Source organism: Eucyclogobius newberryi, unplaced genomic scaffold (assembly GCF_026437365.1).
Source record: "Eucyclogobius newberryi isolate DKJ021-1_F unplaced genomic scaffold, fEucNew1.0.hap1 SCAF_9, whole genome shotgun sequence".
Classification (NCBI taxonomy): domain Eukaryota; kingdom Metazoa; phylum Chordata; class Actinopteri; order Gobiiformes; family Gobiidae; genus Eucyclogobius; species Eucyclogobius newberryi.
In genome coordinates, this window is record NW_027316532.1 from 13,056,654 (window position 1) to 13,128,742 (window position 72,089).

Here is a 72,089-nt window from a genome sequence, read left to right on the forward strand (position 1 = left end):
CACATCTAAACAGACTTGATGCTGACTGTGTGATCTAAACTTGTGACTAAATCATGTTTTAGTTTCGTTTGCCACAAGAACTGGTTTGAAGTGTGTTCATGTCGTACTTAATGTACTTTCTCATTACCTGCTATTGATGTGTGTTCGTTGACAATGTTGTGATTTTATTATGGTCACAAGTCCTTTTTGCTGGTTTGAGTTAAATTTGCCCAAAATGAGAATAAGTTTGATCAAGAGTTAAAGCCACTCCCACTAGGCCCCTCCTCCCAAGTCGATAAAAGAGCAGACTCAGTTCTGCTCTCGCTCTCTTCTTCCATCGTGACCTGCCAGGACGACACACCAGGTCGGGGACCCCCACAGGGGCCCCTATGTACAGGACAATGCAGCCTCCCTGGTGGGGGAGGCTGCATTGTCCTGTACATAGTCTCCCAAACTCGGCTTTCACCAAACAACTCAAAAATCTTCATCAGAAAATGCACAATTCAACGGACCCTGGACTCATCAAACTCTTCAAATGCTAAACCTGCTCAAGCATCAGCACCCCGGACAACTCCAAGGACACAAAGAACTCTGAGGATGCAAAGACGTACATTGCTATTTGTGCTTCATATGTACCCAGAGTGTTTTTTTGATTGATTCCCGCAGTGTTTAGTTATACTACAGACTATCTCCTTTATCTGTTCTGTGCACGCTGTATAATAAACACCAGATTTATTTCGGCTCAAAGTAATGTTGATCTGAAGTTCTATCGTTTCTCACTCACTCGCGCAGCAGGAGCGCGGCGCAGACAGCTGTGGGGCTACGTCACGGGTGGGCGGGGGAGCCAGATCGCTCTTCGCAAAGGGTGGGGGCGAATCTCAAACCAAGCCGTCTGCATTTCCGGGTTGGTGAGGGGGTCCAAGGTCTGGGTGATATTTCTTAACTATTATGTTAAGGGTGTTGCACAACCCTTATTATTATCAATTATACACTTAGGATAGACTACGAAACGTGAAAAAAGCACGTTATGGCACCTTTAAACTGCATTTGCACCTGTGGAACCAAATGTGTCATTTATTACTTTTATATCCATCCATCCATTTTCTGCCGCTTTATCCGGGGCCGGGTCGCGGGGGCAGCAGTCTGAGCAGGGACTCCCAGACTTCCTTCTCCCCAGACACTTCAACTCCAACTCCTCCGGGGGGATCCAGAGGCGTTCCCAGGCCAGCCGAGAGACATCTCGAGACTCAGACTCTCCAGCGTGTCCTGGGTCTTCCCCGAGGCCTCTTGTCCCACCGGGACATGCCTGAAACACCTCCCGAGGGAGGCGCCCAGGAGGCATCCGGAAAAGATGCCCGAGCCACCTCAGCTGGCTCCTCTCGACGTGGAGGAGCAGCGGCTCTACTCCGAGCTCCCCCCGTGTGGCTGAGCTTCTCACCTTATCTCTAAGGGAGCGCCCAGCCACACGGCGGAGGAAACTCATTTCGACCGCTTGTATCCACGATCTTGTTCTTTCGTAGGCCGACCGGTAAATAGAGAGCTTTGCCTTTCGGCTCAGCTCCCTCTTCACCACAATGGTCCGATGCAGCGACTGCATCACTGCAGCTGCTGCACCGATCGAACTGTCAATCTCACGCTCCATCCTTCCCTCACTCGTGAACAAGACCCCGAGATACTTGAACTCCTCCACTTTATTTCTTTGTTTATTAAACCACACACAATCATCCTAGTTTATAGAGACTTTGTATCAATCTTTATAGAATTATAATTGTCGGTCAATGAATTGTGTTCTTCAGAGAATGAGACCGAGAATAATTAATGTTTTACTGAACAAGCTTCAGATGAAGCCACTTTAAATATAAATATGAACGTTACATTAATTACCTAAAACGCTCCACATATTGTCCACAATATAATGGCTCGTCCCAGAGAATAGACATTACATCTTGGTACAAATGTGTGAGCAGGAAACGAGTATAATTACCCTAAAATCCTGAAGATCCACATGCTCAGTGACGGCGGCGTCCAGAGGCCTTGCAACAGGCCGACCATAAACCAAGCCCTTAGTCGCTTTCTTTAACCCTTCGGGGTCCGGAGCTTTTTTGGCAGTTTTTGGGTACCTTCAATTTTGCCCTCACACGCGAGCCTCACACACACACACGAGCCTCACACGCGAGCCGCGAGCCTCACACACATGTGATATTATTAGTGTTAATGAATAATGTCATATATCAGTGTTGTCTGTTATAGTGAGTTACCCCAACACTAACTCTACCGCTTAAAGCACCATGTTACAATAAGAAGGATTCTAGTTTTTTTTTTTTAGATTAGAGTCAACTTTATTGTCATTGCACAGAGTACAGGTACTAAGACAACGAAATGCAGTTAGCATCAACCAGAAGTGCAAAACAGCAGTTAAAAGTGCAGAGTATGTAAAGTGAATCAGTGAATAAATACAGAATGTACAGTAGGGGGCAGTATGGGGTATGAGCAGTAAAAGTAGAAACTGACAGGAGGACTGGCAGCAGTAGAGGGAGGTGCAGATGATGAGTAAGAAGAGATGAAGAAGAATTCAGGAGGTTCTTCACCTCCTCAGGAAGAAGAGACGCTGGTGTGCCTTCTTGACCAGGGTTGAGGTGTTGAGAGACCAAGAGAGATCCTCGGAGATGTGGACACCCAGGAACTTGAAGCTGGTGACACGCTCAACCTCCGTCCCGTCGATAAGGATGGGGGTGTGTGTGCAACTCTTCTTCCTGAAGTCCACGATGAGCTCTTTGGTCTTCTTGGTATTGAGAGCCAGGTTGTTGGCGGCGCACCACTCTGCCAGATGCTGAACCTCTTCTCTATACGCCGTCTCATCGTTGTTGCTGATGAGGCCAACCACCGTTGTGTCGTCTGCAAACGGTATTAGAACCATGTACAGGTGTGCAGTCATGGGTGAAGAGGGAGTAGAGGAGAGGACTCAGCACACAGCCCTGTGGGACGCCGGTGTTCAGGATGAGTGTAGAGGAGGTGTGGTTTTCCAGCCTAACAAACTGGGGTCTGTTGGTTAGAAAGTCCAGAAACCAGTTTCAGAGGGAAGCATCGATACCCAGGTCACTGAGTTTGGTAATCAGTTTGGAGGGGATGATGGTGTTGAATGATGAGCTAAAGTCAATGAACAGCATTCTCACATAGGTGTTGTTATTGTCCAGGTGAGCAAGGGCGGAGTGTAGTGCCGTAGAGATGGCATCCTCCGTGCTCCTATTCTAGCGGTAGGCAAATTGGAAGGGGTCCAGTGTGGGTGGTAGGCAGGTTTTGAGGTGAGCCAGGACCAGCCTCTCGAAGCACTTCATGAGTGCAACAGGGCGGAAGTCGTTGAGGCTCTCAGCTTTGGAATGTTTTGGCACTGGCACGATGGAGGTGGTTTTGAAGCATGTGGGGACAGCTGCTTGGGCCAGTGACAGGTTGAAAATGTCAGTCAAGACCCCAGCTAGCTGCCCAGCACAGGTCCTGAGCACACGTCCAGGGATGCCATCGGGGCCAGCAGCCTTACGTGCATTGGTCCTACTCAGTGCAGCAGATACGTCGGTGAAGGAGAGTGTGAGGGGTTGGTGTCCTGTCGTGAGCACAGCCTTGATGGCTGGCTCCTGGTTATCCCTCTCAAAGAGAGCATAAAAGCTGTTAAGCTCGTCCAGGAAGGAGGCGTCGTTGGATGTTGGGGTGGTGTTGGTGGGTTTGTAGTCAGTTATGGCCTGGATGCCCTGCCACATGCGTCGGGGATCGGAGTTGTTCTTAAAGTGCTCCTCAATCCTTAGCTTGTGGCTGTACTTGGCCTCCCTGATGCCCCTCTTCAGGTCAGCCCTGGATGAAGAGTAAGCCTGTGCATCGCCAGATTTGAAGGCGGCGTCACGTGCCTTCAGCTGTAGGCGGACTTCTCTGTTCATCCACGGCTTCTGGTTCGGGAATGTAGTAATCTGTTTGTGAGTGGTGACACTGTTGATGCTGGTGTTGATGAAGTCCAGCACAGAGGAGGCATAAAAGTCAATGTCCGTGTGGGAGTCCAGTGTGGTCTGGGTAGCAAACACACTCCAGTCTGTGTGTTCAAACCGCTGCTGTAGTTCAGAGTCTGCTCCCTCTGGCCACACTTTAACTGTCCTCACTGTGGGTTTCACACATTTGATGAGTGGTGAGTACTTGGGGATTAAAAACAAAGAGAGGTGGTCAGACTGTCCAAGGTGGGGGAGGGGGACTGCTTTGTAAGCACCAGCCATGTTAGTGTAAACATGGTCCAAAGTCTTGATTCCTCTTGTAGGGCAGGAGACATGTTGATAAAATTTAGGGAGGACAGTCTTCAGGTTGGAGTGGTTGAAGTCACCCGCAACAATAAAGGCTGCCTCCGGATGTGATGTCTGTTGTTTGCTAATGGCAGCATGTATTGCCAGTTTAGCGTTAGCATCGGGTGGGATATAGTTCCTCCTGTAGTGGGGGTCCTCCTGTGGTGAGGGTGCTCCTGTGGTGGGGTGCTCCTGTGGTGAGGGTGCTCCTGTGGTGGAGATCCTCCTGTGGTGGAGATCCTCCTGTGGTGAGGGTGCTCCTGTGGTGAGGGTGCTCCTGTGGTGAGGGTAGGGATGCGTACCGCTACGACGGACCGGATCTGGACTTGAATCTAAACCATCTTAAACCTTCCATTGATGGCGAAATTCGCGCTGGAAACGACGTAAACACTGCCATGCGCCGCCGTCAATAGCGCACACGGACCCTAAATAGTGACGCACGCGTCTTCCGGGCAGAAGTTGAAGCCGGCGAAATAAGTTTAAAGATGCGAGAGACAGCGCAGAACCGTGTATCCACATGTGAACATTGTACAGCAGCCGGTGAGATCGCTGGCTTTATATGAACTGTTAAAGCTGTGGCCGCCGCATGCGATGTTGTGATGGTTAAAGGGGCGGGGTCAGCTTGGTCTTGTCTGGGTTGTGCTTTGGTCTGGGTGTAAATATGAATGAAATAACTTAAGTGTTATGTTGTGGTGTGATGTATTTGGCATTAAGTAAATACTGAGTCAAAGTAATATTGCTTAACTGCTGCATTAATTAATTGGAGTTTATATTTTGTAATAGTATATTGTATTTGTATTCTACAGTTGTTAAATATGATCTGGTGTTTAATGCTGCTAATATGATGTATTATTTTGATTTGTTGTGTAAAATATTTTCATATTCTACTTTTGATACTGCTAAGTTGATTTCTTTATAGTGATTCTAGTTGACTTTTATGCTAGTTTTTGTAACTGTTATTTTACACTGACTTCATTATTTACACTGGTGTATTGTCTGTTTGAAGGTTTTTACCTGACTTTTGATGCCAATGGATCTGCAAAATTAAAGAGTGGAAATGTATCTAAAGGCAAAACATAGTATCATATGAAACAGCTGCTTTGACCCTTGACCCAGACTGACCCTGTCAACAATACTCAACATGCTCTTGTTCAGAAGTTGTTCCTCAAGTAAAACACATGAATGTGTGTTAGCTGTTAAGCTATAGTTTAGCTGCTAGCTAGTAGCTTGTGATTTGTAAGTTGTAACTTCTGTTAAAAACTGTGAATAAACCAGACAAGTTGAGTTTATTTCAATCTGCAGTTAAGCTTTGTGTTTGATAGTCGTCCTTGTTCATGTGTCTTCCACTTAATTGAGCCAAGTAGCTTGTGTTATGCTGTTGTAACATTATGCAAATATGGCATGGATTCAGGTCCGGACCTAAACCTAAACCTCTGGATTCGAATCCGGACTTGAACCTGAACGTGGGTTTGCATCCCTAGGTGAGGGTGCTCCTGTGGTGTGGTGGGGTGCTCCTGTGGTGTGGTGGGGTGCTCCTGTGGTGTGGTGGGGTGCTCCTGTGGTGTGGTGGGGGTGCTCCTGTGGTGGGGGTGCTCCTGTGGTGAGGTGCTCCTGTGGTGAGGTGCTCCTGGTGTCAGGGGTCTCGCACACACAGGGACGCCATCTTTAACATGATGAAAATGGCCGCCATCCGATTTGACATGGGATAAATCATCCCTAACTTCATCTCATATTTTAGGCAGCTCCATCATTACAATATTACTTCAAATACATAAGTCATAACTCCTGTTTACATTAAGCCTATGTCAGAATCAGAATAAGGTTTATTGCCATTTGTCAATGAACAAAATTCACAAACATATGAACTATGCAACACAAACGACAAAACACTGAACTATGAATAGCTCCAGATAAATAAAAAAATAAGTGAAGTTAAAATAAGGTTAGAAAAAGGCATGATATGAACATAAAGTATGTGGTGCATTAAGAAGTGACAGTGAGTGAGTGACAGGTGCTTAAGAAGTGTTCATGAGTCCAACAGCAGAGGGAGAGAAACTGTTCTAGTGGAGGTGGTTCTGGTTCTGGCCTCCTGCCTGAGGGGAGTGGCCTCCTGCCTGAGGGGAGTGGCCTCCTGTCTGAGGGGCGTGGCCTCCTGCCTGAGGAGAGTGGCTCAAAGTATCTGGACCTAGACAAGCCCGGCCAAATATATATGTATACAGTGATCCCTCGCTATATCGCGGTTCACTTTTCGCGGACTCGCTGCTTCACGGATTTTTCATCATGCATTGTGTTCTGTATTCTGGCTAAACAGTCTCTCCGCGTCTTCTTTACCTGTGTGTCAATAACGTTATGGATTAATATGTACACGTACGTAAAACCGCTTGCCAAATTGAAGTTTGCGAGGCCGGTGAGAGCGCGCGTGTGAGCGGCGGGACACGCCGGTGAGAGCGCGCGTGTGAGCGGCCGGTGAGAGCGCGCGTGTGAGCGGCCGGTGAGAGCGCGCCGGTGAGAGCGCGCATGTGAGCTGCAGGAGAGAGCGGTGAGAGTACAGTACAAACGTTTATACAGTACTTTTATTTGTTAAACAAATGCTTGGGCCTGTAAAAAGGTTTTGTTCCTTGCTTTCAATGTTTTATGGAGTATTTCATTGTATAATAACTGTAAAAAAATAAAGGTTTCTACTTCGCGGATTTCGACTCCCGCGGGTTCTTCTTGGAACGTAACCCCCGCGATAAACGAGGGTTCACTGTATATCAATGTGGAGGACAGAGGACTGGAGCAGGACTTTGTGGAACCACCTCCTCATCAACGCGGGGAAGACCAAGGAGATGGTGGTGGACTCCCACAGACGCCACGCCCCCCTCACCAGAGAACATCCAGGGACGGGACAGGCCACGCCCCCCTCACCAGAGAACATCCAGGGACGGGACAGGCAACGCCCCCCTCACCAGAGAACATCCAGGGACGGGACAGGCCACGCCCCCCTCACCAGAGAACATCCAGGGACGGGACAGGCCACGCCGCCCTCACAAGAGAACATCCAGGGACGGGACATTGAGAAAGTGACTCATACAAGGACCTGGTATTCATCTGAACCACAAACTGGACTGGACTCATAACACAGACTGTACAGGAAGAGCCAGAGTGGACTCTACCTCCTGAGGAGACTCAGGTCTTTTGGAGTGACAGGGCCACTCCTGAAGACCTTCTCTGACTCTGTGGTGGCATCAGCTCCTGTATGTGTGGCTTGCTGGAGCAGCAGCATCACAGAGAGGGAGAGGAAGAAGCTGGACAAAGCTCTGTCCTGGGCTGTGCTCTGGACTCGGTGCAGGAGGTGGGGGACAGAAGGGTCCTGGCTAAACTCACATCTACGCTGGACCATGAGTGTCGCCCCCTGCAGGACACTCTGTCCACTCTGGAGAGACGCTTCAGTGACTGATCCACCCTCGCTGTGTGAAGGAGATTTTTCACAGTCTGTCCTTCTGCTGCTGTCAGACTTTATAACAAACACTGCCCTGAACATGTGTCATTCAGCTTCATAATCATGTGCAATACTGTGACATGTCAATCATCCCTGGTGAAATATGTTCTGTCCATAACAGCTGTGAATAAGAGTTATTTTTATTTTTATTAAGAGTTTTTCTACAAGAGTGTGTTTTTTATAAGTTATGGGTTTTAATTTTATTTACTTCTGTGCCTGATCCGTTTCTGTGCCTGATCTGTGTTGCAACACTGGAATTTCCGGATTGTGGTACAAATAAAGGTTATCGTATCTTATCAACCTGAGCCGATGACACATGTGATGTGTCAAACTCCGTTACCTTGACTACAAACACACCAAAGAGGAGTGTTTTTTTTTTATTTATCACCTGGATGAGGCTAACGCTAAGTATCGCTTCACTTCTATTCATAAAGATTTTAAGAATACCCATGAAAGAATGCTATAAGTGTGACATATGTGACAAAGGTCTGTGAGAACATGAAGTCCTGCATGAGCTAAACCTATGATGCTGGCTTGATGCTAGCTTGATACAGTGTGCAGTGCATTATGTGCCACCGACACCACAAGGAGCCAAATAGATGTTATTAGAGAGGATGCACCCTTTGTTTGGCTTCATGATTTTCTTTCAGTCCGGCATTCCCTCATCTGAATTTGTGTGGCGCTCCATCTATTGGCAGCAGGGGGAATTACCATGGGGAAATAAACAAAAGCTTGTAGCCCCGATATGCTAATGTAAGCACATATTTGTAATGAAGGTGATTTGAGGCAGAAAGGCTCAGAATGAGTTCCAGTTTGCCCTAATTCTCTCCAACGGAAAGGCGAGTGGAAACCCCACCTGTGTGTAACCTTATCAGGGCGGGGCCACCACAAAATGTGTACTGGGGTTAGTCTGAACACAGTAGAATGCACTTTGTCCCCGTCTCAAATGCAGCCAATGTATCCATCCAAACATTATACTATGTATACTATATTCTATACTAATGACAGCTGAAAATCAACAGCACAAATCTTCCTCACATCACGACTAAACCAGCTGAGCGCCTGGTGTCGCCCCACCTCAAGTCCAAGCTCTCCCAGCTCCATGTGCCCGACTCCACCTGCGGTAGGAGCGCCGACTCCACCTGCGGTAGGAGCGCCGACTCCACCTGCGGTAGGAGCGCCGACTCCACCTGCGGTAGGAGCGCCGACTCCACCTGCGGTAGGAGCGCCGACTCCACCTGCGGTAGGAGCGCCGACTCCATCTGCAGGAGGAGCGCCAACTTCCTGATGGATGGAAGGCAGTGCGAGCGGTTTTGGAAGAATGTCTCAGACACTGGGACTATCAGCCCAGGAGCTCCTATAAACGATGTAATATACACCATGTAATAGTGTGTTTAGGCCTATACACCATGTAATAGTGTGTTTAGACTTATACACCATCTAATAGTATGTTTAGACTTATACACCATGTAATAGTGTGTTTAGGCCTATACACCATCTAATAGTGTGTTTAGACTTATACACCATGTAATAGTGTGTTTAGGCCTATACACCATGTAATAGTGTGTTTAGACTTATACACCATGTAATAGTGTGTTTAGGCCTATACACCATGTAATAGTGTGTTTAGACTTATACACCATCTAATAGTATGTTTAGACTTATACACCATCTAATAGTATGTTTAGACTTATACACCATGTAATAGTGTGTTTAGGCCTATACACCATGTAATAGTGTGTTTAGACTTATACACCATCTAATAGTATGTTTAGACTTATACACCATGTAATAGTGTGTTTAGGCCTATACACCAGCCGGCCGGTCACAGATTCTGGTGACCGGCCGGTCCATGTCGTATTTGCCGGTTTTCGGCCGATCCAAACTGACCCGCATGCGCGGTGCGTAGCAGCTCAGCGCGCCCAGAGCCAAACAGCTAAAAACTACAAGACTCTTTCAGAGCGCGGCAGTGTCCAGTTTACATTCAAAGTCTATGTAAACGCGCGTCGAACACCTCCTGCGTTTCCCGCGGCGCGATTCCTGCTTTTTCGCCGTGGAGCGCGGCGCAGAGGGTGCGTTTTGTAGTTTTCCGCTCTAGACTCTTTGACAGGCGCATAAGCTTCAAGGCGTTAAAATCGTTCGTGGCAGAAAAGTTCAGATTTGTTCAACTTTGGTTTCAGAGTTATCTGCAGAAGAGTAGGGACACATGAAGGGGCCAGAAGAAGCAGCAGCAGGGCTGTCAGAAGAGGTTGTTGTTGTCGTCGTCGTCGTCGTCAACTAGCAGAGAGCTAGGCTATGAGCTAATGCTAACAAGAGATCTCATCCACCTGAAATGAGACTTTAAAAAATACTTTGATGCATTTGAGACATACATTATGTAGATACAAAACTTAAATTACTGACTCGAACAGTGAAATGAGTGGCTACAATCTAATGTCAGGCCTATTTAATTGTCCCACAGCCTCAAAGTGTTTACACAATCAGCTGTGCACTAGAATTTATAGTGTACACTCATTGTGCTTCTAGTGAGTGTGTTAAGTTATCAAAGAGCTGATGAAACTGGAAAATGATATTGGCAACAAATGCGCCTCATTTAATATACTGTATTATAATAGTAAAAGTTTGAATAATATTGCAGTAAATGTACTGGGCTAAAATATAACTGCTGTATAATGTTCTTTTTGAAGATCTGGATTTGCCTTCAGACCTTCCTGTTGCTCCTGCTCCTGTTGCCCCTGCTCCTGTTGCCCCTGCTCCTGTTGCTCCTGCTCCTGTTGCTCCTGCTCCTGTTGCTCCTGCTCCTGTTGCTGTTGCTCCTGCCCCTGCTGCTCCTGCACCCACAGGTGTGTAAAAGCATTTGGTTGGATTACAATTTGTTTTTTAGCCCGTGTCATCTAAATTGCATTGTGTGTTTTTTGTAGGCCCACAAGGAAGAGGTCCTGGAGCCAGAGTCCTCCAGCTTTGAGAGGGAGGTGCTGGCAGCGCTCTAGGACTGACCCTCATGTTCCATCGGTTTCCTCTCCTGCAGAGGGTTCCAGCTCATTCAAAAGAATGTGTAAAATAACAAATGTATAAATTACTATATGAAAATAGTTCATTTGATTTCAATCTGGAACCATTGGGGCTGCATCTTCTGAAGGAGAAATGGACTCATTTTTCCTCTGTGTCCCCCACTCTTCTCCAGGCCATATAGTTCTGTATATATATATATATATTATTTTTTATATATAGTTATTTATTTTTCTATTTTTCCACAAAATAAATTACATTTTATATTCTAAAACGCGTGTCATGCACATACATGCACCTTTTTCACATATATAATACTGGGTAGTTTGTGGAGAAATCAGTGGCTAGATAGAAAATTGGTATCGGAAAAATCGGTTTTGGCAGGTCCAACCTCCTTAAAAACCGGAAATCAGTATCGGCCAAGAATTTTGGAATCTGTGCATCTCTAGATGAAGGTACCTTAAACCATCCTTGGAGGGAATTACAACCCTGTATGAGGCATATTTACCTTCCCTTTAAACAAATCCTGGGGAGAGCACTAATTACCATAATTGTATATAATTGTAGCAGCAGTTTAAATGTGTGAGGGAGTGGTCAAGAGCCGGGCTTAGAGGCTTCAGTTATTACAGGGAAGCGTCATTGTGAGTGTAGACAACAACCTAAAGTGCCCTTCACAGTGTGAGTAGACGACAACCTAAAGTGCCCTTCACAGTGTGAGTAGACGACAACCTGAAGTGCCCTTCACAGAGTGAGTAGACAACCACCTAAAGTTCCCTTCACAGAGTGAGTAGATGACAACCTAAAGTGCCCTTCACAGAGTGAGTAGACAACAACCTAAAGTGCCCTTCACAGAGTGAGTAGACAACAACCTGAAGTGGCCTTCACAGAGTGAGTAGACAACAACTTAAAGTGGCCTTCACAGAGTGAGTAGACAACAACTTAAAGTGGCCTTCACAGAGTGAGTAGACAACAACTTAAAGTGGCCTTCACAGAGTGAGTAGACAACAACTTAAAGTGGCCTTCACAGAGTGAGTAGACAACAACCTAAAGTGCCCTTCACAGAGTGAGTAGACAACAACCTAAAGTGCCCTTCACAGAGTGAGTAGACAACCTAAAGTGCCCTTCACAGAGTGAGTAGACAACCTAAAGTGCCCTTCACAGAGTGAGTAGACAACAACCTAAAGTGCCCTTCACAGAGTGAGTAGACAACAACCTAAAGTGCCCTTCACAGAGTGAGTAGACAACAACCTAAAGTGCCCTTCACAGAGGGAGTAGACAACAACCTAAAGTGCCCTTCACAGAGTGAGTAGACAACAACCTAAAGTGCCCTTCACAGAGTGAGTAGACAACAACCTAAAGTGCCCTTCACAGAGTGAGTAGACAACAACCTGAAGTGCCCTTCACAGAGTGAGTAGACAACAACCTAAAGTGCCCTTCACAGAGTGAGTAGACGACAACCTGAAGTGCCCTTCACAGAGGGAGTAGACAACAACCTGAAGTGCTCTTCACAGAGTGAGTAGACGACATAATTTGCTTAGGACAAAATGGCAAATTTAAGGTAATAATGACACAATATGATAAAATTAGTCCCGATGACATTGTGATATCTTAGCTGTAGATCCTGGTGGTGTGGATCAGGGAGTGAATGTCCCGCTCGCTCTTAGCATCCAGCGTGATGTCCTCCATGTAGAGGAGGTGATTGATGGTGGCTCCAGTGTCCAGATGATGCAGCTGAATCTTTTAAATATAAATGATGTAGAAAACTATTCAGTTCTTCTACAAACAAATAAATTATTTAAATATTCTTTTTTTAGATTCTGTCTCTCACAGTGGAAATGTCCATGATGAACATGTCAGACCCTCTGGACTCGGACGCGTTAGAGCGTCTCACTGCACTATTAACCTGTTTCCATCCACCTATTTCCCCTTGTGCACAAAGGTTGGACCCACATGTCATTGCTTATTAAAAGAGGATGTTACGTTCCACATGCGAGTGTGATGCATCATGGGAAAGCTTAGGCCTTCTAGTTTCTGCAGATGTGCAGATGTCACACTGTTAGGGCTTCTTAACTCACACTACAGAAGCACAAACATGAACAAAACATCATTTTTTTAGTCTCGCCTGAATATTGTCAATATGTAATGGTCCTGAGCATGACATACTTCATTGTGTGTTTATGCTGTTCACTGCACATGCTGTTGTCATGACAACAACTGTGTAAAGTTTCAGATCTCTGGGAACAGGCATTTTGGTGCTTTGACCTTTTTCTATCAAAAAGTATATTCGGAACAAGCAATCCAAACATACATTTTTATGTTTGTAGGCCACTAATACCTATTATAACTGCTAAAAACAATGTATGTGAAAATGTGTAAATATGAGTTTACCCATGAATTTCCCATATAGAGGGGAAATATATATATATAATTTTTATTTGATTTATGTATTGGTATAATAATACATATATCTAACAAAATGCGCGTCCAAAAGGCTAATAAAATCAGAAAACGTTATGCGTAAAATCTAGTCGCCTACTGCAGAGAAATCTGTCTCTTTACAGCCTTTACGCACGTGAATATGGACAATTCTGTGTGTGGAACCCCTAAGTCCCGCCCCGCATTCTAAAGCTATTCTTATTGGCTGGAATAATATGTCAAAGTCTGCTACGTCACCGCATGCTAGCGCTATGTGGCTAAAAACAAAGATGTATGCGCGTCAGAAGTGGCACTTTTTTTCCTCCGGAGGCTGTAGAGAACAAACCCGTGGAGAGTGGATGGTCTCATTCTGTAGGAATCTCACTGTACTATCAAGAGAGTCTCACTGTACTATCAAGAGAGTCTCACTGTACTCTCAAGAGCGTCTCACTGTACTCTCAAGAGCGTCTCACTGTACTATTTAGAGCGTCTCACGGCGTTAGAGCGTCTCACGGCGTTAGAGCGTCTCACGGCGTTAGAGCGTCTCACGGCGTTAGAGCGTCTCTATAGGAACTCTTTCAATCAAAATGTCAAATGAAGCAAACCAAGTCCAAACCTGGACTAAACCAGGACTAAACCAAAACTAAACCAGGTCCAAACAAAGACTAACCCAGGTTTAAACTAAGACTAAACCAAGACTAAACCAAGTCTAAACCAAGACTCAAATATGACTGTACTAGATCTAAACCAGGACAAAACCAGGTCCAAACAAAGACTAACCCAGGTCTAAACCAGGTCAAAAACAAAGACTAACCCTGGTCTAAACCAGGACTAAACCAAGACTCAAATATGACTGTACTAGATCTAAACGAGGCCAAAACCAGGTCTAAACGAGGCCAAAACCAGGACTAAACCAGGTCTAAACCTGGACCAGTCAGAGTCCTTCACAGTCTATCTTCAACTGCAGAAACGTGACAAGGGTGAGTGCCACACTCTCACACTCTGTGGCTAACACGCTCCGCGCCGGCTAACACGCTCCGCGCCACACTCTGTGGCTAACACGCGCCGCTCCACACTCTGTGGCTAACACGCGCCGCTCCACACTCTGTGGCTAACACGCGCCGCTCCACACTCTGTGGCTAACACGCGCCGCTCCACACTCTGTGGCTAACACGCGCCGCTCCACACTCTGTGGCTAACACGCTCCACACTCTGTGGCTAACACGCTCCACACTCTGTGGCTAACACGCTCCACACTCTGTGGCTAACACGCTCCACACTCTGTGGCTAACACGCTCCACACTCTGTGGCTAACACGCTCCACTCCACACAGAGTCCTGCTGGAACCGCACGTTTGACCTGAAGGCGGAGTCATTGTTTCAGTCACATTTGAAGTGCTCAGACGCGCACAGTTGTATCCCTCCGCTTACGCAGCCCTGGACTATATCGATCACGCTGTATCGATCAGAAAAAGCCGCCTTTACGCATTTTTCACCAAAAACACCTTAATATCTGATGAAGAAGAAAGTCACGCATAAGAACAGAGCCAAAGGCGGAATAAGACACAAACGCAAACTTACTGTCGGCGCTTCCTGGGGCTCGTGCGGAGCCGGAAGAGTCACGCGTGTCCGCGGCGGGAGAAACTACGCTGCTTCTCCGCGTTCACAGCCTGAAAAGGGCGTCGTCATGACCGCATGATATCCAGAGCTTTCACCGTGTCATTGTCGTTGTGTCGTTGTCGTTGTCGTTGTGTTCGCGGAGTTTGCTCCGGGGCCGTGGATCCGGAGTGACGGGCGCGCGGGGAGGGGCGGGGACACGCGAAGCCTCACGCGCTCACGTCATTGGTTGACAAACAGCGATCAGATGTAAATGCCAAACCTTAGAGTCAGCACCCCAGGAGACCAGGAGACCAGGAGCCCAAGGAGGCAGGAGCCCCAGGAGGCAGGAGCCCCAGGAGGCAGGAGACCCGGGAGGCAGGAGGCAGGAGCCAGGAGTCAGGTTCAGACCTGGTTCAGACCTGGTTCAGTCCTGGTTCAGTCCTGGTTCAGTCTTGGTTCAGTCCTGGTTCAGATCCGGTTTAGTCCTGGTTCAGTCCTGGTTCAGACCTGGTTCAGTCCTGGTTCAGACCTGGTTTAGACCTGGTTCAGACCTGGTTCAGACCTGGTTTAGTCCTGGTTTAGTCCTGGTTTAGACCTGGTATAGTCCTGGTTTAGACCCGGTTCGGACCTGGTTTAGTCTTGGTTCGGACCTGGTTTAGTCTTGGTTTAGTCCTGGTTTAGTCCTGGTTCAGTACTGGTTTAGACCTGGTTTAGTCCCAGTTTGGTCCCGGTTCGGACCTGGTTCAGTACTGGTTCAGTCCTGGTTCAGTCCTGGTTTAGACCTGGTTTAGACCTGGTTTAGTCCTGGTTCAGTCCTGGTTTTGTCCTAGTTTAGAGAGGTAGAGGACCAGGACCAGGGAATTTAGATGATCATCAGGTCCTCAGGGTGAGTGAGCCAGTGTCTCACAAAGACAAAGGGGATACTAATAGCCCATTAAAATTCTGAATAGGCTAGCTCGGTAGATACAAGGGGGGAGTTTCTGTTGAAACAAACAACTCTTTCCACTTCAGGAAGGCTCCTCCCAATGGGCTGGACTTACCACAGAATAGTATAAATATCGGAGTTCTCGACCTAAATTCTTTTATTGACAATGACTCTTGGATGAGAGCCGAAACGTCTAATTTTTCTAACTGAGTCCAGATGACTACAACTGAAGCTTTTTCTACAATGGAACACGCCTGGACGAATGAGGGATTACACCGACACATTAAGAATATGTTTTAAAACAAGCCGTAACTAAATAGGACTCATGTTGAGGATATGACGTCAGAGTGAGAGGAGGGGCTCTGGGGAAAAACAGCCCACCTCACAAGCTAACGAGGCTAACATGGCTAACAGGCCCAACGTAGCAGCTTGCAGTGCTCCAGGCTCACACTTGTCCTAATCTGGTAAAAGACCTTTAAACCTTTTGTTTTCCAGACGTTAAATCTTGAGTCTAAGTTGTAGGTGTGACATTTGATCAAAGGTCAATGTAAACATCTGTGTTTAGTCTGTATGTTCTGATCAGCTCCTTCCATGTTGTAAGCACAGATTTGACCCAAGGGTTCTCCACTTCCTCCGTCAGACTCAATCGTCTGTCATCTGCAGTAAGACCTGTACAGGAACCCCCGGCGCCACATTACTCTCAGTATAAGACCTGTACAGGAACCCCCGGCGCCACATTACTCTCAGTATAAGACCTGTACAGGAACCCCCGGCGCCACATTACGCTCAGTATAAGGCCTGTACAGGAACCCCCGGCACCACGTTACGCTCAGTGTAAGGCCTGTACAGGAACCCCCGGCACCACATTACGCCCAGTATGAGACCTGTACAGGAACCCCCGGCACCACATTACTCTCAGTATAAGACCTGTACAGGAACCCCCGGCACCACATTACTCTCAGTATGAGACCTGTACAGGAACCCCCGGCACCACGTTACGCTCAGTATAAGGCCTGTACAGGAACCCCCGGCACCATATTACGCTCAGTATGAGACCTGTACAGGAACCCCCGGCACCACATTACTCTCAGTATGAAACCATTGAGCTTCACATTCTAGGTCACACCAGCAACCCTCTCCCCTCACTCCTCTCTCTCACTCCCTTCATGAGGGTCGTCCTCACAAACAGACTCACAGATGTTCTCCTCAGAGGTTTTAATGGCTGCACATCATAAATAACTCACATCATTCTAATATTCATATGTTCATGTCTTAAAAACACATCCACAAGATGAACGAGTGAAGCTCAGACACAGATGGACGAGTGAAGCTCAGACACAGATGAACGAGTGAAGCTCAGACACAGATGGACGAGTGAAGCTCAGACACAGATGGACGAGTGAAGCTCAGACACAGATCCATCCATCCATCTTCTGCCGCTTTATCCGGGGCCGGGTCGCGGGGGCAGCAGTCTGAGCAGGGACTCCCAGACTTCCTTCTCCCCAGACACTTCCTCTAACTCCTCCGGGGGGATCCCGAGGCGTTCCCAGGCCAGCCGAGAGACATAGTCTCTCCAGCGTGTCCTGGGTCTTCCCCGGGGCCTCTTCCCGGTGGGACATGCCTGAAACACCTCCCGAGGGAGGCGCCCAGGAGGCATCCGAAACAGATGCCCGAGCCACCTCAGCTGGCTCCTCTCGACGTGGAGGAGCAGCGGCTCTACTCCGAGCTCCCCCCGTGTGGCCGAGCTCCTCACCTTATCTCTAAGGGAGCGCCCAGCCACACGGCGGAGGAAACTCATTTCGACCGCTTGTATCCGCGATCTTGTTCTTTCGGTCACTACCCAAAGCTCATGACCATAGGTGAGGGTAGGAACGTAGACCGACCGGTAAATAGAGAGCTTTGCCTTTCGGCTCAGCTCCCTCTTTACCACAACGGTCCGATGCAGCGACTGCATCACTGCAGCCGCTGCACCGATCCGCCTGTCGATCTCACGCTCCATCCTTCCCTCACTCGTGAACAAGACCCCGAGATACTTGAACTCCTCCACTTGGGGCAAGGACACCCCACCCACCTGGAGAGGGCAAGCCACCTTTTTCCGGTCGAGAACCATGGCCTCGGATTTGGAGGTGCTGATTCTCATCCCAGCCGCTTCACACTCAGCTGCAAACCGTCCCAGTGCATGTTGCAGATCCGGGTTTGATGGAGCCATCAGGACAACATCGTCTGCAAACAGCAGAGATGAGATCCTGTGGTCCCCAAACCGGACACCCTCCGACCCCTGACTGCGCCTAGAAATTCTGTCCATAAAAATTATGAACAGAACCGGTGACAAAGGGCAGCCCTGGCGGAGTCCAACATGCACTGGGAACAGGTCTGACTTACTGCCGGCAATGCGAACACAGCTCCTGCTCCGGTCATACAGGGACCGGACAGCCCTGAGCAAAGGGCCCCGGACCCCGTACTCCCGGAGCACCCCCCAAAGGACACCCCGAGGGACACGGTCGAAAGCCTTCTCCAGATCCACAAAACACATATGGACTGGTTGGGCAAACTCCCATGAACCCTCGAGCACCCGATGGAGGGTATAGAGCTGGTCCAGTGTTCCACGACCGGGACGAAAACCACTCTGCTCCTCCTGAATCCGAGGTTCGACTATCGGTCGGATTCTCCTCTCCAGTACCTTGGAGTAGACCTTACCCGGGAGGCTGAGGAGTGTGATCCCTCTGTAGTTGGAACACACCCTCCGGTCCCCCTTCTTGAACAGAGGGACCACCACCCCGGTCTGCCAGTCCAGAGGCACGGTCCCCGAACGCCACGCGATGTTGCAGAGACGTGTCAACCAAGACAGTCCTACAACATCCAGATACTTTAGGTACTCAGGGCGGATCTCATCCACCCCCGGAGCCCTGCCACCGAGGAGTTTGCGAACAACCTCAGTGACTTCAGCTTAGGTGATGGATGAGCCAGCCACCGAGTCCCCGGTCTCCACTTCCTCTTCGGAAGACGTGACTGAGGGATTAAGGAGATCCTCAAAGTATTCCTTCCACCGTCCGACGACATCCCCAGTTGAGGTCAGCAGGCCTCCACCCGCACCGTAAACGGTGTTGGTGAGACACTGCTTCCCCCTCCTGAGGCGCCGGACGGTTTGCCAGAATTTCTTTGGTGCCGACCGATAGTCCTCCTCCATGGCCTCCCCGAACTCCTCCCAGGCCCGGGTTTTTGCCTCTGCGACAGCACGAGCCGCGGCTCGCTTGGCCTGCCGATACCCGTCGATGACCTCCGGAGACCTACAAGCCAGAGTGGCCTGATAGGCCTCCTTCTTCAGTCTGACGGCATTCCTTACTTCCGGTGTCCACCACCGGGTTCGGGGGTTGCCGCCACGACAGGCACCGGAGACCTTGCGACCACAGCTCCGAGCAGCCGCATCAACAATGGAGGCGGAGAACATGGTCCACTCGGACTCAATGTCCCCAACCTCCCACGGGACATGGGAGAAGCTCTCCCGGAGGTGCGAGTTGAATACCCTACTGACAGAGGGCTCCACTAGACGTTCCCAACAGACCCTCACAATGCGCTTGGGTCTGCCAAGTCTGTCCGGCTTCCTCCTCTGCCAGCGGATCCAACTCACCACCAGGTGGTGATCGGTTGACAACTCTGCCCCTCTCTTCACCCGAGTGTCCAAGACACGCGGCCGGAGGTCTGATGACACGACAACAAAGTCGATCATTGACCTCCGGCCTAGGGTGTCCTGGTGCCATGTGCACTGATGGACACCCTTGTGCTTGAACATGGTGTTCGTTATGGACAATCCGTGGCTAGCACAGAAGTCCAATAACTGAACACCGCTCGGGTTCAGATCGGGGAAGCCGTTCTTCCCGATCACCCCTCTCCAGGTGTCACTGTCATTGCCCACGTGGGCGTTGAAGTCCCCCAGTAGAACAACGGAGTCCCCGGTCGGTGCACTGTCCAGTACCCCTCCCAAGGACTCCAAGAAGGCCGGGTACTCTGCACTGCTGTTCGGCCCGTAGGCCGCCACAACAGTGAGAGACCTGTCCCCCACCCGAAGGCGGAGGGACGCGACCCTCTCGTTCACCGGGGTAAACTCCAACACGTGGCGGCTGAGCTGAGGGGCTATCAGCAAGCCCACACCAGCCCGCCGCCTCTCCCCGCGGGCAACACCAGAGAAGTGGAGCGTCCAGCCCCTCTCGAGGAGATGGGTTCCAGAGCCCAAACTGTGCGTGGAGGTGAGGCCGACTATATCTAGTCGGTATCGCTCAACCTCCTGCACAAGCTCAGGCTCTTTCCCCCCCAGCGAGGTGACATTCCATGTCCCCAGAGTTAGTCTCTGTGTCTGGAGATCTGGTCGCCGAGGCCCCTGCCGTCGACTGCCGCCCAGATCTCTCTGCACCGGCCCCTTATGGATCCTCCTGCGGGTGGTGGGCCCACGGGAGGGCGGCCCCACGTCGCTCTTTCGGGCTGTGCCCGGCCGGGCCCCGTGGGGTAAGACCCGGCCACCAGGCGCTCGCCATGGAGCACCCATCCCAGGCCTGGCTCCAGGATGGGGCCCCGGTGACGCCGATCCGGGCGACGTAAACGGCCTTGTTCGTGTCGTCGTCATAAGAGGCTTCTGAACCGATCTTTGTCTGACCCGTCACCTAGGACCTGTTTGCCTTGGGAGACCCTACCAGGGGCATGAAGCCCCCGACAACATAGCTCCCGGGATCATTCGGGCACTCAAACCCCTCCACCACGTTAAGGTGTCAGACCAGATGAGGGAAGTCTACCGCATTCTGAACCTGCGCTACAAACACGCAGTAATGACCGAAAACAACCAAACTACAGTCAAGCCACTAACTCGACTTCATGTTCTGGACGAGTGAAGCTCAGACACAGATGGACGAGTGAAGCTCAGACACAGATGGACGAGTGAAGCTCAGACACAGATGAACGAGTGAAGCTCAGACACAGATGGACGAGTGAAGCTCAGACACAGATGGACGAGTGAAGCTCAGACACAGATGGACGAGTGAAGCTCAGACAGATGGACGAGTGAAGCTCAGACACAGACGAACGAGTGAAGTTCACACGCTTCAAAATGACACAAATTAATTTACAAAAGGTCAAAATGTACGACACAGAAAAGCTGAGTGTGTAAGGCAAGTGCACTGGCCCTTTAAGAGGCTCCAGACGTGCACTGGCCCTTTAAGAGGCTCCAGACGCGCACTGGCCCTTTAAGAGGCTCCAGACGTATAGATTGTGCTTGAGTCATTTACAAATACAACATATACAATTTATAACAGAAACATTCGTTTGGCATCGGCACAAACTTGTCCCAAGTTCTTTTAACTGACCACGTCTTTGGAGCTAAATAATAGCCACACTTTCTGTGGCAGCTGCTGACCAGGGCAGCTGACCAGGGCAGCTGTGGCAGCTGCTGACCAGGGCAGCTGTGGCTGCTGACCAGGGCAGCTGTGGCTGATGACCAGGGCAGCTGTGGCTGATGACCAGGGCAGCTGTGGCTACAGTGACCAGGGCAGCTGTGGCTGATGACCAGGGCAGCTGTGGCTACAGTGGTGTGGAGCAGGAACAATGCCCTGTGAGTTACAGTATTTCCATCAAATGCATTAGAATTATCATTCATATTCATTAAGACATTGCACTTTGAGCCAGTATCTGACCCTTAACCTCAAACTGACCCTTAACCTCAAACTGGCCCTTAACCTCAAACACACTTTAGAACATGTTGCAATGTCACGTATCATTTAAACGCAACAAACACAGAAAAGTCACAAACACATTTCTGCTCATATTTGATCCAGGAGCAGTGTCCAGGAGACTCACAGCTCGTTAATCCAGCAGACTCAGAGCACGGTTGGTCCAGGAGACTCAGAGCTCGTTAGTCCAGGAGACTCAGAACTCGTCAGTCCAGGAGACTCAGAGGTCGTTAGTCCAGGAGACTCAGAACTCGTCAGTCCAGGAGACTCAGAGGTCGTTAGTCCAGGAGACTCAGAGCTCGTTAGTCCAGCAGACTCAGAGGTCGTTAGTCCAGGAGACTCAGAACTCGTTAGTCCAGCAGACTCAGAGGTCGTTAGTCCAGGAGACTCAGAACTCGTTAGTCCAGCAGACTCAGAGCTCGTTAGTCCAGGAGACTCAGAGCTCGTTAGTCCAGCAGACTCAGAGGTCGTTAGTCCAGGAGACTCAGAACTCGTTAGTCCAGGAGACTCAGAGGTCGTTAGTCCAGGAGACTCAGAACTCGTCAGTCCAGGAGACTCAGAGCTCGTTAGTCCAGCAGACTCAGAGGTCGTTAGTCCAGGAGACTCAGAGGTCGTTAGTCCAGCAGACTCAGAGGTCGTTAGTCCAGGAGACTCAGAGCTCGTTAGTCCAGGAGACTCAGAACTCGTTAGTCCAGGAGACTCAGAGCTCGTTAGTCCAGGAGACTCAGAGCTCGTTACTCCAGGACACTCAGAGCTCGTTAATCCAGCAGACTCAGAGCTCGTTAGTCCAGGACACTCAGAGCTTGTTAGTCCAGGACACTCAGAGCTCGTTAATCCAGCAGACTCAGAGCTCGTTAGTCCAGGAGACTCAGAGCTCGTTAGTCCAGGAGACTCAGAGCTCGTTAGTCCAGGAGACTCAGAGCTCGTTAGTCCAGGAGACTCAGAGCTCGTTAGTCCAGTCTAAATGACCTTGAGTTAGGGTTTGACCTTGGAAGAAAAAGAGCCGACAAATCAAGCTGATGATGGTTGACGTTCCTTTGAGTGAGAAACCTGCTGGACACTGCCCCTTTCTGACCACAGGGCACTGGTCAGCCCGCACCTGACCCTTTGACAGGAAGAGAAAAACACTCATATTCAAAGTAGTTCCATAGTTCCTCAGACGATGTAGTTCCTGAGGCAGCGACATCGCTCGTCACCGTTAGCAACAAAGTCGTATCGTAAACATCCTCCATTTTGACATTCCAGTACTTTCATTGGTATAAAGCTTCTGTCCTCTTCTGTCCTCTGATGTCCTTATGTCCTTCTGTCCTCTGATGTCCTCTAATGTCCTCTAATGTTCTTCTGTCCTCTGATGTTCTTCTGTCCTCTGATGTCCTTCTGTCCTCTGATGTCCTTCTGCCCTCTGATGTCCTCTAATGTCCTTCTGTCCTCTGGTGTCCTTCTGTCCTCTGATGTCCTTCTGTCCTCTGATGTCCTTCTTTCCTCTTGTCTCTAGAACTAGTACTTCCACTTCTACAAACGATGACTTCAACTTTTCTATGAAGTAAAAGTTTTTAAAGTGATGAATATTGCAGTTACATAAATGTGGGACAAACGGGGGAAAGGAAATATTACATATTAGACATGTTTAAAAAGCAGATAATTACAGTCATGTGACTCTAACGAGCCAGAGAAGTTGTCTGCTGCGGCTCGGGCACAAAGCTGAACGTGTCCAGTCATTTCCATCGTTTTCAAATCCTTCTGATCTGATCTTTATAAAACACGTCTGATCTGAATCATTTCATTTAGACAAAATTAACATAGTTTAAGTCCAGCAATGTTTGTTACACGAGGTTAACAGCTAAAAAGATGCCTGTTTTTATTTCAGTGAAGATCCAAAAATAGCTCATGGCGCTTCATGGGCGTGTTGTGTCACAGGTGTGTCGTGGGCGTGTCACAGGTGCGTCGTGGGCGTGTCACAGGTGTGTCATGGGCGTGTCACAGGTGAGCCGTAGGCGTGTCACAGGTGTGTCGTGGGGGTGTCACAGGTGTGTCGTGGGGGTGTCACAGGTGTGCTGTGGGCGTGTCACAGGTGTGTCGTGGACGTGTCTCAGGTGTGTCGTGGGCGTGTCACAGGTCCATCGTGGGTGTGTCACAGGTGCGTCGTGGGCGTGTCACAGGTGCATCGTGGGGGTGCCGTGGGCGTGTCACAGGTGCGTCGTGGTTGCATCGTTGGTGTGTCGTGGGCGTGTTACAGGTGCGTCGTGGGTGCATCGTGGGCGTGTCACAGGTGCATCGTGGGTGCATCGTGGGCGTGCCACAGGTGCATCGTGGGTGCATCGTGGGCGTGCCACAGGTGCGTCGTGGGTGCATCGTGGGTGTGTCGTGGCTGTGTCACAGGTGCGTTGTGGCCGTGTCACAGGTGCGTCGTGGGCGTGTCACAGGTGCGTCGTGGGCGTGTCACAGGTGCGTCGTGGGCGTGTCACAGGTGCGTCGTGGGTGTGTCGTGGGCGTGTCACAGGTGCGTCGTGGGTGCATCGTGGGCGTGTCGTGGACGTGTCACAGGTTCGTCGTGGGGGTGTCACAGGTTCGTCGTGGGGGTGTCACTGGTGCGTCGTGGGCGTGTCACAGGTGCGTCGTGGGCGTGTCACAGGTGCGTCGTGGGTGCATCGTGGGCGTGTCACAGGTGCGTCGTGGGCGTGTCACAGGTGCGTCATGGGCGTGTCACAGGTGCGTCGTGGACGTGTCACAGGTGCGTCGGGGACGTGTCACAGGTGCGTCGTGGGCGTGTCACAGGTGCGTCGTGGGCGTGTCACAGGGGCGTCGTGGGTGCATCGTGGGCGTGTCGTGGACGTGTCACAGGTGCGTCGTGGGCGTGTCACAGGTGCGTCATGGGCGTGTCACAGGTGCGTCGTGGACGTGTCACAGGTGCGTCGGGGACGTGTCACAGGTGCGTCGTGGGCGTGTCACAGGTGCGTCGTGGGCGTGTCGTGGGCGTGTCACAGGTGCGTCGTGGACGTGTCACAGGTGCGTTGTGGGCGTGTCACAGGTGCGTCGTGGGCGTATCACAGGTGCGTCGTGGGCGTGTCGTGGGCGTGTCATGCGAAGGCGCCTCTGCTCATCCTCTCCAGGTAGGCCGACAGCAGCAGAGATGGTGGTAAGAACGGCGTCTGCTTGTTCATCACGTCTGTTTGCCGGGCGCCGTTCAGATCGGTGCCTGAAGGGTTAAAAACACAGGTCACATGACACATTTTAACAAGAGGCTTTCTCAGCACGTCAGACACTGGAGTTCAGGACCACAGAGCGCCGTGCATCTGCATCTTAAAGACACAAAGCACTCGATCAAAGACAGAGAGGAGAAGAGTCTGAGCAGGACAAAAGATGCTTTGAGTTACAGAGATGATCTTTGTTCAAAAAGAGAATCCTCTTTGAACACAAATGTTTAAGGTTCAATTTACCCGTAATATACAACGATATTTTGAAGCCCTGGGGCAGCATCAGCCCAGATGGGTCAGATGTTAATCAGTACTCATCAGTGATGAGGAGCTGCAGCAGCTAACAATAGGATTTCTATTGTCCATTATATTGCTGTTGGGGGAACAAAGAAGATTAGTTTAAGGTGAAACTTAAAGCAGTGGAAAAAATATAGATAAAAGGGAGAGGCTATTATCAGAGGTCTCTGTCCAGTGGGCGGGGCTTACTCTGAGTAGGACAGACTTGATCTGCAGATTGAGAATGACTCTGAGGTGAGAGGCAGATGATACAACTCTATCAGGCTCTTTTGAACCACTTAAACGTCGTATTTCATGTTCTAGAGATTCAAATGTTGTTCTCTGTTGAAGCCTGAGAAAAGAAGCAGTTAAAAAGAGGCTACACAATAGCTGTTCTTCAAAGCTGACTTCAAAAACATGGAGGAGCTGAAATGCCACCTGGTGGAGGTGGAGAGGCAGTGAATGAATGCTATCTTTGGAGATGAAGGTCACTGCTACTTTAGTTACTTTAGTTACTTTAGTTACTACTTAAGGCAGAAAACAGTGCCATTTCTGTGGTTTGGGGTCTTGGCGTGGAGCCTGTGTGGAGTTTGCATGTTCTCCCTGTGTCTGTGTAAGTTTCACCTTCCATTAAAACATTATACAATAGGCTCATTCCACTAAAAGACTGTACAGTACCATGAGCACCCATGGTGCGGTGCTCATTCAAAAGATGACATGCAGCAAGTGTGAAGGACACGTCATGCTACAATTTGTAGTTTTTTTAAATGATGTATATTATTGCCATATATACATATATATATATATATATATATATATATATATATATATATATATATATATATATATATATATATATATATATATATATATATATATATATATATGTGTGTATGTGATACATGATGTATATATATGTGACAAGGTGTGTCTTTATTGTCTCCTTCATGTCATGTGATGTGTCGATGGCGAGACACTTACTGAGCGACACCAGGTCCATGTACTGACACACAGCATGAAGCAGTAGCCTCTCGAAGCTGCAACACACACGTGTTAGACACACCCACACCCACACCCACCCACACACCCACAGACCCACCCACACACCCACCCACACACCCACAGACCCACCCACACACACACACACACACACACACACACACACACACACACACACACACACACACACACACACACACACACACACACACACACACACACACACACACACACACACACACACACACACACCTGTAGAGGGTGACGTGTGCTGGATGCAGACAGTAAACTGTATACAGAGGGGGTGTGGTCTACCTGCTGGTGTTTACAGAGGGGGTTTGGACTACCTGCAGGTGTAAACTGTATACAGAGGGGGTGTGGTCTACCTGCTGGTGTTTACAGACGGGGTGTGGTCTACCTGCTGGTGTTTACAGAGGGGGTGTGGTCTACAGAGGGGGTGTGGTCTACAGAGGGGGTGTGGTCTACAGAGGGGGTGTGGTCACCTGCTGGATAGGCTGGTGGTGTACACAGCCTTGGGTTGTGTGTTGAAGAAGCACAGCAGGTTCTGCTCCAGCACCTCCACCGTCCCCTGCACAAACACCACCCACAACACACTGAGTGAGCTCAGAGCACAAAGCAAACTAAGACTCTATATTATAGACTCTATATTATAGACTCTATATTATAGACTCTATAAGAAGATCATTTCTCCCAGAACAGTTGCATTCTGGGCCCTCTTTGTCCTCAAGTGTTCAAATAAAGCTAAATGAACCCTGACCGTTGGGACTGGAATCCAGAACAGGACGAACAATCCTCTATTATTCCTTAAACATTTAGGTCACTACTTTATCTCACACCAATAAGGGATATATAATGTACTTAGAAGGCTGTGCACGTACTTTTACTTCAGTACTTTTACTTCAGTACTTTTACTTCAGTACAGCTTAGGCAGCAGTGACAGTGTCGCTCTATTGCACCATCTGGTGGTGTAAAGAGCCACGATACAAATGCAACACTGAATCTGAACGTGTTCTGAGGATCTTCTTATGGATCTTAGAAATTAAAGCAAATAACAGCCTATTATACAATAAAGTAGGCTGTATATTATATATATTATATATTATATATATTCCTCAAAGAGGAAACGACAAATATTCATCACCAATGAACCACAAAACAAAGCCTCACAGTGACAGACTTGAGTTGCTTCAGGAGCGACACATGACACAAATGTGTCGGTCACATGACACAGATGTGACGGTCACATGACACAGATGTGATGGTCACATGATACAGATGTGACGTCACATGATACAGATGTGACGTCACATGACACAGATGTGACGTCACATGACACAGATGTGACACAGATGTGACGGTCACATGACACAGATGTGATGGTCACATGGCACAGATGTGATGGCCACATGACACAGATGTGTCGGTCACATGACACAGATGTGATGGTCACATGACACAGATGTGATGTCACATGATACAGATGTGACGTCACATGACACAGATGTGACGTCACATGACACAGATGTGACACAGATGTGACGTCACATGACACAGATGTGACACAGATGTGACGTCACATGACACAGATGTGACACAGATGTGACGTCACATGACACAGATGTGATTGTCACATGACACAGATGTGTCGGTCACATGACACAGATGTGTCGTCACATGACACAGATGTGATGTCACATGATACAGATGTGAAGTCACATGATACAGATGTGACGTCACATGACACAGATGTGACACAGATGTGACGGTCACATGACACAGATGTGTCGGTCACATGACACAGATGTGTCGGTCACATGACACAGATGTGATGTCACATGTCGGTCACATGACACAGATGTGTCTGTGATGGTCACATGACACAGATGTGATGGTCACATGACACAGATGTGACACAGATGTGACGGTCACATGACACAGATGTGACGGTCACATGACACAGATGTGTCGGTCACATGACACAGATGTGATGTCACATGTCGGTCACATGACACAGATGTGTCTGTGATGGTCACATGACACAGATGTGATGGTCACATGACACAGATGTGATGGTCACATGACACAGATGTGACACAGATGTGACGTCACATGACAGATGTGACGGTCACATGACACAGATGTGATGTCACATGACACAGATGTGATGGTCACATGACACAGATGTGATGTCACATGACAGATGTGATGTCACATGACACAGATGTAATGATCACATGACACAGATGTGTCGGTCACATGACACAGATGTGTCGGTCACATGACACAGATGTAATGTCACATGACAGAGATGTGATGTCACATGACACAGATGTGATGGTCACATGACACAGATGTGTCGGTCACATGACACAGATGTGTCGGTCACATGACACAGATGTGTCTGTGATGGTCACATGACACAGATGTGATGGTCACATGACACAGATGTGATGGTCACATGACACAGATGTGACACAGATGTGACGGTCACATGACACAGATGTGACGGTCACATGACACAGATGTGACACAGATGTGACGGTCACATGACACAGATGTGACACAGATGTGACGGTCACATGACACAGATGTGACACAGATGTGACGGTCACATGACACAGATGTGACACAGATGTGACGGTCACATGACACAGATGTGACACAGATGTGATGGTCACATGACACAGATGTGATGGTCACATGACACAGATGTGTCGGTCACATGACACAGATGTGTCGGTCACATGACACAGATGTGATGTCACATGACACAGATGTGATGTCACATGACACAGATGTGTTGGTCACATGACACAGATGTGATGGTCACATGACACAGATGTGTCGGTCACATGACACAGATGTGTCGGTCACATGACACAGATGTGACGTCACATGACACAGATGTGACGTCACATGACTTTTCTTAAAATGACAGTGACACACGTGTCACTTCTTCCATCGTTATATTCAAGCTCAATTAACATGTTGACAATTCCTGATTTGTTTATAAAATTATCAATTATGAACCAGAGAAATGACTTAAAGTCGTGTCTATGAAACAGTAGTTTACATCAGGCAGAACGTCAGGCTCAGGCTCTTTGTGCTTTTGACAGTAGTAACGACCTATTGTTTCTCTAACAAACCAATGCCGTTCTGTTAAGCCCTCGCCTCGTCTCGCCCTCGCCTCGCCTCGTCTCGCCCTCGCCTCGTCTCGCCCTCGCCTCGCCTCGTCTCGCCCTCGCCTCGTCTCGTCCTCGCCTCACCCCGCCCTCGCCCTCGTCTTCGTCCTCGCCTCACCCCGCCCTCGCCCTCGTCTTCGTCCTCGTCCTCGCCTCGCCTCACCCCGCCCTCGTCTCGCCCTCGCCTCGCCCTCGTCTCGCCCTTGCCCCGCCCTCGCCTTGGTCACAGCCAATAACAATATATATAACAAGGATATTGAACTATTGGCTATTAGCATGAGGCCATATTATCTGCCCCGGGAGTTCTCACATGTGATTTTGATCGCAGTCTATGTTGCCCCGTCTGACAATGCTGAATATGCTTGTGAAGCACTGCTCTCCTGCACTTGCAAACACAGCACCCACAGGCTCTCTTCCTCGTCTCTGGTGACTTTAACCACGCTTCTCCCTCTTCTGTTCTACCAACATACACCCAGTATGTTACCTGCCCCACCAGAAACAATAGAACATTGGACTTATTGTTTGCCAACACCAAAGAGGCTTATTCCTCTTCCCCCCTCCCTCCCCTGGGCTGCTCGGACCACAACCTTGTACATCTGAGGCCTGTGTATGAACCCATCGTGCGCAGGCAGCCTGTGGTGTCCCGTGAGGTGAGGATGTGGTCTGGTGAGAGCGAGGAGGCTCTGAGGGTCTGCTTCAGCACCACTGTCTGGACTGAGCTCTATGGCCCACATGGGAAGGACATCAACACCATCACAGAGTGCATCACGGACTACATCAACTTCTGGTTTGAGAACATTGTTCCCTCCCGGACGGTGCGGTGTTTTCCAAACAACAAGCCATGGATTAACCGTGAACTGAAGGCTCTGCTGAAGGAGAAGAAGAGAGCCTTCAGGTCAGGGAACAAGGAGGAGCTGAGGACTGTGCAGAAGGAGCTGAGGAGGGAGATCAGGCAGGCTAAGGCCGGCTACAAGAGGAGGATGGAGGAGCAGCTGCAGCAAAAGAACATTCAGGGAGTGTGGAGAAGCCTGAAAACCATCTCGGGCTTCAAAATCCCCCCTGCCCAGACAGAGGGGGATCTACAGTGGGTGATTGATTTAAATGCTCACTTCTTGAGATTTGATCAGTCGCCCGCCCCTCCCCCTGCACAGCTGCATGCTCCCTCTTCCACAGCTGGACAATGCCCTGCATCTGTTCCTCTTCGCTTATCTGCCCCGGACCATCAGCTCCCCACTTCGCCAGGACTCACCCATCCCCCCAGCACACAGTCCCCCTGCCAACCACTGACTGTCACAGCAGCACAGGTGAGGAGTGAGCTGAAGAGGAATAAAGTGAGGAAGGCAGCAGGACCTGACGGCATCAGCCCCAGGCTCCTTAAGTCCTGCGCAGATGAACTGTGTGGAGTTGTGGAGCATGTCTTCAACATGAGCATGAAGCTGAGGGTGGTACCACAGGTCTGGAAGACCTCCTGTCTGGTACCTGTGCCTAAGACACCGCGCGCCAAAGACTTCAGCAGCTTCAGGCCAGTGGCTCTCACGTCCCACCTGATGAAGACACTGGAGCGGCTGGTCCTGGACCACCTCCGCTCCACCGTGAGCTCAGCCATGGACCCGCTGCATATCGGCCTGGCATCGGAGTGGAGGACGCCGTCATCTCCCTGCTGCACCGCTCTCTCTCTCACCTGGAAAAGCCTGGCAGCTCTGTGAGGATCCTGTTCTTCGATCTTTCCAGCGCCTTCAACACCATCAGCCGCTGCTCCTGAGGGACAAGCTGGAGACGGCTGGTGTGGAGTATGACCTGGCAGAGTGGATCCTGGACTACCTCACGGACCGACCCCAGTTAGTGAGAGCCCGGGACTGTGTGTCTGACACTCGGACCTGCAGTGTGGGGGCGCCCCAGGGCACTGTCCTCGCGCCCTTTCTCTTCACCCTTTACACTGCAGACTTCAGACACGACACGGACAGCTGTGTCCTGCAGAAGTTCTCTGATGACTCTGCTATCATCGGACTCATCACGGACGACGATGATGCGGAGTACAGAGGACTGGTGCAGGACTTTGTGGACTGGTGTCAGCGGAACCACCTCCTCATCAACGCGGGGAAGACCAAGGAGATGGTGGTGGATTTCCGCAAACGCCACCCCACTGCCCCCTCACCAGTGAACATCCAGGGACGGGACATTGAGAGAGTGGACTCATACAAGTACCTGGGTGTTCATCTGAACCACAAACTGGACTGGACTCATAATACAGACGCACTGTACAGGAAGAGCCAGAGACGGCTCTACCTCCTGAGGAGACTCAGGTCTTTTGGAGTGACAGGGCCACTCCTGAAGACCTTCTACGACTCTGTGGTGGCATCAGCCCTCCTGTACGGTGTGGCCTGCTGGAGCTGCAGCATCACAGAGAGGGAGAGGAAGAGACTGGACAAAGTCATCAAGAAGTCCAGCTCCGTCCTGGGCTGTGCTCTGGACTCGGTGCAGGAGGTGGGAGACAGAAGGGTCCTGGCTAGATTCACATCTATGCTGGACCATGAGTGCCACCCCCTGCAGGACACTCTGGAGAGCAGCTTCAGTGAGAGACTGATCCACCCTCGCTGTGGGAGGGAGAGGTTTTGTAGGTCTTTCCTTCCTGCTGCTGTCAGACTTTATAACAAACACTGTTAGTCCTGAACACTCGCAATACTGACCTAACCATGTGCAATTCCATCATATGTGCAATTACTGTTGTGATTCATGTGCAATTACTGTGAAATTCATGTGCAATCTACGTGCTGTCGTGACACATATTCATGTGCAATTACTGTCGTGATCACATGCAATGGTATTTATGTATTTATTTATTTATTTGTCTATGGGTGTTTTTGTTTATAGGAGATCTTCTACTGAAAGTGTTTTTCAGACATCCTATAAGTGATCTGTTCTTTTCTTCTGTATCTGCCTCTGTATCTACCTGCGTTGCACCAATGAAATTTCCCCATGTGGGACAATAAAGGAATATCTTATCTTATCTTATAGAAAAAGAGGAGCTGGTGGAAGTGTGACTTACAATGGGGACCTGCCTCTTCCTGAGAGTGGCCCTGAGCCTGCGGTCGATCCTCTGGAAGCGGTCGTGAGCGCTGAAGGCCGGGTTCACTGTGTGAGAGGAAAAGGCCATCAGAGCCACTCAGAGGGGGCAGCAGAGGGGTCATCAGAGGGGCAGAGGGGTCATCAGAGGGATCATCAGAGGGGGCAGCAGAGGGGCAGAGGGGTCAGAGGGGGCACCAGAGGGGCAGCAGAGGGGTCAGAGGGGGCAGCAGAGGGGGCAGAGGCGGCAGCAGAGGGGGCAGCAGAGGGGGCAGCAGAGGGGGCAGCAGAGGGGCCAGCAGAGGGGGCAGCAGAGGGGGCAGCAGACCTCACCGTTCCTGTGGTCCCGGAGCAGACGTCCACTGCTCCTCCTCTGGTCCTGCTCATGCTCCAGCAGCTCCAGCAGCTGCTCCTGCTCAGCTCCAGAGCACTTCATGAAGTCACTCCAGGGCTGGACACGAGAAGAACACACATACTGACCACTGTTCATAATACTGACCACTGTTCATACTGACCACTGGTCATGGGTGTTAAGTCTATCCAAATGTAGAGAAACATTAGCATCTCATTCTGTCGATAATGATTAATCTGGCAATAACTCTGTTATGCTAATATTAGCAAAAACCACAAGTTAAGTTATAGTAAGTATTGTAAAAAATAATCCTGTATAATATTAATAATAATGTATTTATCTGGGCTGTATGAATGTGTAAAATATACAAACATATTATTGGCCTAATTGCACTTCTTTATTGCACAAGGCGGGACGAGGGGACGAGGCGGGACGAGGCGAGACGAGGGGACGAGGGGGTACGAGGCGGGACGAGGCGACGAGGGGGGACGAGGCGACGAGGGGGGACGAGGGGACGAGAGGGGACGAGGCGGGACGAGGGGACGAGGCGAGACGAGGGGACGAGGCGACGAGGGGGGACGAGGCTGGACGAGGCGGGACGAGGGGAGGAGGCGGGACGAGGCGGGACGAGGTTAAAATCCAGAAATCCAGAGGTTAAAAGTAGTTCATCCAGATCAAAACATAAAACGCTGGATTTAAAATAAAACTTATCCCTGAGTATAAAATGGACAGTTTAGGAGCTGCGTCTTTTGATCAACCAAGACCGGGAGACTTGTATTTGTACTTCTGGTAAACAAAAAGTACAAAAATACATCAAGTGTGGACGAGCTGGGGCCAGTTCAACTTTCACCAATAGAAAACCGGGCGACCTTGTGACCTACCGAGCGTTTGAAAAGAACGACCCTGGTAGGACTTCTCTTCCCTCTATAAAGGCCACACCTGCAGGTGGAGCTCGTGTGAAGCCGCTCAGAGCGCTGCAGAGGATAAACTCTGATGTTCAGACCAAATATGAACACAAACGTCCCGTAAAGTGTCATCACAGCTGGAGGTGGGACATGTTGATTTGGACATATGCATCGCCCATAATAAAAACTATTAAAAAGGCAACAAAATAAGCTGTTTAAAAATAGAAATAGAACAAACTTGCTGTGTAATCTTTAACAGTCTATGTTTTATGTAAAGTCTATTCCCTAAAAAGACATGACCAAGAATGTTTTCAGCACATTTCCAATTCATTCAACCCCCAAAATATTGACATTGTTTCCCTGTCACAGCTTTAGGACGTCCAGAGGCTCAGGTGCTTCCTGACCTCCACATAGTCTCCATGGACACAGGCCTCAGTGAAGATGGTGGGAATGGCCGGGTCACTGCCCAGCTCCCGATCATCCACACAGCACTCTTCTTTCTCCAGGAGGTTGGCCAGGAAGCGCGCTGAAAGCAGCACAAAAGATGCAAAAAAGAAGCACAAAAGAAACACAAAAGAAGCACAAAAGAGGCGTGTTAGAGCTGGCGCTTTGCACCTGATCAGACAGGGTTGCACTCACAGTTCTCCTGGCGGCGCTGGCTCTTCTTGCCCTTAGCGTGCTGGATGAGCTCCGAGTTGCGGACGGCCTGGTTGATGTAGAACTGTTTCTTTTTGGGAGACACTCGTTTGGCTGGAGAACAGGGCAGAGACACACACTTACGCTCCTCCCCCAGGCTGAGGACACACAAAACAGGACAATGAGAGTTCTGATCCAACACCATGTCTGCTCCTGCTGCAGAGGGACCTCCTGCTCCTGCTGCAGAGGGACCTCCTGCTCCTGCTGCAGAGGGACCTCCTGCTCCTGCTGCAGAGGGACCTCCTGCTCCTGCAGCAGAGGGACCTCCTGCTCCTGCTGCAGAGGGACCTCCTGCTCCTGCTGCAGAGGGACCTCCTGCTCCTGCAGCAGAGGGACCTCCTGCTCCTGCAGCAGAGGGACCTCCTGCAGCATCAGAGTAATGTGGTGCCGGGGGTTCCTGTACAGGTCTTATACTGATAGTAATGTGGTGCCGGGGGTTCCTGTACAGGCCTTATACTGAGAGTAATGTGGTGCCGGGGGTTCCTGTACAGGTCTTATACTGAGAGTCATGTGGTTCCGGGGGTTCCTGTACAGGTCTTATACTGAGAGTAATGTGGTGCCGGGGGTTCCTGTACAGGTCTTATACTGAGAGTAATGTGGTGCCGGGGGTTCCTGTACAGGTCTTATACTGAGAGTAATGTGGTGCCGGGGGTTCCTGTACAGGTCTTACTGCAGATGATAGACGCTTGAGTCTGATGGAGGAAGTGAAGAATCCCTGGGTCAAATCTGTTCTTACAACATGGAAGGAGCTGATCAGAACATACAAACTAAACACAGACGTTATAATCTTAAACTGGTAAAGTTTTATGACCAAAGGTTTTGATACCAACTAGAACTGACCTGAGACTCAGGTCTGGAGGACAAAAGGTCTAAAGGTTTTTCACCAGACGTAAAAGAGAATCACATGAAAAGCTTTGACATGTTGAAAGAGAAACAGGACTTTTATAGATGATTTTTACAAATAAGGAGTTATTATAATCAAGACATTAAACAGTAATGACCATTATAACATCATAACTGATTTTTTATCAAGGCTTATGAATCAGAACTTTCAAAGGGAATAATATTTATATCATATAAATGCATTTCTAATCTGGACAAATACTCTATTAAATATATTAAAGGCGCAATGGATGATTTTTCGGCGATTTGCGAACTCAGGAGGAAGTGCGCATGCGCACTCCCCCGTGCGGACTGATACAACACACACATGCGTTTGTTTATTAGCGCGACGGATCGAATCGCATCTCTCGTCTCCCGTAGATTTCCGCCTCTTATGAGACAGCTTGAACAGTCTTTCTCCGTCTTCATTTTGTCCCGTACACTGAGGGAACTATATTATGATAGATCAATGCGCTTAGACACGCGGAAACGTGGGGACGAGCCTGACGCGGCTGCAGGTGAGCGATAGGTGCGTTTTATGATTTATACGTGGCAGGACTAATCGGCAGTCCACGCCACGAGGAAATAAGACTTAGATTTGGGCCAAAAAAATCGTCCATTCAACCTTTAACAAATGAGAAAGAGCTCATGTTGTTTTCAGAATCAGAATAATTAAAGGTTTATTGATATAGTCATTGAACACAGATTGAACACGGCGTTAAGATGCAACAGAAACAATGAATAATATAAGAACAATAATAGCAACATCTATTGAGTCAAAATGGCATGAATTAAGAATTTACTCGAGCTAAAAAATAAACTGAACACAGATATTTACACAAAAATGTACAGATGGTCAATAATAGTGCAGAAAGTGAACAGTGCGTGAAAAGTATTGGTTGAATAATTGTTAATGTGGGAGGTGTTTAAGAGGTGTTCATGAGTCCAACGTGGCCTCCTGCCTGAGGGGAGTGGCCTCCTGCCTGAGGGGAGTGGCCTCTTGCCTGAGGGGAGTGGCCTCCTGCATGAGGGGAGTGGCCTCCTGCAGAGATGAAGTCTGCAGCCGATCACCTTCTCAGCAGAGGGCGCTGTAGTCTCTGTTTGTCCCTGGCTGTGGCTCCAGCGTACCACACAGTGATGGAGGAGGTGAAGGAGGAGGTGATGGAGGAGGTGAGGATGGACTCAAAGATGGTCGTGTAGAACTGCTCCATCATCAGCTTGTCTTTCTTCAGCTGCTGCAGGAAGTACATCCTCTGCTGGTCCTTCTTGATGAGGAGCTGATGGTGGCTCCCACTTGAGGTCCCGGGTGATGGTGGTGAGGTCCTAGTGATGGTGGTGAGGTCCTGGGTGATGGTGGTGAGGTCCTGGTGATGGTGGTGAGGTCCTGGTGATGGTGGTGAGGTCCTGGTGATGGTGGTGAGGTCCTGGGTGATGGTGGTGAGGTCCTGGGTGATGGTGGTGAGGTCCTGGGTGAGGTCCTGGGTGATGGCGGTGAGGTCCTGGTGATGAGGTCCTAGTGATGGTGGTGAGGTCCTAGTGTTGGTGGTGAGGTCCTGGGTGATGGTGGTGAGGTCCTGGTGATGGTGGTGAGGTCCTGGTGATGGTGGTGAGGTCCTGGTGATGGTGATGAGGTCCTGGGTGATGGTGGTGAGGTCCTTGTGATGAGGTCCTGGTGATGGTGGTGAGGTCCTGGGTGATGGTGGTGAGGTCCTGGTGGTGAGGTCCTGGTGATGGTGGTGAGGTCCTGGTGATGGTGGTGAGGTCCTGGTGATGGTGGTGAGGTCCTGGTAATGGTGGTGAGGTCCTGGTGATGAGGTCCTGGTGAGGTCCTGGTGATGGTGGTGAGGTCCTGGTGATGGTGGTGAGGTCCTGGTGATGAGGTCCTGGGTCCTGGTGGTGAGGTCCTGGGTGCTGGTGATGGTGGTGAGGTCCTGGTGATGGTGGTGAGGTCCTGGTGATGGTGATGAGGTCCTGGTGGTGGTGGTGAGGTCCCGGGTGATGGTGGTGAAGTCCCGGGTGATGGTGATGAGGTCCTGGTGGTGGTGGTGGTGAGGTCCCGGGTGATGGTGGTGAAGTCCCGGGTGATGGTGGTGAGGTCCTGGTGATGGTGGTGAGGTCCTAGTGATGGTGGTGAGGTCCTGGTGATGGTGGTGAGGTCCTGGTGGTGAGGTCCTGGTGATGGTGGTGAGGTCCTGGTGGTAAGGTCCTAGTGATGGTGGTGAGGTCCTAGTGATGGTGGTGAGGTCCTGGTGATGGTGAGGTCCTGGTGATGGTGGTGAGGTCCTGGTGATGGTGGTGCAGTGGTTGGTACATCCCAATGGAGAACATAAATGTCATGTCTTAAATCACATTTCTGGTTGGAATTTTGTTGGATAAATGTGTCATGTTTAACTCCAGGTCAAAGGTCAATGGTCTCATTCTTCACGGTTGTAGAAACAGCGCCACCAGGAGGCAAACCACTGTCACGTGTTCTGGGACTGTCCTGTCGCTCACAAATATAGAACTGAAACCATCATCGTCCCTGTCATCTGCATTCGGGGGTCACGACCCCTGGACCCTGGAATGAGGCCTCAAATGAATGACACAAACTGAACCGAAAATTAAAGACTGGACATAATAATGGACGTTAGAAAATTGGAAAAAAGACATTCAGTTTGGAAATGTGATATTTGATCAACTTTGGACGAAATGGGAATTGACTGATGTGCCTTAATTTTATTTATGTTTGTCGTATTGTACCATTATTATATATCATTATTATATATCATTATTATTCATTTCATGTTTTTGTCCTGCTCTGGTCCTGGTAAAAGAGGGCTGGATGTCTTTAAACATTCTACATTAATTTGTTAAAACGATGCATGTCAAACTCAAAATGTGTAAAGTATTTCATATCTAATGCCATATTTGATCAGATGTAATCACACTAGGGCTGGGGGCCACGGGGCCCCTCACCGTTCCATAAGATACATGCATACATAAATTGCTCATGATATTCTACAACACATCACTATTTCTTAAAGAACCCAATACATTTGAACAACATATTTCTTTGTTAAACTATGACCTGCACAAACTCAAAATGATTTTTTAATATATATCATTTTTAATAATATCACCCATTTTAATATTCAAAATAGTTTAAATGTCGAATGATTTGCATAAGTTTAAACAAGCAACAGAATTATAGTGCGGTCACAACAAAATGTGTAAAATGATGCCAAACATGACTCATGGCGATATATCGATACAGCCGCCCACAATATCGATCAACTAATGAACTATCACGATATTTGGATATTTTGGCACAAGCCTAAAAAGCTTCAGCATCAATGTCTACTTATGCTCCATCATTTGACTCACTCTGGAGATTCACTCTACAGAGTCTGGCCATATGCCAGACTCTGTAGAGGGAATCTCCGTAGAAATGAGATGGGGGGATGAAAAATGTCTCTACTATAAAAAACTGTATGAACTAATGAATCTAACCTCGAGTTTCCACACGGGAAATTCCTGCTGTTTTCATGTACTTTCTAATCAAAAGGTGGAACTATTTTTCGGCGCGGAGCAAGTCTGAACCAATCAGAACAGAGATAAAGTCAGTGATCCGGTCTGTTTATCAACAAACATGGCGTCGAATCCTCTAAAGCGGCGCCGCGGATCTGCAGAAAAACCTGCCTGTTTATGCATATTTTAGAAAATTGCACCGAACAGACATGACTGAGGTCAGATGGACACATTTCAGATGCCTGTGAAAGAGGGAGAGAAGCGCGCGCTGTACAACCCCATGTGTACAGCCCCATGTGTACAGCCCCATGTGTACAGCCCCATGTGTACAACCCCATGTGTAGAGCCCCATGTGTACAGCCCCATGTGTACAACCCCATGTGTACAACCCCATGTGTAGAGCCCCATGTGTACAGCCCCATGTGTACAACCCGATGTGTACAACCCGATGTGTACAGCCCCATGTGTACAGCCCCATGTGTACAGCCCCATGTGTACAACCCCATGTGTACAACCCCATGTGTACAACCCCATGTGTACAACCTCATGTGTACAACCCCATGTGTACAACCCCATGTGTAGAGCCCCATGTGTACAGCCCCATGTGTACAACCCGATGTGTACAACCCGATGTGTACAGCCCCATGTGTACAGCCCCATGTGTACAGCCCCATGTGTACAACCCCATGTGTACAACCCCATGTGTACAACCCCATGTGTACAACCCCATGTGTACAACCCCATGTGTACAGCCCCATGTGTACAACCCCATGTGTACAGCCCCATGTGTACAACCCCAGTACACATGCTCAAGTTTGGATCTGCGATACACCGAGCTCGAAAGTTTCCACTCCTCGTGTTACAAACGGTTTACAGACAAACGCCAACTGTACTATGCCAAAGAATGCCAGAAAAAGTCACTCGAAAATCTTGAAGGTAAGAAACTTTGATATTTTTTCCAGGAATAATTGTTTTTTGAGAAAGAAATTCTCACTTCAGGTTTAGTCCCGGTTTAGTCCTGGTGTAGACAGGGTTTAGTCCTGGCTTAGGTTTGGTCCTGGCTTAGGTTTAGTCCTGGTTTATGTTTAGTCCTGGCTTAGGTTTAGTCCTGGCTTAGGTTTAGTCCTGGCTTAGGTTTAGTCCTGGTGTAGACAGGGTTTAGTCCTGGTGTAGACAGGGTTTAGTCCTGGTGTAGACAGGGTTTAGTCCTGGTGTAGACAGGGTTTAGTCCTGGTGTAGACAGGGTTTAGTCCTGGTGTAGGTTTGGTCCTGGCTTAGGTTTAGTCCTGGCTTAGGTTTAGTCCTGGCTTAGGTTTAGTCCTGGTTTAGGTTTAGTCCTGGCTTAGGTTTAGTCCTGGCTTAGGTTTAGTCCTGGCTTAGGTTTAGTCCTGGCTTAGGTTTAGTCCTGGCTTAGTCCTGGTTTAGTCATAGTGTAGACCGGGTTAAGTCCTGGTGTAGACCGGGCTTGGTCCTGGCTTGGTCCTGGCTTGGTCCTGGCTTGGTCCTGGCTTGGTCCTGGCTTGGTCCTGGCTTGGTCCTGGCTTGGTCCTGGCTTGGTCCTGGCTTGGTCCTGGCTTAGACCGGGTTCAGACCTTTTGTGTCATGTTCCTACGCTCAGCTGTTGTATTATGCTGTTTCTCATTTGTCTTGTTTCCCTAGAATCCACTGAAATTTATCATCTCCGAAAAGACTCCGGTCAAAGACGGAGATTAGCGCAGCACGACACCAGGCTCCTCCCACAAGTGTGCTTGACATGCAAGAAGAAAGACCTCTACATTACAGTTAACCAAAAAAGAGTGAAGGATAAATTGTCAAAGGCTGAAACAGAATCATGTGGTATGTACAGGCTTAAATCATAGTTCACAACCCCCCTTTAATACTACATACATGTAGAACAGCCTTTGGTATATAATAATTCAATTTCACTCTTTCTGTATAATAAAAAAATGCACCTTACAGGTGCATTTTTATTGTCTCGCTAATTGTTTATGGTTGTGATTTTCCTTCAGGACGTCTACGAGAGGCTCATCCGGGATAAGGACCGTGTGGCAATAGAGGCAAGAGGTTCCTATTCACCAAAAAAAACAATATGAGAGCACAAGGTATATTAAGTTATGATATTTATAGAAAATGTATCTCTTGTTAGCCCTAGAAATGGTTGAAACAGAATAAAGTTACTCTAGAAATTCTTTTCATTTACCATATAATTTATAATTTGTAATGAAAAATGTCTCTTTTTCCAGTGAAACCAGACATCCCTTTGGACGTACAAGCTCTTTTGTGATAGTGTGATAACTAAGAATATTCTGGAAGAACAAGAAGTCATGCGTATGACCAAGTTATTGAGGATTTTCAAAAAAATGAAACACACGAAGCTTTAGATGCATCATCATACGGGTATGTATTTATGACAAACTAATTTAAAACACAATATTTTTATCAACTGATAATCTGTATTCAATACAGTGACTATTTTCAAGATATGTAATGAATTATTTCTTTTCCAGCTCTCATTGAAGAGTAGACTACAAGCTGACTTCCCTCAGATATCAAGTCAACAAAATGCTAGTGTCTTTGTGCATGTGGAAACTCTTCAGGCTGGTGATGGGCTTTGTGAAACAGATTCATGTAAATATATTATTGCTCTAAAATGAATGTTGACCTCAGAGACCTGTGTGTAATCTTATTAAGTGCCAGTCATTATATTTCATTATTAAAAGTTTTATATCTTTAATTCATTATTAGTTTTTCATTTGTATTGTTGGTGTTGGTATTGTTAATGGATTTGTGAAAAGTTATTCAAGTTTGATGAAAATTATCAAAATCTAAAATCGTTTCAAATTACAGTTTTTTCACTTTTTATACTTACTTACTGGTGTAAGCTTAATATTAATCCGATCAGTCTGAGGTTTTATAAATCCAAACTTCAGTTGCCCCTTCATGTGTAAACCAAAAATGGTATCTCTATCTTGCATCTGGAGATTTAATGCCAGTAAAAGTGCCTCAAGTGCCAAAATGGCATAATTTTCGCTATTTATTGAACTTCAATGGGCTATTTCTCAAAAACTGCAGGGATTTGGTTTGTGGATCTTTTTTCATGTTACCTCAAGTATTTAGCTTTAAGAAAACACCAAAAGAAAGTATCCCCCATAATGTTGCTACGGAATCGAATTTCTAGCCACTTTTCTGTCTTCGGCAAATGGCCTGTAATGAGCACATAATAATTAAGAAACTTTCCAAAGTGGTTTCAAAAGATCATTATTAACGTTGTATCACTACTCGACGCACACGTGGCTCTTATGAACACTTTAAGATTAAATACAATAATAATTCATACAATCCATGGATAGCTTCATCTTATACAATATATTTTGTTATTATACAAACCTAATGACAATGATTAAATGGCATTCATTTATGTCACATATTTCTAAATACTAATACAATCTGTCGGGTTAGGGTTACAAACTGAAGAAATTATTACCAGACAAATACTGTATTCAGAATAAATGAAAGACATTCTTCATAAAATGTAGTCTCCAGTCAACATGGATCACTTATTTATGAAACTATAGTCTTAATATGTCGTCGTCTCACATTAAAAGACGCTTCACACTCGCTTTCTGGACTATTATGAACTTCACCCAAAACCTCTGAAATTGTACAGACTTATTTTATATGGAACTTTTATACTTTTATATTATTATACTCCCGTTTAATCAGACCCATGTTGTGCATTGATCAGAAGCTGATGTAAATACGAAACTTCAGTGTCATTCAACAGTATTTTAACACTATAAAACTTACACATTTAGCACACCAACAACAAACATGGCGCGTTTCCATGGTAACGGGCGTTTTTTCACGTTCCATTCTGAGATTCATGAGCCAAAACAATATAAAACCTTAAAGAGAATCGAGTCACACATGATGTACCTGCACCAGTGTCAGAAGAGTTGAATATTAATGTTAAAGTCGTGATAAAGCGTGTGTAACAGGAAGTGAAACAGACTATGTCGTCCTTGTGGCTCATAAACACAAAAGGCCAGTTAGCTCCGTGCGGCTAACTGTGATGCTAATACTGTAATGCTAACACTGTGATGCTAACAGGAGACTCACATATAATCCTGGTCTTCGTGCTTCTCCAGAACGACCATATTGTCCAAACGCGCGTCCACGAGGCTCGATCTGTGGAACAAAACTGCGGAGGATCTTGAAATGAGGAAGATTGGGGCTAAGCTAGCTGTTAGCTGCTAGCTGCTAGCTGTCTGACAGAAGAAGAGGGCGGGGCCAAAGCCCAAAACAGCAGCAGAAGGTGAGAGGAGTTGTGGCGAGAGTGGTTCGGCACTAAATCATACACTCCTAACTCACGGAAGTCAAAATTCCACTCGTTTTTTGTTTTGTTTTTTTATTGTCAAAATTCTTTATCACAAAACATTCATGACAGACAATAAACAGTTTCCACTCGTTAATATATATATATATATAATATAATATACGGAATCAGGGCAAAAGCGACTGAATCTAACCCTAACCCTAACCCCTAACCCTAACCCCTAACCCTAACCCTAACCCTATCCGCTCAAAGGTAGTGTTTGACCATCAAATAAATAACCCTAACCCCTAACTCTCAACCCCTAACCCCTAACCCTAACCCTAACCCCTAACCATAACCCTTAACCCCTAACCCTTAAACCCCAACCCTAACCCTTAACCCCTAACCCTAACTCTTAACCCTTAACCCTTAACACTTAACCCCTAACCCTTAACCCCTAACCCTAACTCTTAACCCCTAACTCTTAACCCCTAACCCTTAACCCCTAACCCTAACACTTAACCCTAACCCCTAACACTTAACCCCTAACCCTAAATGTTTGTAGTAGTTTGGAGACGAAGGGGAAACATGTCAATGTTTTCTCACCTGTTCATCTGATCCTGTCAATCTAAAGGTTAAAAAAGTTTAAACCTAAAATAAGTTTTGAGTCGGAGCGAGAGTCAAACACAGGAGCGTTCTACGCCTTTTAACGCTGGGCCAACAATTCTGAAAAGTATCTCTAAATGTACCTCGCATGTGATTTGGGCCGCGACAAGGGCCCCACGAGGGCCGCCACGACCACGAGGGCGCCACGAGGGCCGCCACGACCACGAGTGCGCCACGACCACGAGGGCGCCTCGAGGGCCGCCACGACAACGAGGGCGCCACGACCACGAGGGCCGCCACGAGGGCCGCCACGACCACGAGGGCGTCCTGCCACGACCACAAGGGCCGCCACGACCACGAGGGCGCCTCGAGGGCCGCCACGACAACGAGGGCGCCACGACCACGAGGGCCGCCACGAGGGCCGCCACGACCACGAGGGCGTCCTGCCACGACCACAAGGGCCGCCACGACCACGAGGGCGCCACAAGGGCCGCCACGACCACGAGTGCGCCACGACCACGAGGGCGTCCTGCCACGACCACAAGGGCCGCCACGACCACGAGGGCGGCCACGAGGGCGGCCACGACCACGAGGGCGGCCACGAGGGCCGCCACGACCACGAGGGCCGCCACGACCACGAGGGCGCCTCGAGGGCCGCCACGACCACGAGGGCGGCCACGAGGGCGGCTACAAGGGCGGCCACGAGTGCGCCACGAGGGCAGCCACGACCACGAGGCACCACAAGGGCCGCCACGACCACGAGGGCCGCCACGACCACGAGGGCGCCACGAGGGTTAGTACAAGGCTCCTACAGAGGACATGCTCAGTGAATGTCTCAGACAATGAGGAACAGAAGAGGACACGCCCCTACATGGGAGGACACGCCCCTACATGGCTCATGTCACGAAATCCTACCAATGGTGAGAAAGAGCCGGTCTGAAGCACAGAGGCCCTGATCTACCACACCAGAGGAGACCCAAGGTGTAGGCTGTGCAAAGGGGCCCTGAGACGAGACCCAAGGTGTAGGCTGTGCAAAGGGGACCCTGACACAAGACCCAAGGTGTAGGCTGTGCAAAGGGGCCCTGAGACAAGACCCAAGGTGTAGGCTGTGCAAAGGGGCCCTGAGACAAGACCCAAGGTGTAGGCTGTGCAAAGGGGCCCTGAGACAAGACCCAAGGTGTAGGCTGTGCAAAGGGGGCCCTGAGACAAGACCCAAGGTGTAGGCTGTGCAAAGGGGTCCTGCGACAAGACCCAAGGTGTAGGCTGTGCAAAGGGGGCCCTGCGACAAGACCCAAGGTGTAGGCTGTGCAAAGGGGCCCTGAGACAAGACCCAAGGTGTAGGCTGTGCAAAGGGGTCCTGCGACAAGACCCAAGGTGTAGGCTGTGCAAAGGGGGCCCTGAGACAAGACCCAAGGTGTAGGCTGTGCAAAGGGGGTCGTGAGACAAGACCCAAGGTGTAGGCTGTGCAAAGGGGCCCTGAGACAAGACCCAAGGTGTAGGCTGTGCAAAGGGGCCCTGAGACAAGACCCAAGGTGTAGGCTGTGCAAAGGGGCCCTGAGACAAGACCCAAGGTGTAGGCTGTGCAAAGGGGGCCCTGAGACAAGACCCAAGGTGTAGGCTGTGCAAAGGGGTCCTGCGACAAGACCCAAGGTGTAGGCTGTGCAAAGGGGGCCCTGCGACAAGACCCAAGGTGTAGGCTGTGCAAAGGGGCCCTGAGACAAGACCCAAGGTGTAGGCTGTGCAAAGGGGTCCTGCGACAAGACCCAAGGTGTAGGCTGTGCAAAGGGGGCCCTGAGACAAGACCCAAGGTGTAGGCTGTGCAAAGGGGGTCGTGAGACAAGACCCAAGGTGTAGGCTGTGCAAAGGGGGCCCTGCGACAAGACCCAAGGTGTAGGCTGTGCAAAGGGGCCCTGAGACAAGACCCAAGGTGTCGGCTGTGCAATAATGTACATAACTGCAGGTGCAGATGCTGCAGGGACAGCACACATGGAGCTCCACCACCAGGAAGTGGCATAGTGTACGGAAACATCTGTGCAGAGCACGGGCTGGAGACCCCAAGGACAAAGTGGAAACACCTCCAAAGGTGGTGGAGAATGAACGAGCCAAGGTCCACTGGGACGTCCAGATACAGACAGAGTGGTAATGGAACCAACCGGACATAGTGGTGGTCTCAAGGGTTAGAGGAAAGCTGTGGTGGTCTCAAGGGTCAGAGGAAAGCTGTGGTGGTCTCAAGGGTCAGAGGAAAGCTGTGGTGGTCTCAAGGGTCAGAGGAAAGCTGTGGTGGTGGACATTGCAGTGCATCATGAGATGGAAACATCCGGAAAAACGAAAATGAGAAACTAGAGAAATCCCAAGGCGAGAGGAGCTGGAGAAGGTCTGGAGCTTCAAGGTGTCAGTGGTGCTGTAGTGACCGGAGTGACCGAAGTGACCGGAGTGTCCAGAGTGTCCAGAGTGTCCTCGCTGCATCAAGTGTCATTCTATTTTATTCGACCTTCCCTGAAGTCCACTAACACCAGAGTAACAGGGCTCAGGATTCTGTATTTGGGCCTCAGGACTCTGTATTTGGGCCTCAGGACTCTGTATTTGGGCCTCAGGACTCTGTATTTGGGCCTCAGGACTCTGTATTTGGGCCTCAGGACTCTGTATTTGGGCCTCAGGACTCTGTATTTGGGGCTCAGGACTCTGTATTTGGGCCTCAGGACTCTGTATTTGGACCTCAGGACTCTGTATTTGGGGCTCAGGACTCTGTATTTGGGCCTCAGGACTCTGTATTTGGGGCTCAGGACTCTGTATTTGGGCCTCAGGACTCTGTATTTGGGCCTCAGGACTCTGTATTTGGGCCTCAGGACTCTGTATTTGGGGCTCAGGACTCTGTATTTGGGCCTCAGGACTCTGTATTTGGACCTCAGGACTCTGTATTTGGACCTCAGGACTCCGTGTTTGGACCTCAGGACTCTGTATTTGGGCCTCAGGACTCTGTATTTGGGCCTCAGGACTCTGTATTTGGGCCTCAGGACTCTGTGTTTGGGCCTCATGCCATGGACACAACCAGGACAATATCTCTGAAAAAATACATCAGTCAATTTGATATTGAATTATCTTTAATGGTTTTTCCACTTATTCTATAAAAGAAATAGATGAACATACATATTAACAGGAAGTACCAGGTGTTCCTTTCAAAATAAAAGAACAGGTTTTGGTTACACATACGTCCCACTGCCGCAGAACACTGAAGTACACATTCAAAAATCGCATCCAAATATTTAAAGTACATTTCACATTTACAGGGAGAAACTTGAATATCAGATCAACTCCTCTGTGACAAAAACACATCAACAAACCGTCTTTAAAACCAAAGACAAAATCTGTTGGATTTAAACTTGGAACGGCACTAAACGAACCACTGAATTCACAAATAATAGGGCAATATTCCTCTGTGAATTTGCATTTGAATGCAAAGAATTGACATGTTTGATAAAAATCTAGAGGTTCTTATATTAGAAGAATCCACAATTTCTAACAGCACAGCTGAACTTATGAACATAATGTCATTGTAAATAAAGCCACTATCATTTGTAAATCAGGTTTTCAGTCACATTTGTGCCGATTCATAAATCTGCATTTTGATGCAGTTACTTTGTGTTTCTCTTGTTCCGGATTTTTGAACAAACATTGAAACAGTTTTGATTTTAGTTGAAACTCAGAGCCACAGAGTCCAGTTCCTCCATCAGGCTGCACGGGCTCCAGAAGACCCCAAAGACCCCACTGTCATGGCTCGAGGTGGGAGACGGAGTGCAGCTGCTGCCCGGGCTCTGCTGGAGGGTCAGAGAATATACAGCTCTCTATTAAGACTTTAGAGAGTCAGGAAAAGACATGAAGCAAAGACAAAATATCAGAAGCAATTATAAAAATGAACTGTGCAAACACATATTCTGTTTATCTTCATTACTAATATTATCTATCGTTTGTATTGGTTCATGTTAATTAGCCTTGATGAAGCAAGAACAGAACATTTATGAAGAAGGGTTCAGGCGTCGCCTCCGCGTTTCTCAAACTGTGGTTCACGCTCAGGACCAAGTTCTTTTTTCTTCGGACATATTGTGTGTGCAGCTTTTTCATGTTTGTGATTCTGTTCATTGACAATGGAAATAATCTTTTTCTGAGTCTGTGTCTGAGCTTCTTTGACGTTTGCTCCATTTCCGCGTGTCGCTCATTGCTCTCATTTCCGTTCTGAGCGACGTCATATGCTGCGTTTCGCTTTTTATTTCACTTCATAAGATCTGATCAGTTGAGGCTCTGCAGCATCAAGGCTAGCCATGTTAGCCACGTTAGCCTCGTTAGCCATGTTAGCCTCGTTAGCCATGTTAGCCTCGATAGCCATGTTAGCCTCGATAGCCATGTTAGCCTCGTTAGCCATGTTAGCCTCGTTAGCCATGTTAGCCTCGATAGCCATGTTAGCCTCGTTAGCCATGTTAGCCTCGATAGCCATGTTAGCCTCGATAGCCATGTTAGCCTCGATAGCCATGTTAGCCTCGTTAGCCTCGTTAGCCATGTTAGCCTCGATAGCCATGTTAGCCTCGTTAGCCATGTTAGCCTCGATAGCCATGTTAGCCTCGTTAGCCATGTTAGCCTCGATAGCCATGTTAGCCTCGATAGCCACGTTAGCCTCATTAGCCATGTTAGTTTCATGGTCACAATGCTCTTAGTATCAAAGGGCTATTAATAAGACCCTTTTCAGCTCAGCAGATCCAGCCCTAACCCTAAACCTAACCCTAACCCTAACCCTAACCCTGCAGCATGTTTATGGGGGAACAACCTGATTATTTATGTTGTTAAAAAGACCTCCCTCTAATGCTACGCGTAGCTCTCTCACGATTTATCCACACAACGATGTTTTGAGTACAGCCCTAGTTCTATTGTGTTTGTATGTTAAAGAAAAATGATCACGTGTGCTCAGATCTGTTTGAGACAGTTTGAAACAGTTTGAGACAGTTTGAGACAGTTTGAGACAGTTTGAGACTGTTTGAGACAGTTTGAGACAGTTTGAGACCGTTTGAGACTGTTTGAGACTACTGTATATCTCTACATTTCATTCTAGCACCCAAGGAACACAAAAGGATGTACAACAAACCTGCCACTGGGGCTTTACCTGCTCTATGGGCCCATTGAAGTTCTGGTCCAGATCCTGGTCCAGATCCTGGTTCTGGTCCTGGTCCTGGTTCTGGTCCTGGTCGTGGAGGACTTGGCCCAGGAAGTGGATGTATTTGGTGGCGAGGCGCAGGATCTGGTTCTTGCTGAGTCGGCGCTCTGGAGGGTGAGTGGGGATCAGGCGGCGCAGGTCGGCGAAGGCTCCGCTCACGTTGTGTTGGCGCCAGCGCTCACGGCCATTTGTGACCACGCGACCTTTGCCCCCGCCCACTGGAGGAGAAGACAAAGATATTTGACATACTACGCAGAGTTTCAGTTTGAAATGTTTTTAAAGAATAGACATACAATACAGAACACGTCCAAAGAGTGATACAAATCAACTAAACTGCAAAAGAAACACAATCATGGCATGTTTAACTTACAATAAAAGTCACAATTAGTCCAAAGTCGGTCAAATTTGTCCATTTCCAAATTCTGAATGTTATTTTTCCCATACTACTACTACTACTGCTACTACTGCTGCTACTGCTACTGCTACTGCTACTGCTACTGCTACTGCTACTGCTACTACTACTACTACTACTACTACTACTACTACTACTACTACTGCTACTGCTACTGCTACTGCTATTACCAGGCTGATGTTACATACTGTAGCTTTACTACACTGCAGTTGTAGGTTCTGTACATTGTGAGCTTATTGTAGTGTGTTGGACTCACCAGAGGCGGCGCTGTTCTCCCCGGGACATGCTCTATATTCCAGCTTAGAGCGCTCTGGACTTCTGCAGAGACAAAAAGACAAATATGAAGTAAAAAGAGTTATTATAAAGCATAACTCTTGATGAAAGCCTTATATATATATATATATATATATATATATATATATATATATATATATATATATATATATATATATAGTATACATGAAACAGAACTGCACCACGTGAGTAATAAAGACATTTCAGATGAATAAGAGGAGATATACATGAAGTGTCCGTGCAGCATGTCTCCTGGACGTCCCATCCGCGGTGTCCCAGTGTAGCCTCCGTCTCCGGGTCAGTAGAGTTTGTGTCCTGTTCGCGGAGTTGTGCGTCCGTTTATATGCGCGCCCGCCGCGTCCCCCTCTGCGCGGTGACGCCTCGTTTCCATGGAGACGCGATTAAAACGTGACAGTTCGTTTAGAGAGAAGCGGTTCCCCGGGGACCGAAAAAACCCTCCCAAAGCCGGGCTCCGCCTCCAAAGCCCGTTATCACGTCCCCAGCCCGGGTTCCTGCCGGGGGTCCTGCCGGGGGTCCAGCCGGGGGTCCTGCCGGGGGTCCAGCCCGGGGTCCTGCTGGGGGTCCAGCCCGGGGTCCTGCTGGGGGTCCAGCCGGGGTCCTGCCGCTCAGAGTCGTGTTTCCGCCGCCTGGTCACGACCCACAGCCCCGGCAGCTCACGACACCGGATGACCGGCCGGATGACCACTGTGTTGTATTTGCGCTGTGTCACGTGCTCACGACGCCAACTTCTCTCAAACGTGGAATTATTTAAAACGTTTTTGAGTTTTGTAAGTTTATAAAATGCCTTCCTGATGTGACATATAGAGATATATTGTTACCTAGCAACCTTACAGAAACGAGGGGTCACGTGTAAAGATGAGATAAGTCTTTATTAGTCCTCATTAGTCAAGTGAGAGAACAGAAGACTTAAAGGAGGAGCTCTAACAAAAGAAAATCTCTTATATCTTAATAAAAGTTAAAAAAAAGAAAACAAGACAATTATAACGCTCTTATTTACAGCAGTTGTATGGACAGGGAATATTGCACCAATATGATTGACATTATGTCAGAGTATGGCACATGAATATGACAGAGTATAGCACATGGGTATGACAGTATTGCACATGGGTATGTCTGTATTGCACATGACAGTATTGCAAATGATTAAGTCAGTATTGCACATGGGTTTGACAGTATTGCACATGGGTATGAGAGTATTGCACATGGGTATGACAGTATTGCACATGAGTATGACAGAGTATTGCACATGAATATGACAGTATTGCACATGGGTATGACAGTATTGCACATGACAGTATTGCACATGATTAAGTCAGTATTGCACATGGGTTTGACAGTATTGCACATGGGTATGACAGTATTGCACATGGGTATGACAGTATAGCACATGGGTATGACAGAGTATTGCACAAGTATGACAGTATTTTTTATCTTTATTTTGTATTTTTATTATATATTTTTATTATATATTTTATTTTTATTTCCCCCCCTCCATTCCCTATTAAGATAGGAGATGAGTTTTGTTAATAAGAGTTTTTTTGTTTTGTTCATAAGAGTTCTATTTAGAGTGTGTTTTGAAACTTCCTATAATCTGTCCTTTCCTCCTGTTCTACTGCGTTGTAATAACGAAATTTCCCCTTGTGTGGAAATTAAAGGTTTATCTTATTGCACATGGGTATGACAGTATTGCACATGACAGTATTGCACATGATTAAGTCAATATTGCACATGGGTTTGACAGTATTGCACATGGGTATGACAGTTTTGCACATGAATATGACAGCATTGCACATGACAGTATTGCACATGATTAAGTCAGTATTGCACATGGGTATGACAGTATTGCACATGGGTATGACAGTATTGCACATGACAGTATTGCACATGATTAAGTCAGTATTGCACATGGGCTTGACAGTATTGCACATGAGTATGTCAGTATTGCACATGGGTATGTCAGTATTGCACATGAGTATGTCAGTATTGCACATGGGTATGTCAGTATTGTACATGAGTATGACAGTATTGCACATGAGTATGACAGTATTGCACATGGGTATGACAGTATTGCACATGACAGTATTGCACATGGGTATGGAGTGGCCCTGTCAGGAGTTACCCTGTCAGGAGCGGCCCTGTCACTCCAAAATACCTGAGTCTCATCAGGAGGTAGAGTCCACTCTGGCTCTTCCTGTACAGTCTGTGTTATGAGTCCAGTCCAGTTTGTGGTTCAGATGAACACCAGGTTCTTGTATGAGTCACTCTCTCAATGTCCCGTCCCTGGATGTTCACTGGTAAGGGGGCGTGGCCTGTCCCGTCCCTGGATGTTCACTGGTGAGGGGGCGTGGCCTGTCCCGTCACAGACACAGGGGGCGCTCTTCCTCTCACAGACACAGGGGGCACTCTTCCTCTCACAGACACAGGGGGCGCTCTTCCTCACACACACAGGGGGCGCTCTTCCTCACACAAACACAGGGGCGCTCTTCCTCTCTTCAGGCTCTTTTGTCATGTTTCATGTGCTTCCTCATGCTCGTTATGTGGGTTAGTTAGGGTTAGGGTTAGGGTTAGGGTTAGGGTTAGGGTTAGGGTTAGGGTTAGGGTTAGCGTTAGGGTTAGGGTTAGCTTGGGTTAGCGTTAGCTCGTTACCTAAACTTGAATGTTCATTTGGCTTAACCTTGGTTGTTTGTTGTTATCAGCCATTGTCCTCGTGAGTCCTTGTGTCCCAGGACTCATAAAACATGATTTAGAGCTTGGGGAGCTCTGTGATTGGCTGAGATGGTTATCAGTCCTCTTCTTTCTCCTCAGACAGAATCAATAGTTTCCCACATGAGCTCAGTGTGCGATGGGAACGGTCAGACTGAGCGTTATCTGGACAAGCATCAGGTCATGACTGAAAAGAGCAGATAAGGAGCGACTCACACCTTTACAGAGCCAGACACGACTGCACTAATGACTCATGTAACACACATTATGAATGAGTTAAATACGCTAACTGTGTATGATTATGTTGAGTTAAATCCTTGACATTCATAGTTTAATTTAAAGGAATAATAGAGGATTTTTCACAGAGTTGAGAACTCAAGCGACCGCACCCCCCCGCCCCGCCCCTTTATCATATGACAAAACTGCTGTTTTGATTCAGGAGCGATGCATCGTACACACACTCACACACACACACACACTCACACACACACACACACACACAGTATATATATATACATACATATATATATGTATATATATATATATATATATATATATATATAAACAAATGAAAGAAAATAGAATCAATGCGTCCCATAGTGATGTGTTAAATATCTGACTGAAAAGCTTCTGTAATGAGATGATTTTTATCTGGGCCAATCAGAGCAGTCTCTGAGGAGCGAGGGGGCGGAGCATACCCTCCTGTTTATGTGATGGGAACTGACCAGCAGACAGGTCCCATGGTAACCCTGTGTGTCAGATGCCCTCCCATCCTGCTGCTCATCTGTAGAATGGGAAAGTGGGCGTGGCATGGACCTCATCTGATTGATTGAGAGATAAGTCTCAGGGGGCGGGGCCTCAGTGTAAATGCTGTGAGAGTCTAATTGAAAGATAAGATCGGCAGGAATTGTGTGAAATAAATGAATATTCTCACCTCGGGCCCCGGGGCATTCTCCTGCGTGCTGACTGCAGTGACATAATATATATATATATGTATATATATATATATATATATATATATATATATATATATATATATATATATATATATATATATATATATATACATACAGGGACATCAAGCTTATGTGGCAATCAATATTTGGGATTATTCAAATTATAGTAAAGCACGATTTAATCTTTTTAATTCAATCAATGGTTTAAATAGTTTAAATAGACCTAAATGTAAAGTTATTTTTGATCTGTTTATGCCACATTAAGTCGACATTAATATCACGGCCTGGAATGTTCCGGAGTGGAATAAAGGCACTGTATCCACCAGGTTCAGTCACAAGTGGAATAAAACTATCTCAAGATGTTTATGACAAGTGAAAAGACCAATCCAATCCAATTCAAAACTTTAAAGTAATTAAAAGAAAAAGGAGGCGGGGTTTACCTCTGCTTCAACTCAGAGCGTTGCTGCTCTGGATATGAAACGACACAAAAAGAGAGAATAATAATAAGATTTATGTTTCAGTGGCACATCTGCTGCTGGCCAATCACGTTGTTGCAAAGATCATTTAGGGACGTCCCCCTGACCTGCCCCTCCCTCGTTCCTTTCACCTCTGACAAGTGGACCGCTCTGAAGGGTTCTAATCTGACCGCTCTGAAGGGTCCTAATCTGACCGCTTTGAAGGGTTCTAATCTGACCGCTTGAAACTCTGCAAGAGGCTGTTCAAATGACCTAAGACGACTCTACAAATGACCTAAGACGACTCTACAAATGACCTAAAACGACTCTACACATGACCAAAGGCGACTCTACAAATGACCTAAGGCGACTCTACAAATTACCTAAGACGACTCTACACATGACCTAAGACGACTCTACAAATGACCTAAGGCGACTCTACAAATTACCTAAGACGACTCTACCAATGAACAAAGGCGACTCTACACATGACCTAAGACGACTCTACACATGACCTAAGACGACTCTACAAATGACCTAAGGCGACTCTACACATGACCTAAGACAACTCTACAAATGACCTAAGGCGACTCTACAAATTACCTAAGGCGACTCTACAAATGACCTAAGGGGACTCTACAAATGACCTAAGGCGACTCTACTACAAATGACCTAAGGCGACTCTACACATGACCTAAGGTGACTCTACAAATGACCTAAGGCGACTCTACTACAAATGACCTAAGGCGACTCTACTACAAATAACCTAAGGCGACTCTACACATGACCTAAGGCAACTCTACAAATGACCTAAGGCGACTCTACTACAAATAACCTAAGGCGACTCTACATATGACCTAAGGCAACTCTACAAATGACCTAAGGCGACTCTACTACAAATGACCTAAGGCGACTCTACACATGACCTAAGGCAACTCTACAAATGACCTAAGGCGACTCTACTACAAATGACCTAAGGCGACTCTACACATGACCTAAGGCGACTCTACAAATGACCTAAGGCGACTCTACTACAAATGACCTAAGGCGACTCTACTACAAATAACCTAAGGTGACTCTACACATGACCTAAGGCGACTCTACAAATGACCTAAGGCGACTCTACTACAAATGACCTAAGGCGACTCTACACATGACCTAAGGCAACTCTACAAATGACCTAAGGTCACTCTACTACAAATGACCTAAGTCGACTCTACAAATGACCTAAGACGACTCTACAAATGACCTAAGGCGACTCTACCAATGAAAAAAGGCGACTCTACACATGACCTAAGACGACTCTACACATGACCTAAGACGACTCTACAAATGACCTAAGGCGACTCTACAAATGACCTAAGGCGACTCTACTACAAATGACCTAAGGCGACTCTACACATGACCTAAGGCGACTCTACAAATGACCTAAGGCGACTCTACTACAAATGACCTAAGGCGACTCTACTACAAATGACCTAAGTCGACTCTACACATGACCTAAGGCGACTCTACAAATGACCTAAGGCGACTCTACTACAAATGACCTAAGTCGACTCTACAAATGACCTAAGACGACTCTACAAATGACCTAAGGCGACTCTACACATGACCTATGGCAACTCTACTACAAATGACCTAAGGCGACTCTACTACAAATGACCTAAGTCGACTCTACACATGACCTAAGGCGAATCTACAAATGACCTAAGTCGACTCTACACATGACCTAAGTCGACTCTACACATGACCTAAGGCGACTCTACACATGACCTAAGGCGACTCTACACATGACCTAAGGCGACTCTACACATGACCTAAGGTGACTCTAAAAATGACATAAGATCCCTGTGTCCTCGGCTCTGCACCTGTCATCTGGCCCCGGCGCCTGTGTTTGCTCAGTTAATTACTCTATATTTATATTCATTTCTAATCAAAGGGATCCTGTGGTTCTTATCGGATTCATATCGGTTTGCTGCTTGTCCTCCCTTCTCTCAGCTCCATTTAATTCTCCTCTGTTCGGTCTAATAAAGCAGACAGGCCAAAAACAACATACATACATTTGTCTTTAATCCAGGATCAAAAGTAAACAATTGAATAACTGTTTTTTTCATTAAGATTTCTTTATTTTTCAACTTTATGAACATTGAACAGAAACAAAACACGAGCAGAGAGAGAAAAACAGACATAAATCAAAGACATCCCACAAATCAATAAAAACTAAAACACAAATGAACCCAAACAAACGTCCCATTTTGTCCAAAGTCTGTAAATTTGTCCATTTTCAAATAGAGTCCAAATGAGATTTTTTTCCAAATTATGAATGTCCATCATAATGTCAGTCCAGTCCTTGGTCATCGGTGCATTTTGTTTCATCCATTTTTCTTGAGGGCCTTTGGGCCTTTTTCACTGGAGCCAAGAGGGGGCTCCAGAGAGAGCTGCTTTTTGTGTCCATGGCCGGAGTCCTGAGGCCCAAATACAGAGTCCTGAGGCCCAAATACAGAGTCCTGAGGCCCAAATACAGAGTCCTGAGGCCCAAATACAGAGTCCTGAGGCCCAAATACAGAGTCCTGAGCCCCAAATACAGAGTCCCGAGGTCCAGTGGATGGTGATGTCATCAATTGTCTGTAAGACTTTTTTGAGCTCAGTCCAAACTTGTAAACAACAGAACAATCCCATGTCTCCTGCTGCCACACCCTCTCCAACAGTCTGCCTCCTGCTGCCACACCCTCTCCAACAGTCTGCCTCCTGCTGCCACATCTTCTCCAACAGTCTGTCTCCCGCTGCCACATCCTCTCCAACAGTCTGCCTCCTGCTGCCACATCTTCTCCAACAGTCTGTCTCCTGCAGCCACATCTTCTCCAACAGTCTGTCTCCTGCTGCCACATCCTCTTCAACAGTCTGCCTCCTGCTGCCACATCCTCTACAACAGTCTGCCTCCTGCTGCCACATCCTCTACAACAGTCTGCCTCCTGCTGCCACACCCTCTCCAACAGTCTGTCTCCTGCTGCCACACCCTCTCCAACAGTCTGTCTCCTGCTGTCACATCCTCTCCAACAGTCTGCCTCCTGCTGCCACATCCTCTCCAACAATCTGCCTCCTGCTGCCACATCCTCTCCAACAATCTGCCTCCTGCTGCCACATCCTCTCCAACAATCTGCCTCCTGCTGCCACACCCTCTCCAACAGTCTGTCTCCTGCTGCCACATCCTCTCCAACAGTCTGTCTCCTGCTGTCACATCCTCTCCAACAGTCTGCCTCCTGCTGCCACACCCTCTCCAACAGTCTGTCTCCTGCTGCCACATCTTCTCCAACAGTCTGTCTCCTGCTGCCACACCCTCTCCAACAGTCTGTCTCCTGCTGTCACATCCTCTCCAACAATCTGCCTCCTGCTGCCACATCCTCCCCAACAGTCTGACCCTTCATGTGGTCAGTGACTGTCCAGACTCTTCATACATTTGTATCATTCAGATATTATTCCTCTTGAAAGTTCTGATTGATCAGATTCAATAAATACTTCAGTCAAAATGTTCTGATCATCTTTATTTTTCATTTCTTGATTATAATAACTCCTTATTTGTAAAAACTAGGGCTGGGCAACAATGACATTTTTTAATCACGATTAATCGCATTTTTACTGCAAAATTCAAAATTAATTCAAAAGAAGTGTAAAGTGCATCAGCATTTTTATTCAGTAGCAGTTAAATAAAATATGAAGTATTGACACAATCGTTAAAGATGAACAGACTTCAGAGGAAACGTCAGAAACATTATAATCTCATGAAACATTGGACACAAAACACATTTCAGGAGCAGCAGAAGCAGAAAACACTTCAGTTCAGTTTGTACTTTCTTACAACTTGACACTAAAGACACAACATGAGTTAAACAAACACTAAACCAGTGAAATACAAATAAATACATTGTGTGCATTTTAACTTAATGTTAAAAACACAAAACTAAAGCTGCCACTGCCATCGAAAAGAACCAGAAAAGATTGTAGATTCCTAAAACTGGGTGTTTTTTTACTCCTCTGCACTAAGCCAGTTGCTAAAGCACCAGATTATTCACGTTTTCAGATGATAAAGACGCACACCGGGCCCTTCTCAAGGATCTCCCCAGCTACGGCCCCCGGCGGGACCTCCTCACGCGGGGCCCCCGGCGGGACCTCCTCACGCGGGCCCCCGGCGGGACCTGCTCACGCGCCCGGCGGGTTGCCTCGGCTGGCGCCTATAGCAGCTGACTTTGTAAAGTTAATAAACCAAAGCCATGATCCAACATTAAAATCCATTTACACCACGCAGCACAACTCCTCCACTGAGCATGTGCAGGACGACTCTCCTCCACTGAGCATGTGCAGGACGACTCTCCTCCACTGAGCATGTGCAGGACGACTCTCCTCCACTGAGCATGTGCAGGACGACTCCTCCACTGAGCATGTGCAGGACGACTCTCCTCCACTGAGCATGTGCAGGACGACTCTCCTCCACTGAGCATGTGCAGGACGACTCTCCTCCACTGAGCATGTGCAGGACGACTCCTCCACTGAGCATGTGCAGGACGACTCTCCTCCACTGAGCATGTGCAGGACGACTCCTCCACTGAGCATGTGCAGGACGACTCTCCTCCACTGAGCATGTGCAGGACGACTCGACTCCACTGCGAGCATGTGCAGGACGACTCGACTCCACAGAGCATGTGCAGGACGACTCTCCTCCACTGAGCATGTGCAGGACGACTCCTCCACTGAGCATGTGCAGGACGACTCTCCTCCACTGAGCATGTGCAGGACGACTCCTCCACTGAGCATGTGCAGGACGACTCTCCTCCACTGAGCATGTGCAGGACGACTCCTCCACTGAGCATGTGCAGGACGACTCTCCTCCACTGAGCATGTGCAGGACGACTCGACTCCACTGCGAGCATGTGCAGGACGACTCGACTCCACAGAGCATGTGCAGGACGACTCGACTCCACTGAGCATGTGCAGGACGACTCTCCTCCACTGAGCATGTGCAGGACGACTCTCCTCCACTGAGCATGTGCAGGACGACTCTCCTCCACTGAGCATGTGCAGGACGACTCTCCTCCACTGAGCATGTGCAGGACGACTCCTCCACTGAGCATGTGCAGGACGACTCTCCTCCACTGAGCATGTGCAGGACGACTCCTCCACTGAGCATGTGCAGGACGACTCTCCTCCACTGAGCATGTGCAGGACGACTCGACTCCACTGCGAGCATGTGCAGGACGACTCGACTCCACAGAGCATGTGCAGGACGACTCTCCTCCACTGAGCATGTGCAGGACGACTCCTCCACTGAGCATGTGCAGGACGACTCTCCTCCACTGAGCATGTGCAGGACGACTCCTCCACTGAGCATGTGCAGGACGACTCTCCTCCACTGAGCATGTGCAGGACGACTCCTCCACTGAGCATGTGCAGGACGACTCTCCTCCACTGAGCATGTGCAGGACGACTCCTCCACTGAGCATGTGCAGGACGACTCTCCTCCACTGAGCATGTGCAGGACGACTCGACTCCACTGCGAGCATGTGCAGGACGACTCGACTCCACAGAGCATGTGCAGGACGACTCTCCTCCACTGAGCATGTGCAGGACGACTCCTCCACTGAGCATGTGCAGGACGACTCTCCTCCACTGAGCATGTGCAGGACGACTCCTCCACTGAGCATGTGCAGGACGACTCTCCTCCACTGAGCATGTGCAGGACGACTCCTCCACTGAGCATGTGCAGGACGACTCTCCTCCACTGAGCATGTGCAGGACGACTCCTCCACTGAGCATGTGCAGGACGACTCTCCTCCACTGAGCATGTGCAGGACGACTCGACTCCACTGCGAGCATGTGCAGGACGACTCGACTCCACAGAGCATGTGCAGGACGACTCGACTCCACTGAGCATGTGCAGGACGACTCTCCTCCACTGAGCATGTGCAGGACGACTCTCCTCCACTGAGCATGTGCAGGACGACTCTCCTCCACTGAGCATGTGCAGGACGACTCTCCTCCACTGAGCATGTGCAGGACGACTCTCCTCCACTGAGCATGTGCAGGACGACTCTCCTCCACTGAGCATGTGCAGGACGACTCTCCTCCACTGAGCATGTGCAGGACGACTCCTCCACTGAGCATGTGCAGGACGACTCTCCTCCACTGAGCATGTGCAGGACGACTCCTCCACTGAGCATGTGCAGGACGACTCTCCTCCACTGAGCATGTGCAGGACGACTCGACTCCACTGCGAGCATGTGCAGGACGACTCGACTCCACAGAGCATGTGCAGGACGACTCTCCTCCACTGAGCATGTGCAGGACGACTCCTCCACTGAGCATGTGCAGGACGACTCTCCTCCACTGAGCATGTGCAGGACGACTCCTCCACTGAGCATGTGCAGGACGACTCTCCTCCACTGAGCATGTGCAGGACGACTCCTCCACTGAGCATGTGCAGGACGACTCTCCTCCACTGAGCATGTGCAGGACGACTCCTCCACTGAGCATGTGCAGGACGACTCTCCTCCACTGAGCATGTGCAGGACGACTCGACTCCACTGCGAGCATGTGCAGGACGACTCGACTCCACAGAGCATGTGCAGGACGACTCGACTCCACTGAGCATGTGCAGGACGACTCTCCTCCACTGAGCATGTGCAGGACGACTCTCCTCCACTGAGCATGTGCAGGACGACTCTCCTCCACTGAGCATGTGCAGGACGACTCTCCTCCACTGAGCATATGCAGGACGACTCGACTCCACTGAGCAAAAGTTTTAGTGATTGCAAATGTAAATGTAAGTGTAGTTGCCCATGTTATTCGTGAAGTAAAGTTCAGGAGCAGGACCACGCCCCAACTCTTCCAGTAACCACACCTCCACTCTTTAACCACACCTCCAATTACCCAGAAGCCCTATTTATATACCGGCCAATCCCAGCATCTCTTGTTGTCTCGGCTCTCTCAGTCAGCAGCGTGTTTTGAACAATCAGTCGGTCGTGTCTCCGGTCGGTCGTGTCTCCGGTCGCTTGTGTCTCCAGTCGCTCGTGTCTCCGGTCGCTCGTGTCTCCGGTCGCTCGTGTCTCCGGTCGCTCGTGTCTCCGGTCGCTCATGTCTCCAGTCGCTCGTGTCTCCGGTCGCTCGTGTCTCCGGTCGCTCGTGTCACCAGTCGGTCGTGTTTCCGGTCGCTCGTGTCTCCAGTCACTCGTGTCTCCGGTCGCTCGTGTCTCCAGTCACTCGTGTCTCCAGTTGGTCGTGTCTCTTCTCCGGTCGCTCGTGTCACCGGTCGGTCGTGTCTCCGGTCGCTCGTGTCTCCAGTCACTCGTGTCTCCGGTCGCTCGTGTCTCCAGTTGGTCGTGTCTCTTCTCCGGTCGCTCGTGTCTCCAGTCACTCGTGTCTCCGGTCGCTCGTGTCTCCAGTTGTTCGTGTCTCTTCTCCGGTCGCTCGTGTCACCGGTCGGTCGTGTTTCCAGTCGCTCGTGTCTCCAGTTGGTCGTGTCTCTTCTCCAGTCGCTCGTGTCACCGGTCGTTCGTGTCTCCGGTCGCTCGTGTCTGTCTCCAGTCACTCGTGTCTCCAGTCGCTCGTGTCTCCAGTTGGTCGTGTCTCTTCTCCGGTCGCTTGTGTCTCCGGTCGGTCGTGTCTCCAGTCGGTCGTGTCTCCAGTCGCTCGTGTCTCCGGTCGCTCGTGTCTCCGGTCGCTCGTGACTCCGGTCGCTCGTGTCTCCGGTCGGTCGTGTCTCCGGTCGGCTGTGTCTCTTCTCCGGTCGGTCGTGTCTCCAGTCGCTCGTGTCTCCGGTCGGTCGTGTCTCCGGTCGGTCGTGTCTCCGGTCGGTCGTGTCTCCGGTCGCTCGTGTCTCCGGTCGGTCGTGTCTCCTGTCGGCCGTGTCTCTTCTCCGGTCGATCGTGTCTCCAGTCGCTCGTATCTCCTCCGCAGGCGCCTCTCTCGTGGACCTCACCTCTGGGGCGTCGACACATGAACCCTGACCTCCACAGCAACAGGACCACGCCCCCTCCTGCTCCGCCTCATTTCAACCGCCTCAGACACAGGTCTATTGTGCATCAACTGATTCATCGAAGACCGTTCAGATCCAGCTCCAGCTCCAGTTCCAGCTCCAGCTCCAGCTGCTCCAGCTCCAGCTCCAGCTGCAGCTGCACGACCTGAAGCGCTCAGAGGAACAGAACTTTTTAGGTTTTCACTAGGGCTGGGCAAGTTAACACGTTATTATCGCGTTAACTCATCACTTATTTAACGCGATCAATTATTTTAACGTGCGTTAACGCAGTTGGGATTCCCCTGGTCCAGTTCTAAAGCCTCGTACAGAGCGCTGCGGCCGAATCGCGCCCGACACAGAATTTGAGCGCGTGAACATTAGAAAGACAAACGCACCGGACGCGCGTTCTCGACACGCCGGACTAAATGCACTCAGCAGCAGACGTGCGTCCGAGTCGTCCTGCACATGCTCAGTGGAGTTGAGGCGTCCTGCACATGCTCAGTGGAGTCGAGTCGTCCTGCACATGCTCGGTGGAGTCGAGTCGTCCTGCACATGCTCGCAGTGGAGTCAAGTCGTCCTGCACATGCTCAGTGGAGGAGAGTCGTCCTGCACATGCTCGCAGTGGAGTCGAGTCGTCCTGCACATGCTCGGTGGAGTCGAGTCGTCCTGCACATGCTCGCAGTGGAGTCGAGTCGTCCTGCACATGCTCGGTGGAGTCGAGTCGTCCTGCACATGCTCGCAGTGGAGTCGAGTCGTCCTGCACATGCTCAGTGGAGGAGAGTCGTCCTGCACATGCTCAGTGGAGGAGAGTCGTCCTGCACATGCTCAGTGGAGGAGATTCGTCCTGCACATGCTCAGTGGAGGAGATGCGTCCTTCATGGAAATGAAGGACGACTCGACTCGATGGACAAATCAAGTACTATTTAATTTAAATTATGAACTTCTAAACGTCACTTTCAAACTGATTTTTAGCTGTGCCAAAGACAGAATGTAACAGTAAAGTATATTGTATATTGTATATTGTGGCTTGTGGCTTGTCAATAATAAGTTGTGCAATAATATTATAAACACAAGTTCATTTGCTCCTGGTTTAGTTGCAGCTGCAGCTAAAGAGAAAAAGAGACTGATCATTTGTTCCAACACATTTTAAATATGAATACTTAAGACAAACTTGTGATAAATATCATACAATGAAATTTCAATATCGTTACATTCCTGACGGACTCATCCTTTACTCTGCTGCTTTTCAAGTGAACACAACACGTCACAGCTCGACGCTCCAGCAGGCGTTATGACACGTGCACTCCAGACACTGTGGCCGTGGAGCCTGGCATATGTGCTGTGCCTTCACCCCTCCACCACCAGGGGGCAATATCAGCCTCTGCACTTCAGTCGTTGAGTCGGCCGTGATGTCCTGTTGTTCCACTTCAGGCTGATCTTCTTCCACCTCTTCCTCCACTTTTCACTTGAAGCGTCACAATTACAGATACAAAAAATATGTTTATTCTAAGATGGCAAAAACGATGTAAGAATGTGTTGAACTTCTCTAGAAATATGACAAAAACGAGGCCAAAAGCACGGAATCCAACATGTCAGTGTTTGTGTATGAGTGAGAATCAAACGTTCTGCTCTGGGTTTATAAATGTAACAGTGAAAGAAGTGACTCATGATGGACAAGTTCAGGAATAAATCACGGCAGTGATGAGGAGTAGCAGCAGTCTTACCTGAAAGACCATGAAGGCGACGGCAGTGATGAGGAGAAGGAGCAGCAGTCGTACCTGAAACACCATGAAGGCGACGGCCGTGACGAGGAGTAGCAGCAGTCTTACCTGAAACACCACGAAGGCGACGGCGGTGATGAGGAGAAGGAGCAGCAGTCTTACCTGAAACACCATGAAGGCGGTGGCAGTGATGAGGAGAAGGAGCAGCAGTCTTACCTGAAACACCATGAAGGCGACGGTAGTGATGAGGAGAAGGAGCAGCAGTCTTACCTGAAACACCATGAAGAAGACGGCAGTGATGAGGACAAGGATCAGCAGTCTTACCTGAAACACCATGAAGGCGACGGCATTGATGAGGAGGAGCAGCAGTCTTACCTGAAACACCATGAAGGCGACGGCAGTGATGAGGAGGAGCAGCAGTCTTACCTGAAACACGATGAAGGCAACGGCAGTGTTGAAAAGAAGGAGCAGTCTTACCTGAAACACCATGAAGGCGACGGCAGTGATGAGGAGGAGCAGCAGTCTTACCTGAAACACCATGAAGGCGACGGCAGTGATGAGGAGAAGGAGCAGCAGTCTTACCTGAAACACCATGAAGGCGACGGCAGTGTTGAAAAGAAGGAGCAGTCTTACCTGAAACACCATGAAGGCGACAGCAGCGATGAGGAGGAGCAGCAGTCTTACATGAAACACGATGAAGGCGACGGCAGTGATGAGGAGAAGGAGCAGCAGTCTTACCTGAAACACCATGAAGGCGACGGCAGTGTTGAAAAGAAGGAGCAGTCTTACCTGAAACACCATGAAGGCGACGGCAGTGACGAGGAGTAGCAGCAGTCTTACCTGAAACACCAAGGAGTAGACGGCAGTGATGAGGAGGAGCAGCAGTCTTACATGAAACACCATGAAGGCGACGGCAGTGATGAGGAGAAGGAGCAGCAGTCTTACCTGAAACACAGTGAAGGCGACGGCATTGATGAGGAGAAGGAGCAGCAGTCTTACCTGAAACATCATGAAGGCGACGGCAATGATGAGGAGAAGGAGCAGTCTTACCTGAAACACCATGAAGGCGACGGCAGTGATGAGGAGGAGCAGCAGGCTTACCTGAAACACCATGAAGGCGACGGCAGTGATGAGGAGAAGGAGCAGCAGTCTTACCTGAAACACCATGAAGGCGACGGCAGTGTTGAAAAGAAGGAGCAGTCTTACCTGAAACACCATGAAGGCGACAGCAGCGATGAGGAGGAGCAGCAGTCTTACATGAAACACGATGAAGGCGACGGCAGTGATGAGGAGAAGGAGCAGCAGTCTTACCTGAAACACCATGAAGGCGACGGCAGTATTGAAAAGAAGGAGCAGTCTTACCTGAAACACCATGAAGGCGACAGCAGCGATGAGGAGGAGCAGCAGTCTTACATGAAACACGATGAAGGCGACGGCAGTGATGAGGAGAAGGAGCAGCAGTCTTACCTGAAACACCATGAAGGCGACAGCAGCGATGAGGAGGAGCAGCAGTCTTACATGAAACACGATGAAGGCGACGGCAGTGATGAGGAGAAGGAGCAGCAGTCTTACCTGAAACACCATGAAGGTGACGGCAGTGACGAGGAGTAGCAGCAGTCTTACCTGAAACACCAAGGAGGCGACGGCAGCGATGAGGAGGAGCAGCAGTCTTACCTGAAACATCATGAAGGCGAGGGCAGCGATGAGGAGGAGCAGCAGTCTTACCTGAAACACCATGAAGGCGAGGGCAGCGATGAGGAGGAGCAGCAGTCTTACCTGAAACACCATGAAGGCGAGGTCAGCGATGAGGAGGAGCAGCAGTCTTACCTGAAACACAGTGAAGGCGACGGCATTGATGAGGAGAAGGAGCAGCAGTCTTACCTGAAACATCATGAAGGCGACGGCAGTGATGAGGAGAAGGAGCAGTCTTACCTGAAACACCATGAAGGCGACGGCAGTGACGAGGAGTAGCAGCAGTCTTACCTGAAACACCAAGGAGTAGACGGCAGTGATGAGGAGGAGCAGCAGTCTTACATGAAACACCATGAAGGCGACGGCAGTGATGAGGAGAAGGAGCAGCAGTCTTACCTGAAACACAGTGAAGGCGACGGCATTGATGAGGAGAAGGAGCAGCAGTCTTACCTGAAACATCATGAAGGCGACGGCAATGATGAGGAGAAGGAGCAGTCTTACCTGAAACACCATGAAGGCGACGGCAGTGATGAGGAGGAGCAGCAGGCTTACCTGAAACACCATGAAGGCGACGGCAGTGATGAGGAGAAGGAGCAGCAGTCTTACCTGAAACACCATGAAGGCGACGGCAGTGTTGAAAAGAAGGAGCAGTCTTACCTGAAACACCATGAAGGCGACAGCAGCGATGAGGAGGAGCAGCAGTCTTACATGAAACACGATGAAGGCGACGGCAGTGATGAGGAGAAGGAGCAGCAGTCTTACCTGAAACACCATGAAGGCGACAGCAGCGATGAGGAGGAGCAGCAGTCTTACATGAAACATGATGAAGGCGACGGCAGTGATGAGGAGAAGGAGCAGCAGTCTTACCTGAAACACCATGAAGGTGACGGCAGTGACGAGGAGTAGCAGCAGTCTTACCTGAAACACCAAGGAGGCGACGGCAGCGATGAGGAGGAGCAGCAGTCTTACCTGAAACATCATGAAGGCGAGGGCAGCGATGAGGAGGAGCAGCAGTCTTACCTGAAACACCATGAAGGCGAGGGCAGCGATGAGGAGGAGCAGCAGTCTTACCTGAAACACCATGAAGGCGAGGTCAGCGATGAGGAGGAGCAGCAGTCTTACCTGAAACACAGTGAAGGCGACGGCATTGATGAGGAGAAGGAGCAGCAGTCTTACCTGAAACATCATGAAGGCGACGGCAGTGATGAGGAGAAGGAGCAGTCTTACCTGAAACACCATGAAGGCGACGGCAGTGATGAGGAGAAGAAGCAGCAGTCTTACCTGAAACACCATGAAGGCGACGGCAGTGTTGAAAAGAAGGAGCAGTCTTACCTGAAACACCATGAAGGCGACGGCAGTATTGAAAAGAAGGAGCAGTCTTACCTGAAACACCATGAAGGCGACAGCAGCGATGAGGAGGAGCAGCAGTCTTACATGAAACACGATGAAGGCGACGGCAGTGATGAGGAGAAGGAGCAGCAGTCTTACCTGAAACACCATGAAGGCGACAGCAGCGATGAGGAGGAGCAGCAGTCTTACATGAAACACGATGAAGGCGACGGCAGTGATGAGGAGAAGGAGCAGCAGTCTTACCTGAAACACCATGAAGGTGACGGCAGTGACGAGGAGTAGCAGCAGTCTTACCTGAAACACCAAGGAGGCGACGGCAGCGATGAGGAGGAGCAGCAGTCTTACCTGAAACACCATGAAGGCGAGGGCAGCGATGAGGAGGAGCAGCAGTCTTACCTGAAACACCATGAAGGCGAGGGCAGCGATGAGGAGGAGCAGCAGTCTTACCTGAAACACCATGAAGGCGAGGTCAGCGATGAGGAGGAGCAGCAGTCTTACATGAAACACCATGAAGGCGACGGCAGTGATGAGGAGAAGGAGCAGCAGTCTTACCTGAAACACGGTGAAGGCGACGGCATTGATGAGGAGAAGGAGCAGCAGTCTTACCTGATACACCATGAATGCGACGGCAGTGATGAGGAGAAGGAGCAGCAGTCTTACCTGAAACATCATGAAGGCGACGGCAGTGATGAGGAGAAGGAGCAGAAGTCGTACATGAAACACCATGAGGGCAACGGCAGTGATGAGGAGGAGCAGCAGTCTTACCTGAAACACCATGAAGGCGACGGCAGTGATGAGGAGAAGGAGCAGCAGTCGTACCTGAAACACCATGAAGGCGACGGCAGTGATAAGGAGAAGGAGCAGCAGTCTTACCTGAAACACCATGAAGGCGACGGCAGTGAAGAGGAGTAAAAACAGTCTTACCTGAAACACCATGAAGGCGAGGGCAGTGATGAGGAGAAGGAGCAGCAGTCTTACCTGAAACACCATGAAGGCGACGGCAGTGATGAGGAGAAGGAGCAGCAGTCTTACCTGAAACACCATGAAGAAGACGGCAGTGATGAGGACAAGGATCAGCAGTCTTACCTGAAACACCATGAAGGCGACGGCAGTGATTAGGAGAAGGAGCAGCAATCTTACCTGAAACATCATGAAGGCGACGGCAGTGATGAGGAGAAGGAGCAGCAGTCTTACCTGAAACACCATGAAGGCGACGGCAGTGATGAGGGGAAGGAGCAGCAGTCTTACCTGAAACACCATGAAATCAACGGCAATCATGAGGAGGAGCAGCAGTCTTACCTGAAACACCATGAAGGTGATGGCAGTGATGAGGAGGAGCAGCAGTCTTTTCTGAAACACCATGAAGGCGACGGCAGTGATGAGGAGAAGGAGCAGCAGTCTTACCTGAAGCACCATAAAGGCGACGGCAGTGATGAGGAGAAGGAGCAGCAGTCTTACCTGAAACACTATGAAGGCGACGGCAGTGATGAGGGGAAGGAGCAGCAGTCTTACCTGAAACACCATGAAATCAACGGCAGTCATGAGGAGGAGCAGCAGTCTTACCTGAAACACCATGAAGGCGATGGCAGTGATGAGGAGGAGCAGCAGTCTTATCTGAAAAACCATGAAGGCGAGGGCAGCGATGAGGAGGAGCAGCAGTCTTACCTGAAACACCATGAAGGCGAGGTCAGCGATGAGGAGGAGCAGCAGTCTTACATGAAACACCATGAAGGCGACGGCAGTGATGAGGAGAAGGAGCAGCAGTCTTACCTGAAACACGGTGAAGGCGACGGCATTGATGAGGAGAAGGAGCAGCAGTCTTACCTGAAACATCATGAAGGCGACGGCAGTGATGAGGAGAAGGAGCAGCAGTCGTACCTGAAACACCATGAGGGCGACGGCACTGATGAGGAGGAGCAGCAGTCTTACCTGAAACACCATGAAGGCGACGGCAGTGATGAGGAGAAGGAGCAGCAGTCGTACCTGAAACACCATGAAGGCGACGGCAGTGATGAGGAGAAGGAGCAGCAGTCTTACCTGAAACACCATGAAGGCGACGGCAGTGAAGAGGAGTAAAAACAGTCTTACCTGAAACACCATGAAGGCGAGGGCAGTGATGAGGAGAAGGAGCAGCAGTCTTACCTGAAACACCATGAAGGCGACGGCACTGATGAGGAGGAGCAGCAGTCTTACCTGAAATACCATGAAGGTGACGGCAGTGATGAGGAGGAGGAGCACTCCTACCTGAAACACCATGAAGGCGACGGCAGTGATTAGGAGAAGGAGCAGCAGTCTTACCTGAAACATCATGAAGGCGACGGCAGTGATGAGGAGAAGGAGCAGCAGTCTTACCTGAAACACGATGAAGGCGACGGCAGTGATTAGGAGAAGGAGCAGCAGTCTTACCTGAAACACCATGAAGGCGACGGCAGTGATGAGGGGAAGGAGCAGCAGTCTTACCTGAAACACCATGAAATCAACGGCAGTCATGAGGAGGAGCAGCAGTCTTACCTGAAACACCATGAAGGCGATGGCAGTGATGAGGAGGAGCAGCAGTCTTATCTGAAACACCATGAAGGCGACGGCAGTGATGAGGAGAAGGAGCAGCAGTCTTACCTGAAAAACCATGAAGGCGACGGCAGTGATGAGGAGAAGGAGCAGTCTTACCTGAAAAACCATTAAGGCGACGGCAGTGATGAGGAGAAGGAGCAGTCTTACCTGAAACACCATGAAGGCGTTGGCAGTGATGAGGCGTAAAAAACAGTCTTACCTGAAACACCATGAAGGCGACTGCAGTGATGAAGAGAAGGAGCAGCAGTCTTACCTGAAACACCATGAAGGCGTTGGCAGTGATGAGGCGTAAAAACAGTCTTATCTGAAACACCATTAAGGCGACGGCAGTGATGAGGAGAAGGAGCAGCAGTCTTACCTGAAACACGATGAAGGCGACGGCAGTGATTAGGAGAAGGAGCAGCAGTCTTACCTGAAACACCATGAAGGCGACCGCTGTGATGAGGAGAAGGAGCAGCAGTCTTACCTGAAACACCATGAAGGCGACGGCAGTGATGAGGAGAAGGAGCAGCAGTCTTACCTGAAACACCATGAAAACGACTGCAGTGATGAGGAGGAGCAGCAGTCTTACCTGAAACACGATGAAGGCTACGTCAGTGATGAGGAAGAGCAGCAGTCTTATCTGAAACACCATGAAGGCGACGGCAGTGATGAGGAGAAGGAGCAGCAGTCTTACCTGAAACACCATGAAGAAAACGGCTGTGATGAGGAGACGGAGCAGCAGTCTTATCTGAAACACCATGAAGGCGACGGCAGTGATTAGGAGAAGGAGCAGCAGTCTTACCTGAAACACCATGAAGAAAACGGCTGTGATGAGGAGACGGAGCAGCAGTCGTACCTGAAATACCATGAAGGCGACGGCAGTGATTAGGAGGAGCAGCAGTCTTACCTGAAACACCATGAAGGCGACGGCAGTGATGAGGAGAAGGAGCAGCAGTCGTACCTGAAACACCATGAAGGCGACGGCAGTGATGAGGAGGACCAGCTGTCTTACCTGAAACACGATGAACGCTACGGCAGTGATGAGGAGGAGCAGCAGTCTTATCTGAAACACCATGAAGGCGACGGCAGTGATGAGGAGAAGGAGCAGAAGTCTTACCTGAAACACCATGAAGGCGACGGCAGTGATGAGGAGGAGCAGCAGTCTTACCTGAAACACCATGAAGGCGACGGCAGTGATGAGGAGAAGGAGCAGCAGTCGTACCTGAGACACCATGAAGGCGACGGTAGTGATGAGGAAAAGGAGCAGCAGTCTTACCTGAAAAACCATGAAGGTGACAGCAGTGATGAGGAGAAGGAGCAGTCTTACCTGAAACATCATGAAGGTGACGGCAGTGATGAGGAGAAGGAGCAGCAGTCTTACCTGAAACACCATGAAGGCGATGGCAGTTATGAGGAGAAGGAGCAGCAGTCTTACCTGAAACACCATGATGGCGACGGAAGTGATGAGGAGAAGGAGCAGTCTTACCTTAAACACCATGAAGGCGACGGCAGTGATGAGGAGAAGGAGCAGCAGTCTTATCTGAAACACCATGAAGGCGACGGCAGTGATGAGGAGAAAGAGCAGCAGTCTTACCTGAAACACCGTGAAGGCGACGGCAGTGATGAGGAGAAAGAGAAGTAGTCTTACCTGAAACACCATGAAGGCAACGGCGGTGATGAGAAGAAGGAGTAGCGGTCTTACCTGATACACCATGAAGGCGACGGCAATGAAGAGGAGGAGCAGCAGTCTTACCTGAAACACCATGAAGGCGACGGCAGTGATAAGGAGCAAGAACAGCAGTCGTACCTGAAACACCAAGAAGGAGACGGCAATGATGAGGAGAAGGAGCAGTAGTCTTACCTGAAACACCATGAGGTGACGGCAGTGATGAGGAGTAAAAACAGTCTAACCTGAAACACCATGAAGGCGACGGCAGTGATGAGGAGAAGGAGCAGCAGTCTTACCTGAAACACCATGAAGGCGACAGTATTGATGAGGAGGAGCAGCAGTCTTACCTGAAACACCATGAAGGCGACGGCAGTGATGAGGAGGAGCAGCACTCTTACCTGAAACACCATGAAGGCGACGGCAGTGATAAGGAGAAGGAGCAGCAGTCTTACCTGAAACACCATGAAGGCGACGGCAGTGTTGAAAAGAAAGAGCAGTCTTACCTGAAACACCATGAAGGCGACGGCAGTGATGAGGAGAAGGAGCAACAGTCTTACCTGAAACACCATGAAGGCGACGGCAGTGACGAGGAGTAGCAGCAGTCTTACCTGAAACACCAAGGAGGCGACGGCAGCGATGAGGAGGAGCAGCAGTCTTACATGAAACACCATGAAGGCGACGGCAGTGATGAAGAGAAGGAGCAGCAGTCTTACCTGAAACACCATGAAAACGACTGCAGTGATGAGGAGGAGCAGCAGTCTTACCTGAAACATGATGAAGGCTACGTCAGTGATGAGGAGGAGCAGCAGTCTTATCTGAAACACCATGAAGGCGACGGCAGTGATGAGGAGAAGGAGCAGCAGTCTTACCTGAAACACCATGAAGGCGACGGCAGTGATGAGGAGAAGGAGCAGCAGTCGTACCTGAAATACCATGAAGGCGACGGCAGTGATGAGGAGGAGCAGCAGTCTTACCTGAAACACCACGAAGGCGACGGCAGTGATGAGGAGAAGGAGCAGCAGTCGTACCTGAAACACCATGAAGGCGACGGCATTGATGAGGAGGACCAGCAGTCTTACCTGAAACACGATGAACGCTACGGCAGTGATTAGGAGGAGCAGCAGTCTTATCTGAAACACCATGAAGGCGACGGTAGTGATGAGGAAAAGGAGCAGCAGTCTTACCTGAAAAACCATGAAGGTGACAGCAGTGATGAGGAGAAGGAGCAGTCTTACCTGAAACATCATGAAGGTGACGGCAGTGATGAGGAGAAGGAGCAGCAGTCTTACCTGAAACACCATGAAGGCGATGGCAGTTATGAGGAGAAGGAGCAGCAGTCTTACCTGAAACACCATGATGGCGACGGCAGTGATGAGGAAAAGGAGCAGCAGTCTTACGTGAAACACCATGAAGGCGACGGAAGTGATGAGGAGAAGGAGCAGTCTTACCTTAAACACCATGAAGGCGACGGCAGTGATGAGGAGAAGGAGCAGCAGTCTTATCTGAAACACCATGAAGGCGACGGCAGTGATGAGGAGAAGGAGCAGCAATCTTACTTGAAAAACCATGAAAGCGATGTTAATGATGAGGAGAAGGAGCAGCAGTCTTACCTGAAACACCATG

General features: G+C 49.0%; 1 protein-coding gene across 1 annotated transcript; it reads right to left on the reverse strand.

The window, feature by feature from the left end:
• Positions 1 to 19,800: 19,800 nt before the first annotated feature.
• r3hdm4 (R3H domain containing 4) lies at positions 19,801 to 42,799 on the reverse strand. The gene is made up of 8 exons (XM_072439108.1): positions 42,634 to 42,799; positions 34,069 to 34,223; positions 33,834 to 33,955; positions 32,506 to 32,623; positions 32,156 to 32,241; positions 26,410 to 26,495; positions 25,889 to 25,944; positions 19,801 to 24,633 (listed from the first exon to the last, which is right to left on the reverse strand). The coding sequence occupies exons 1-8, from the start codon at positions 42,669 to 42,671 to the stop codon at positions 24,515 to 24,517; spliced, it is 780 nt and encodes a 259-aa protein (XP_072295209.1). The 5' UTR covers positions 42,672 to 42,799; the 3' UTR covers positions 19,801 to 24,514.
• Between the last annotated feature and the right edge of the window lie 29,290 nt (positions 42,800 to 72,089).

Coding starts and splice junctions, on each gene's coding strand:
- r3hdm4 (XM_072439108.1), bottom strand. CDS start 42,671: ATGGTCGTTCTGGAGAAGCACGAAGACCAGGATTATAT. Junction 32,624..33,833: donor TCCATGGAGACTATGTGGAG/GTCAGGAAGCAC, acceptor TCTCGTGTCCAG/CCCTGGAGTGACTTCATGAA. Junction 32,242..32,505: donor GCTCCGGGACCACAGGAACG/GTGAGGTCTGCT, acceptor CCTCTCACACAG/TGAACCCGGCCTTCAGCGCT.